Raw genomic sequence first — 54,752 nt, forward strand, 5'->3', positions numbered from 1 at the left:
AGGGACGGCCTTTGACCTCACTGCCTTGTTCTCGGCTATATTATCTGTGGTAACCACCACATCTGGCGGCGAATCACCAAGAAAGTTGATGAGAAACAACAGCAATTAGAGGCTATCGCTTGGGCTTCTATGCTAAACAATAATCACCAAAAATAAGCTTCAAAAAATAGAAAAGGGGGATATGTAGGGAATATGCTATGCACAGGCCTGTACTATAATTAACAGGGCTTCTTTGAAAAATAAGAATGACTTTCTCATCACCCCCAGGCAAAAGGCTGGGAGCAAGTAAACAGTACATCGTGGAAAAACATCTTTGCAAACAAGATGTTGAAGTACTGATGTGACTGATGGAAAACCATTAGTGGCTGTTTCCATAACCAAAGACTTGGGGGAGTTGCTGAGAAAGGTCGTCACTAGCTGACAGCCTGAAGGTTTGACATTGAGGACTGTGCATTGTATATCTTTATCCCTGATCCGAGATTGTGAAAAAACAGATATCTCTAGAGCACGTACAAGGAAGGCGATGTTAGCGATTAAAAGCATGCAAGGATTAGGACCTGGGCTTTTGCCTGTGAACGGCGTCAGCCCCACCTGATCCCCACCTTATTTCTGAGTCTTTATTTTTTTTTTAACAAGGATAATTTAGTCTTTGAGAATGATACACAAGAAGGACAGAAGCATGAATTCACTACGATTACTTTCATCATCTAATTCTTCCCCCATCAATACTACTGCTCAGTAAGCTCACATTTCCAAAACAGTCCTAATTCCAATTCCACTGTATCCTGTTCAGGACCACAAAACAAAATGGAAGAGTTCCCAGTTGCTTTTAGAAAATAGCGAAACTCTTGTTCTTGAACTGGATAAGGACAGACACACTGTGATCAACATCATTCACAAAGCTGAGACACTGAAGTTTATTTAGCCTTCCATTAAAACAATTCAAGTTTGACAATTTTCTAAAGGAAACAGAGAATCTGCCTACATAAAGAACAGGAACCCAAAGAAGGCACAGAATGGCTCCCCCAGCTGGGCCAGGCCCTCAGTTCTGAGAAGGCTGAACGCTCCCTCTTCAATCGCAGAAGGAAGGGTTGGCTGGCTGCCTCTCTGGCTCAGGCCTCCTTGTCCTCCTCCCTCGCAGCCTCTGCAGACTGAAGTGGGAAGGCCCTCAAAGCCCTTTGTCTGACCCCAAGCACAAACGCCATGACTTGCTATTTTCTGGTCTCCGCATAGGCCCGGGGACCCCACAGGAACTCGTAGCGAGCAGGGTCACTGTCAGGCACCTGCCGGTACTCCAGGTATCCCTCCCACACCCACACTTGGGTCAGCAGCTCCCTGGGCTCCCCAAAGATGGAGTGCTCCCTCCCAACACACATCCGCATCTGCTGAGCGCTCCCCAGACCACCTCCTCAGGGGTGGGGTCTCCATTCCTCATGATCTGGCTGAGGACCAGCACCAAGAGGCTGGGCCTTGGGCAGGCCCTGCCCACCGCTCTGCATTGCATCACAGGTGAGGCCCAGGGCAGGGGCCACAGTGTAGGTGTGCTCCCTAGGGTCTACCTCCCTCACCTCCACGCCAAAGACCAGCTGCAGGCACTGCGAGGCATGGCTGAAGCCCACCGGGAAGTGCTCCTGGTTATCCCTGAGGACCATCTTCAGCATTTCCGCCGGGGAGGTCAGCTCCTTGGCTCGACACTTAAGGAGCAGGAACTTCATCAGATTAGGTCTCACTGGAGAATTCCATGGACTGTACAGGCCATGGTGTTGCCAAGAGTCGGACACGACTTTCACTTCCCGTTGTTTACTCAGTGTCATCTTGCTTGTTTTAAGTACAGTTCCTCTTCAGTTCCAAGGTTGGTTTGTTCCCACTTCCTTGAGACCAGTTCTCAGAATCGTGGCAGCTTATGTTATGGCTATCGTCTGGTCATCATGGAGTTTAACTTTTTCCACTTGATGGGGGCGGGGAGTTCACTATCTGCAAAACAGCTCAAAGGATAAAGCTCAGAATATTATCTATAGCCTTGGAGGAGGGAGTGAAGGTCGTTGACTTTGTGTAATGACTAAACTATTACCATTCGGTATTTTAAAAGTTTTCTGTTTTGTTTTACGTGCTTTTGGCCATGCCATCCATCTTGTACCGTTTTAGTTCCTCAACCAGGGTTTGAACCCAGTCCACGGCAGTGAGAGCTCTGGTCCTGTCCACTGGACCACCAGGGAACTCCCTTATTATTTGGTCTTGTTTGACTGCTTTTCTTTGTTTCTGCATTTTCTTATTTCTCCGGTTAATTTATTCTTTGGCTAAAGTTTTTCTACAGACAAAAGGCAGGTGGAGGACACGGAGGGGAAAGACTTAAGGGTCCTGCTCTGTCTCACTCTTATCTGAAGGCCTTGGCCTCCAGGTTTCTGCTCAGCGATCACTCGTCTGTGCATGTGACATGCACCAGGGCTGCAGGGACCGAATCAGTCAGGACCGCAAGGGGACAGCCTCAGGGCCCAGACGCTTAACAGCACAGAGGCTGAGAAATAGGCATTTTGTTATGTTTCTGAAGAACTGAGCCCACGGTTAAATGAAACAGCATGCTTGCTACACACGAGAAGCCAAGCAGACACCTTGCCTCAATACTGTTTTGATTATGGACGTTGCATAACAAGTTGAATGAGGAAACAAAGGCATTTTGCATCCTGAGCTCCACTAACACAAGTCAGGCCAAGTTCCTAATGAAAACATTGCTCTTGGCTGTGATGAAACCAATGATTGCAGATAGGCGATGATCTTTGCAAAACTGAGAAACACGGCAAAAGGCTGCCCTCCACCCCCCAGCTCCCCGAGAGTGAACAAAACTGTGCCCCTGTGAACTCTTCTGCTTTGTTCTGTGCTCTGCATTTGGAGCCGGGTCTTCTGAAGTCAGCACTCCCTTGAAGAATTTTTTCCCCCCACCACAATTGGTTCTATTTAACTCAGTTGTCACTGAGTCCTCCTTTCACAAAGCCTTTCCATCAAGATTGGAGGAGTTTTCTAGTGTAAAAAAAAAAGAAAGAAAGAAACAAAACCTTCCTCCTTCTGCCACCCCTGGATCCCATACGTCTTGACTGTCGTCCGTTTCCTATTCCATGATCAAGGTTCCTCAAGGGTGGGATCTTATTTGGCTCTGCATCCTCAGTGCTAAGCCCAGGTCCCTTCACATCTGAGAAACACTTTGTAATGATTAATCTTTTGGCTGCCCCACAGGCTAAACATCTTTGGACAGCACTGGAGGTTAAATTATGCCTCCCCCCAAAGACATACCAAAGTCCTAACCCACTGTACCTGTGACCTTACTTGGAAGTCAGGTCTTTGCCAGAGAAGAGACACAGAGAAACACAAGAAGGCCAAGTGGCCGTGGAGGAAGAGATCAGAGTTAAACGGCCACAGGCCCAGGACACTCACAGTTGCTGGCAATCACCAGAAGCTGAGAGGCAAGAAATAGATCCTGCCACCAAGCCTTCAGGCCTGTGATAGCATATCTCTACAGTTTTAAACCACCCAGTTTGGGCTAATTGGTTATGACAACCCTAGGAAACCAAAACAGCATGAAAATCAATTACATGGTCAAAGACTATGAGGTTTAGCAATCATTTATCTCTTGATTCCATAGATATTGGGCTTTGCTCTTTTCTCTGATAAACTACATGACTTGAGTTAGTTTTCAATCTTTGATTCTGATAGAGACCCTTTAGAAAACAAAAAATCCCAACTGAGGGATGAATGTTCAAAAAGACTGGAGAATCTGTGAGGTGTTTTTGGAGTCTTGTAACAGGAGGGAAGGGGCAGAGCACAACTGCAAAGAATGGCATAGCCCAAGCACACAACCTAAACCGACTAAAATCCAATGGGGCCGAGATGGCAGACAAGACTAGGCCTTGACCCTGAGTCAGCAAGTGAGACGACTGTTGAAAGACCAAGGAGTGGGTGATGGCCCAAATCCAGGAAATCTCCGCCCCCTTCCCCAAAATAGTTGGAATGGCCCTCCAACTCATTAGCATATGAAATTACCCAGCCTATAAAAGCTAACCATGCCATGCTTCATGGCCACCTTTGCCTGCGATGGCTCACACTGTGTCTGTCGAGTCTGTGCCTCTCTGTATCTGAATAAACCCACTTCTTATCTATCACTTCATCTCTCATTGAATTCATCCTGTGATGAGACATCAAGAACCTGAACTTCATCAGGTTCTGAAACTACGTACTGTGGGTTTTGGCTAGGTTTGAGTCTCAGACACGTGGGTTCAAGTCCCAAGCAGGGTTTTGGCTGGGTTTGAGTCTCAGCCATGTGGGTTCAAGGCCCAATCTGAGGTAAACGGTTTCAGCATCACCAGATTCTACAGACTGTGAAGGTGATGTTCACCTACACTGGGAGTAGCTGCCCTTTTCTGCTCCTCCTTGGACACAGGGTTTCCCTCATGGCTCAGACAGTAAGAATCTGCCTGCAACGCAGGAGATCAGAGTTCAATCTCTGGGTGAAGATCCTCTGCACAAGGGAATGGCTACCCATTCCAGTATTCTTGCCTGGAGAATTCCAAGACAGAGGCACCTAGAGGGCCACAGTCCATGGGGTCGCAGTCAGATGCAACTGAGCAACTAACACTTTCACTTGGGGACAGGTGGGTGACAGCTGACCACCTGTCCTAATAAACACCACAGGGCAGCACTCAGATGCAGGGATGCATCGGCTGCAACTTTCTCACACGAGAAAGCAAGCCCAGAGTGAAATACAGAAGCAGGAGCTCTCGTATGGGGGCTAAGCCTGAACGTTCATGAGCCAAACATGGGCTCCTTGATGTTGATCAGGAACCAATATGGAGACAACCAAATTCCAGATACAGGAATAATTTTAATGATTCCATAAATACACCACAGCCAGAATTCTCCAAAAGTCAACTCGGGTCACGTTACTGTTGGCACCGACACCCTTGAACGTACTCCAGTTCAGTTCAGTTGCTCAGTTGTGTCCTACTCTTTGGGACCCCATGGACTGCAACACACCAGGCCTCCCTGTCCATCACCAACTCTAGGAGTTTACTCAAACTCATGGGTATGAGTCAGTGATGCCACCCAAACATCTCATCCTCTGTCGTCCCCTTCTCCTCCCGCCTTCAATCTTTCCCAGCATCAAGGTCTTTTCAAATGAGTCAGCTCTTCACATCAGGTGGCCAAAATATTGGAGCTTCAGCTTCAGCATCAGTCCTTCCAATAAATATTCAGGACTGATTTCTTTTAGGATGGACTGGTTGGATCTCCTTGCAGTCCAAGGGACTCTACAGAGTCTTCTCCGACACCACAGTTCAAAAGCATCAATTCTTTGCCGCTCAGCTTTCTTTATGGTCCGAGTCTCACATCCCCACATGGCTACTGGGAAAACCACAGCTTTGACTAGGAGGACCTTTGAGCAATGCCTCAGCTCGAACTCTCCACCGGAACCACACGCCAAGAAACTCAAAATAAGAGAAGCGATGGCTCCGCCATCTTCCCTTTCACTTCCTGTCCCCAGCGCCCCGCCCCGTGACGCAAACGGGCCGCGCCAGGCCGTGTGCGTCATCGCCGCGCGCCGTTTGAGCCCGGGGTACTAGGGCTGATCATGGCTGAGGTTGGTAGGGTTGCGGTGAGCGGCCCGGGTTCGCGGCTGCTCCCAGGCGGCTTCTGGGCGGCGGTGGCCGTGTGGGTGGAGAGGCCGCAGGTGGCCAACAAGCGGCTGTGTGGCGTCCGCCTGGAGGCCCGGCGGAGCGTCTCCTTGCCCCCGACCGGGCACACCCACCTCCGGCCCAGTGCAGGCCCCGAGCCCGAGAGGTTTGCGGAGGCGGGAGGATGTGGGCCCGACGCGGGGCCGGGACCCGTCCGGCGTTCCCTCGACGGGGGCCCGGGCCCTGGACCGAGCGCGGGCCCCGATCACGGCCGCCAGGAGGCCCAGGGCCGGCGCCAGCCAGAGGAGGAGCCCCGGGAAGCCGCCGCCGCCGCCGCCGCGGCTCAGCTCTCAGGGACCCCTGGGCAACCTGGCCAGGCTGCAGCCCGGGAGGGTGACCTCCCCGCCGCCGACCTGGGTGCTCTTTGGGACGCCTTCGCTCAGAGCCTCGCCGGCGACAATCGAGAGATGCTAGCCTTCCTCACCCGCACCGGGGCAGGATCGCCGCCAGAGGGTCGGCGCGAGCTCGACTTGCTGCTCAGAACCGTCATCCCCAAAACGAACCCGCATTGCCCGCTTCGTGGTCCGAGGAGAGAAATGGTCGTGCAAGGTATAAAGAGTGTGTTTCTCATAGTGGCAGTTTGTCAAGAGATTCCCCACAGAGGCAGGCACAAGTTACAGTGGCAGGGATGAGTTTTAATTGGTGATAGGATGTCAGGGTCTGGAGTGGGAAATGGCAACCTCCTCTCCAGGATCCTTGCCTAGGAATCCCCGTGAACAGAGGAGTCTGGTGGGCTGTACAGTCCATGGGATTGCAAAGAGTCAGACACCGACTGAGCGACTGAGAAGGCGCAGGCTTGTCACGGTAGGGAGGAGAGTCCAGCGTGAACCTAACTCCACTCAGCTAAGTGCAAGAAGTGATTGGGCGTTTTACAGGGAGAGTGAAAGAAGAGAATGGGGCAGTGTTGTGAGGCAGCTGAAATTAACAACAAGCAGGAAAAGGTGGGGGATAGGTCGTGCAGAGCCCATCGGGGGTTTGCCAACTGGCGCCTTCTGAAGTTAGGTCCTCCCGTCCCGCAGAAGCCAGGGTCATAGCGACCCCACCTTCAGGTATGGGCTGGAACAGTCTGTTCCTCGTCAGCCTTGATTTTCGCCAGTGGGCACTTCAGGGGGGCCCGGAGTCCTGCTCGGGGTGTGGCCTTGAGTTCTTGGGAACAGTGACAGTGTTTGGTCTGGTCTTCGGGCTGTGGCTGAACCCTAACAGAGAGGAGCAAGCCTAGAGTTTGGTCCAGCAGAGCATCTTCAGCAGGGGGTGTGGTTGGGTTAAAAAGCAGTCAGTAAGTGCTAAGGACTAAAGGCACCTAGTCCGCCTGTTTCCTCATGACGGCCTTGTTGTCCTTCAGTTACCAAGTCTTGTCTGACTCTTCGCCACCCCATGGACTGCGGCACGCCAGCCTCCTCTGACCTCCACCATCTCCCGGAGTTTGCTCAAATTCATGACGCCCTGGGGAGGCTGTAGATTGTTTGTGGAGGGAGCATGTGGAAATGTGGATCCTTAACACGGAGGATGGGGTTGTTGACTGGGGTGTTGTCTGGAAGGCTTGGGGGAGAAGGTGAAGGAGGGCGGGACGGTGAGCGGTCGGGAGGCCTCCAGTAGTGAAAGGGATGAGGAAAGTGGCCTCCCTGCCTGCCAGAGCCGGCGGCTGAGCCGGATCCTTCTCGGCTTCGAGCCTCGGTGGTCTCTCCTGCTGCTGCGTCTCTTCTGCCTCTAGCTGGACACACTTCTCAGCTTTCCGGTGCTCTTGTGGTTAGACCAGCACCCCCAGCCTCCGCACAAGCCAGGGTACCCTCTTTCTCTCCTAGGCCCATACCGTAACCCTGGCACGTGTGTAGGTCCCTTTTTGCTGTGTAACACTGTGTGGTCACAGGTTCTAGGTGTTAGGGTGTGAGCTGCTCTGGACGCAGCTCTGTCCAGAAGCAGTGATGCTGAGTCGCTGGTGGGTGCGTACCTCTACCCCTGGCCCCCAGTACTGCTGGCCTCTGTGCCTCTTCCCAGGTGTCCCCTCCTCCTGGAGACCCTCTCTAATTCTGATGGTAGAACTTAGCTTAGGAGCCCTCGGCTTTCAGCACCTTTTACAGTTCTGCTTTTGAACTGTGGTTTTGGAGAAGACTCTTGAGAGTCCCTTGGACTGCAAGGAGATCCAACCAGTCCATCCTAAAGGAAGTCAGTCCTGAATATTTATTGGAAGGACTGATGCTGAAGCTGAAAGTCCAATACTTCGGCCACCTGATGCGAAGGGCTGACTCATTTGAGAAGACCCTGATGCTGGGAAAGATTGAAAGTGGGAGGAGAAGGGGACAACAGAGGATGAGATGGTTGGATGGCATCAACGACTCATCGGACATGAGTTTGAGCAAGCTTCTGGAGTTGGTGATGGACAGGGAGGCCTGGTGTGCTGCAGTCCATGGGGTCACTAAGAGCTGGACCCTACTGGCAGACTAAGCTGACCTCTGCTGGCCTGCGGGGATGAGCGCATCCGTGCTCACAAGGCCTTCACACACGGAGGTCTGCATGCTCACGTGGGTCTCAGTGAGGAGTGGAGATACAGGAGTGGAGATACAGCCGTGACCAGGACGGTCACTGCGGTCAGTTAAGTGGGGAAAAGCCCTGGGGGTTGAAGGCACAATGATGGGGGTGGATTCAGTGCTGTGCTTTTAAGACCACTTCCAGCGAGCCCGTGAACTGAGCAGTTTTAATTGATCACCCCCTATCTTCTTTCTCCCCAGATGTCCTCAATGGAGCTGTAACTTTTTTACCTTTGGAAGAGGATGATGAAGGGAATTTAAAGGTTAAGATGAGCAATGTGTATCAAATTCAGCTCAGTCATAGCGAAGGAGAATGGTAAGTACTGGATAACTGATTCTTCTTTCTCAGTGATCTCTGGTTTCAAGCAGTGATTTCTTTGGGCAGCTGAAAGATTCTAGGTCCCCAAGGAGCTACAGGGACTCAGCCTCTGGCAGATCAGGTCTGTGGGCTCTGCTTGCTGGTCGATGTTTTACCCTGATGCATCCTTGTCCCTTTTGGCACCTGGGTGGTCCCAGCCTGGCTGGAGTCTTTGGGCCCTACTTTCCGTGTCGGCTTGATGGTTCATAGCACCTGGTTCTAGTACCGAATTCAAATAAACACAATCCTTCTGTTATTTTGTCATATCTTACACCCTGGTAACAGGAGTGGTTGGAAGCATCCTTTTGTATTTCCTGCTGAGGCTCACGTGGTCTTAGACGTAGTGAGTATTCAGTGATGTTTTATTCTAAACACAGCAGTCTAATCTGGTCCCTTAAATCCACATGCTGTTCGGCTCTGTCCGGAAAGTGTGAAATTCGGTTTACTTCCATTTGGTGCTTTTTAAATGGAAAAGTCAGAGGAGAGGGAGACCATGCGTTACTCTTCTGCTCTTTTCCTGGAGATCTGCACGGGTCTCTTTCTCCCCGACAGCCCTTGGAGCATGTCTGTTTAACCGCTGTGAGCTGTGTGCGTGGTTTCACGAAGAGGCCAGGGCACAGGGGGAGAGCTGGGCTTGGGAGTCTCATAGACTTGGGTCCTCGCAGCAGTGTGACCTTGGGAGTGTCGCCTCTGCCCCCCGCTCTTCTCACCTATGAAACACGTTTAATACTTTGTGAGCCCCTGAGGAGGGGGCTGGGCCGGGCTTCCCAGGGACCTGTTGGAGGTCAGACACTAGGTGGGGTGCCCAGGGTCTGCCCCTGAGGGGAGCCTCCTGACAGGTGTTAAATGTTCCCCAAGGGCCCCTTCCTCCCCGCTGGAGAGGGTGGGCAGACCCTCGGGGAGAGCCGTGTGTGCCCCTGGGCGTTACCTGGAGAGTGCTGAGGCAGGAGCTGGGGGGTGAGCCCTGGAGCTCGCTGTCCGCCAGCCCCAGTGAGGAAGCGCAGCCTGGGGCCTGGCCGGGGCAGTGCCCAGTGTGGCTGGCGTGGTGAAGCCCGTCCCTGTTCCCCACAAGCTCTGAGCGCTCGGCTGGCCGCCCCGCACCGTTACTGGCTGATGCTTCCTGTCGCCCTGCTGAGCACTGGTCACAGTGAGACTGCATGTGTGGCCTTCTCAGTGGAGCATGAATGGACTTTTGGTGGCTGCCTTCGTGGAGCGCGGCACTCCTGGTCAGTGCCTTGTTTCGGCAGGATTTGTGGTCTCCCCACCATGTGGTCGCACTGGGCCCCGGGGGTCACTAAGGCCCAGAGACAGGTGGATGCTCTAAGGCAGGTGCTGCCAAGCGTAGAGGTGGAGGAGTCCCCTCGTTGACCAGGGCAGGGCTCTGCCCACTGTACCAGTGTGGGCGGGGATGACCCCGAGGCCTGAGCAGGTGAGGGTTAGTGTGGGGGCCCCAGGGTCACCTGGGAAAGAGTATGATGCCCCGGAAAAGCAGGGGAAGGGCCCCAGTGAGTCCAGAAGGATCACTTCCGAAGGGCAGGGAAGGAGAAGGGAGCAGCCAGGCCTCTCCCCGCCCCTCCCCGCCCCGCCCCGCCTCTCCCCGCCTGCCACCCACCCAGTGACGGTGACGCCCACCTGGTTGCGACTCTCAGTGGAGACTTGGCTCCTGGTTCTTACGAGAGCGAGCTGTGTCCTCTGACGTGCCTGGTGCAGCGCAGCTCTCACCAGCCGGGGACTCCTTGCCAGGCCGCCCCTCCCGCCGGCCTCCCCTGTGCCCCACCCCACCCAGCTGCCGTGGGCCTGCTCCTTCTTGGGGGCCCCCATTGAACAGCACCTCCTTTACCGTAGCCCAACAGTCCTGGCACTTCTCCCCTGCACGGCGCTGCCTGGATCGCAGCCCTAGAGGGTATGTTGTCCTGACCTGGGTCCTCGGGAGCGAGCACCTGCCCTGGCCAGGTGCTGCTGGGGCCTGGTCACGCGGCGAGCTGGACAGACCGGGCCGTAGCCGCCCGGCACGCTGCTGGCGGAGGACGCGCAGGGGTCAGCATGGACTGGGAGCCCCAGTGGCTGCCTGTGTGTCCTCAGTTTGGTGACTGAGTGTCACCTTCCTGGCCAGGAAGTACTTGGTGAACCAGCACTGTGTATCTGGGTTGCCCACGTGAAATGTATAAAACGTAGAAAAATTAAAGAAACCGTGGCTGCTTTAGAATCTGGCGGGTTAGCATGTGAGTGGGATGTGAGAGGAACCTTGTTTAGTTCTCCTTCCAGCGGGCTTTGTTGAGGTATGTGAATGCATGTTTAACAACATTTGCAAGAGAGGAGGAATTCTCTTGCTTTTTGCTCTACAGGATGAAAATTGTGTAACTGGTTGCAGCTTGTTTTGTGTTCTGGGTACAATATTTGGAAATCATAGACAGCTGCTCTAACTTGTCTTCTTTCGGTAAATAAATGTAGAGTTTGAAAACAAGACCTGAAACCAGCCCTGCTTATTCATATTTCTCTTATTTTCAAAGGTTCATATCTGTTTTAATTTTCTGTCCAGAACGATGGCATTCAGATGGCACTGTGTATCCCAAACCCAGCTGGCTTGGAGAAGAGTTGCTGGCCAGGTTGGCCAGGTGGTGTGTGGAGAGCAGGCAGAGTGGCTTCAAAAGCACCCTGTCCCTCATCTCCATCGTGAAGTACAGCACGACTTACCAGGCGCTGAAAGAGAAGTACAAGGCCATGGTCAAGGTGATTCTGGGGAAAGACGTCTGGGACCCCCCGCCCCCATTTAAGAGAGGTGATGTACCAGACGACTCCAGCTAACATCGTGTTCCCTGTGTGCCTTTTAGTTTCTTAGAGGCAGATATTAAGTCAAAATATACCCACCTGTGGCCCCCCATTACAGCCTGTACTTTGACATACTAAACCGTAAAAACATTGGCAATTATGTTATGGAAAAGGATTTTTTTTTTGGCACGTTACTAATTTTTTTTTTTTCAAGAGAACAAAAGGGAAGTCTTTTTAGTTAAAAATAATTGAATATTAACTACTAAATTGCCATAATTCTTGAGTATAAACAGAAAGACATTCGGAGAAAATATAAGAAAAGTTAAAGTACAAAAGCATATACTTCCAAAAAGGAGATCAATTTTATAAAATGTTATAACTTTATATCTAAAATGTGTGTGGGGGGAGATAACGATAAGCACCTGTGTATTCACACCCAGCTTAAGAGAGAGAGCATCACAAGCACGTCTCGGCACACTGGCTGTGCAGATGCTGTTTTCCGCAGGCTGCAGGCCTGTGACGGCCCCGTGTGGAGTAGGTCTGTAGGCACTGGTTTCACTGCGTTTGCTCAGTTCGTATGTCTGGGTCTGCTTTTGGTAATTTGCCCACTATTTCTAGCTTGTTCACGATTAATATATCTGTCATGATGACCTGTGATCATGGTGACCTTTGAAGTCAGTACTACAGCTCATTGAAGACTTAGATGAGGGTTGGCATTTTTTAGGAGTAAAATTGTTATTTTGGCTGCACCGTGCCGCTTGTAGGGTCTTAGTTCCCTGACCAGGGATTGAACCTGTGCCCTCAGCAGTGAACGCATGGAGTCCCAACCACTGGACTGCCAACAAGCCCCAACGGTAAAATATTTTTTTAATTAAAGTACCTACTTTTTTTTTTTTTTTGCGTAATAATATTACACACTTAGTAAACTACAGTATAGTTTCAAGGTAACTTTCATATGCACTTGGAAACCAAAAAATCTGTTTGGCTCACCGTACTTCCCCTGGAGTAGGAAATGGCAGCCCACTCCAGTCTTCTTGCCTGGAAAATCCCGTGGACGGAGGAGGCTGGCGGGCTGCAGTCCGCGGGGTCGCAGAGAGCCGGACACGCCTGAGCGCGCACGCACATAGCGCCTCGCTGCAGCATTCGCTTTGTGGCGGCGCCTGGAACCGAGGCGCCTGTGCTGACAGCTGAACCTCCTTTGGCCTCTTCCTAATGTGTCTCCCTCCCGTCTAGAAGTGACCACAGTTTGTCACTGCAGAGTTTTGTATTTTTTAATCTGCTGTTGCTGCATTACAAAGCCTCTCCTAGTCTCAGCCTTGAACAGTACCCGCTCATTCCTGGGGGATCACACGCTGGTCCCAGGCTGGCTGGCCTCACGGCGCCCCCCGCTTCCCTCCCAGGTCCTGGCCTAGCGGTGCTTCATTATCCTGCTGTTTAGAACCTTCACGGAGGCACTCCTTTCTTCTTCCAGCTTTTTAAATCGTCCTTGGTGAGATGGTTCGTGTGAACTGTCTAATCTGCTAGACTGGAAACAGAAGTCTGAACTTTTAACACTGGCCGTTGGTTTTTCTCTCATCTGCAAGACGCCTGTTCTGCGCATTGCTGGTGTTAACAGTGAGCCCTCATACTTGCACAGCCAGCGTTTCCAGGTTCAAGGAACCTGACGGTCATCTGCATGGGCGTTAGGTCGTATCTTTATCCTTGCTTTACAAATAGGGAGATGGGGGCAAAACAGCTGAGTGATGCTCCTGGCGAATGACGGCAAGACGCCAACAGACCGCAGGGTGGAGCACTGACCTCTGCCCCCATGACCCCTGCCCCTTGGCTTCCTTGACACCCCCACCCCTCGATTCCTTGTTTATCAGACTCAGTCTTCGGGGATGGAGGGGTGCAGGCAACGTAGCTGAGCCTTTTCTCTTGATGTCCAGTGGCCTCAGCTAAGCGTCTTTCTTCTGCAGTCTTGGTTTGGACTCCATTGGTCTTCATGTATCCTGTTACACACAGGTATGGTGGAAATTTACAAATGCTCTTGATAATTTTGTAGGTGTGGCCTGAAGTCACTGACCCTGAGAAGTTTGTATATGAAGATGTAGCTATTGCTGCCTACCTGCTGGTAAGACTGTGTGACCTGAGTGGGTGGAAGGATGGAAGGGTGCCCGCGGCAGCTCAGGGTTTTTATAGTTCTGCCTGTCAACATTGGGCTTCCCTGATAGCTCGGTTGGTAAAGAATCTGCCTGCAATGCAGGAGACCCTGGTTCAATCCCTGGGTTGGGAAGATCCCCTGGAGAAGAGAAAGGCTACCCACTCCAGTATTCTGGCCTGGAGAGTTCCATGGACCGTATAGTCCATGGGGACACAAAGAGTTGGACCTGACTGAGTGACTTTGACTTGTCAAGGTTGGATACACATGTATTTTTTTAAGTTTTGCATGGTGCTTTTATGTGAATATAGAACAAGTTTGGATTGTGAACCAACAGGAGTTCGATTTTTTCCAAATTACTAGTCAGCACGGAGACACCGCCTGGCGTTGGGGAGCCCTTGGGGGCCCATCTGATGAGCTCCTGCCTCCCGCCCTCACATCAGGTGACTCAGGTTCGCGGCCTTCCTGGCCAGCTCGCTGACCACCTGGACTTGGACACACCCTTTTGCTTGATAGTCTGGGTTTCCTTATCTATGAAATGTCTAGAAGAGATAATCTCTGAATTCCTTTCAACTGTAATTCTCTCGGTTTTACAAGTAATAAGGCCTCTCAAAGTATACAAAGCCAGAAGAACTTAGAGAAAGCTGGAAGGAACTAACAGTGACCTGTAAAACTCTTGCCCAGAGCTGACCCGCGAGCGTGGGCTCTGGGTGGGAGACGAGGAGGTCCTGGCCCGTGCCGCCTCGGGTGAGCAGGGCGGCCGTCCCCACCTCCCTCTGCTCACCTGGGCGTCGCCTGTGTGGGGCCCCGGCGCCGGAGGCCTCTCCGCCTCTCCTGGGAGAGCACTGCAGTCCACGTGGCCTTGTGTGTGAATTATTCCAGGGCAGAGCGCACCACAGACTGACCTTGCTTTTCCTGTTGACTTTAGATCCTCTGGGAGGAAGAGAGAGCCGAACGGGGAGAGACCGCCCGGCAGTCCTTCGTGGACCTGGGCTGCGGCAATGGCCTCCTGGTCCACATCCTGAGCAGCGAAGGGGTAAAGCGCGCTGGGGGCCGTCTCTAGACCTCTCTAGGGCGTCTTCATGTCCAGCACAAGGCCTTTCTCTGCTGGTGTGACCTGGGTTTGGAGGCGGCCGGGCTGTCAGAGGTGCAGTGGCTATTGGTGACGCCATCGAGCAGGCAGCCTGTGCATGGGAGGGTGAGGCAGCCGCCTTGCTGGACGAGAAGAGGGTCCTCGGGGACAGGCGGCCTGCGAATGACACCCTTGCAACAGCAGGGGTGTTCTTGTTGCTGCTTTCTTTGGAAAACCCAGCATTTCAAGGCGCGGGGAGGGGCAAGGGGTGAGGGCAGCTCTGCTCTCGAGGAGCCTGGGGTCTAGCTTGGGGGACGGCCGGCGCCCGCGTACTGAGCACGCGTGAAACTGATGCTCAGTTCTGCAGCCATTTCCTTGGTTGTGAAGCAGAGGCTGTGAGAACCGGGAGCGGCCCTGGTCCCAGGAGCGGTTCTGGGCACACAGGTGGCAGTGCCCACTGCCCCCTGCCCCCTGCCCCCAGGGCTGTATCGTCCTGCCTTGTGGACGAACACGCATGTCCTCGCCTGCGGGACTTTGGGGTGAGGTTGTTAGGGCCGCCTTCTGAGGTGCTTGATAGAAAGAGTCTGCGGGCCCTGGAACAGCCTGTCTGTGGTGTTAGCACATCGCGCGGTGACTGGGAGCCGGGGGTGGGGCCCGGGGAGAGCTGCAGGTGGTCGGGGCACACTGGGTGCTCAGGACCCCGGATCAGGGCTCTTCTGGGCTGGATGAGGAGGCAGGCCTGGAGCTGAGCTTGGCTGAGCGCAGAGGCGGCGGCTCCCTTCAAGGGAGGCGTGTCCCCCGGGGCTGCGAGTGAGCCTGGCGGTGTCTCCAGGCCTCGCCTCACAAAGGCACCGTAGCCGGGGTTGTGTCTGGGCCCTGGGGCCTCAGCAGCTCAGGGTCCCTGCGCCTCTCAGGGCGTGGTCTCTGCAGCGCTTGACTCGTTCTCGTCGTTTCTGACGACATACCCACCTTAACCTTTGGTTCCCAAAATTCATCGTTTCAGCATCCAGGCCGAGGGATCGACGTCCGAAGAAGAAAAATCTGGGACATGTACGGACCCCAGACCCGCCTAGAGGTACTGGCTCTGTCCCTTCGCTTGACCTCAGCAGGCTGCCCCCAGTGCGGTTGTTTCCAGGAGAGAGTCTGTGTGTGGGGGGCCAGTCAGAGGTGCTGGTAACCGCAGCACCCCACACTCGGCTCGCTGCTCTGAGGCTTGAACGGAGGATGCTCCCTTAGGCCTTCCCTGCCTCCGGTTATATTGAAAGGTCACTGACTTTAGACCTTCCCTGCCTCCGATTATACTGAAGGGTGGACGCCCCCTTAGACTTCCTGCCTCCGATTATACTGAAGGGAGGGCGCCCCCTTAGACTTCCTGCCTCCGGTTAGACTGAAGGGAGGGTGCTGGCCTCCGGAGCGGGGGTGCTGTCTTGGCCCCGGGTCTTCTGCGGCTGCTTTGGGGGCATCCGCTCTGGAGCCTGCCGCAGGCTGCAGTTGAAACATTCCTTTGGCAGTGGGTGCCCTCCCTGCGGGGACCGGTTCGGGGCGGGGGGCAGTGTGGACAGTCCTGCTCTGAGTAGCGCCAGGAGAAGCCTCTAGCTAGGGATAGATTGTCAGGGAGTCAGAGGAAGGGAAGCACAGAGGCGCAGGCAGGGCTGGGCTGCGGATGTGCGGATATCTCGTGGAGACAGCATGATGGCTTCCAGCTCTCTGGCCGCCGGGTCTCAGCTGTGGCCGCAGGGCTGCAGTCAGCCCCACCGAGGTCTGGAGCAGGTCCAAGCTGTCAGACAGGGAGGTATCTCGGGGGCAGGCAGGTGGGCATCTCCCCCACAGCACCTACCCGGCAGGTCTGGGCTCCAGCGTTTCCCAGCCTCAGCCTCTCATCCAGACCTCCAGGTCAGCAGGGAAACACCCGGCCCTGGGGCTCCGTCCTTGGCTCTGGAGTGCCGTGGGGGCTGCTGCTGCCCAAACACCCACATTGCCTCCAGACCCTCGTCCCCCTGCTGATAAGATGCGTGGGTGTGGCTAGGACACACCTCTCTTCTGCACGAGGACAGGACGCTGACTGACAAGTGGGAGAAGCATTTACTTTTCAGTGTGGAGGACGTCAGGAGCCTGTGGAAGTGGAGAGAAGCTTGTAGTAAATCCCAGAAATTCAGGGGCCAACTGAGCAGTGGTTCTTTGTCTCATACCCTCTCCCACAACCCCAGCATTAGCCTCACTGTGTTTGAAACATATCTCCGATATATTATTTCACCTGTGAATAGAAAACAAAGTTTTCAAGACTATGTTTTCTCTTCACTTTTCTTTTAAAGTTGAGAGTAGTGTTGCCAAAAATTAAAAAGGCTGGAGGAAGTGGCGTTTATTGCAGCTGCCCGGCACCTCTTTACTGTTTAGGTTTTCATTATATATTTACACTCTGCTTTATGCTACAAGGGTTTGCACTTGCTTACATAGTCAAACAGGGCTTCCCTGATGGCTCAGTGGGTAAAGAATCTCTCTGCTCTGCAAGAGATGCAGGTTCAACCCCAAGGTCAGGAAGATCCCCTGGAGGAGGGCCTGGCAACCCACTCCGGGATTCTTCCCTGGAGAATCCCATGGACAGAGGAGCCTGGCAGGCTACAGTCCATGGGGTTGCAAAGAATCAGACATGACTTAGCAACAGGGATATGTTCACAGATGACAACACATGACAATATCTAAAAAGTCTCAGGTTTGAAGAACTCTGGTAAACCAGGGAACGGACTCCTGCTAGGGGTGGCTCTGCAGATCCATACGCGGACTGTGTGTTCTTACACAGGTAATGAAGTTGGGCTCTGAATTGCAATACGAGACTGATGATCAAAGCTAAGGGAGTAACATGGTTGTTTTCACAATCCCGTGTGTCCCAGGTGAAGAAGCAAGATAACTTCTTCACGTGGAAAGTTCAGATAGCAGTTGAGTAGGCTGTCTGTTCAAGTCCTGTCTCTATGGAAGCTGGCTGCATTCTATGCCCCGTGCAGGACAGGTAGAGGATTCTACTTCTTTTTTTTACTTTGGGGGCCTTTTTTTCAAGTTGAAGTATGAAAGTGTTAGTTGCTCAGTCATGTCCGACTCTTTGCAACCCGTGGGCTGTAGCCCACCAGGCTCCTCTGTCCATGGGATTCTCCAGGCAAGAATACTGGAGTGGGTAGCTACTCCCTTCTCCAGGGGATCTTCCCGACTCAGGAATCGAACCCGGGTCTCCTGCATCGCAGGCAGATTCTTTACTGTCTGAGTCTCCAGGGAAGTGGTAATGTTGGGTTAGTTTCTTTTCTACAGCAAAGGGATTCGGTTATTCATGTGCGTATTTTCCACATCCTTTCCCATTCCGGTTTATTGCAGGATATTGAATGTAGGTGCTGTGCAGCAGGGCCGTGTTGGTTATCTGTTGGCTGTACAGTGGTCTATACATGCTGATCCCAAACTCATAATCTACCCCTCTCCCACCCCTTTCCCCTTTGGCAACCCTAAGTTTGTTTGCTGTGTCCGAGAGTCTCTTTCAGTCTTGGAAATAAGTTCATGTTTGTTGTATTTTAGGCTCTACACGCAGGTGATCCCTCTTGATGTTTGCTTTTATCCAACTTGCTTCACTAACTGTGGTCATTTCTAGTTCCATCCATGTTGCTCAAATGGCATTACTTCAGTCTTCTTATCACTCCGCTGCGTGTGTGTGTGTATGTGTGTGTGCGTGTCTGTACACGTACACAAGTGCTCAGCGCTTGTCTGTTTCCTACTAAACAAGTGATCTCCATGAACAGGTGCAGTCTGGACATTCAGAGGCCAAGTCTGCGATACAGCTTTTTTTTCTGATGCCTCATTTGATTATAAGCTAGAGGTGGTGAAGGAAAAAACGCGTGCTTTTGATAACAGCACCATGAGGATCACAAAATGTCTTAACTTTGTTTGTAAAACTCTGTATCAAAAGAATTATTGCAGTTTGCTGCATTCAAATTTTCAGTTAAAGCTTTTTTCTGAAACAGGTGGGGCTTTGCTTGCTTGCCTAGGGGGCTGCATTCTTTAGTTTTAGAATTAGGAGGATGTTGAGTGTCTGTATAGACTCTCCTGTCTCTCCAGTTCTTACTGACAGATAAACTATTGAGACTGTTGACTTCAGTAATTAACGAAGTAATTAATGAAGGCCTGCTAATTAATTAACTAGCAGAAGGGATAGGTGTTCACTGAAAGTTCTTCAATCATAAAAACAAGCTGTTCCCAGCTTAACCACAGACATCGTCCCAGTGGCGAACACGCTTGTTCCGTGGGCAGAAGCTTGCTGCCCGAGTGCTCACACGAGGTCGTGTTGTAGCAGCAAAGGCTGGTGTGCATTGTGTCTGTGGATTCTGCCTGCACTGTCTCTCTCCGCTGCTGCGCTTCAGGCTGTGGGTTGACGGGCTGTCGAGGTGTAAATGCATCAGGCTGCGCGGCAGGCCAGCCTCAGACCTCCCTGCTTCCCGCTCGCTCTGCAGGCCCTTCCTTGCTCCCGTGAGTGCACTCCTGCTGAGGCGCTTCAGTCCTGCCTGACTCTTGCAACCCTGTGGACTGTAGCCCTCCAGGCTGCTCTGTGCTTGGGATCGTCCAGGCGAGAATGCTGGAGCGGGGTGCTGTTTCCTCCTCCAGGGGCTCTTCCCGACCCAGGGATCAAACCCACGTGTTGTCCATCTCTTGCGTTGGCAGGCAGGTTCTTTACAGTTAGCGCCACCTGGGAAGCCTTCCCTGCTCCCATCTTCTGCCAAAAGTAAAGCAGTTCACATGGCCCCCATGTCCTTCATGTAAAAAGGGTGTTTTTAATTATGAGCAGCTGATGAGCACTCAGAAGGGTGGTGTTCGCTCCTCGGGTAATGGTGCTCATACCCTCAGGCGGGTGGGCTGGGCACACGCGTTCCTCACTCCTGGCCCAGCCTTTTTCCTTCTGCAGGTGAAGACCCACAGCCCTGAGGGGCTGAGACCTGCCCCGGGCAGCTGTGGTTCTGAGGGGCTGCGGTCTCTGCCTCCTCGCATGCTCTGCTTTCATGGACTAGATGTTCAGTCTTGTTCTGCGTCTCTCTTTTAGGAAAGTGCAATCACACCAAATGATAAGACCCTTTTCCCTGACGTCGACTGGCTAATCGGTAACCATTCTGATGAGCTGACGCCATGGATCCCAGTCATTGCGGCCAGGTGAGCTGATGGGCCTTTTGGCACCATGGTGGCTGGGGATGTCCCGTTGCCTCAAGTCTCGCTGTCCAGACCCATAGCTTCTGGCTGCTCGTGGCTGTTGAGCGCTTAAACGCGGCTGGGTTACTCTGTCGAGATGATGGCATATTGCTGCTACTGCCAAGTCGCTTCAGTCGTGTCCGACTCTGTGACCCAAGAGACGGCAGCCCACCAGGCTCCTCTGTCCTTGGGATTCTCCAGGCAAGAACACTGGAGTGGGTTGCCATATTGGCTGTATTTAAATTTAAAAATATAAAGTAACGTAAGTGGTTCACGCGTTCACATCGTATTTTTGTTGCGATTCGTTCTATCGTGTTTGTGTCCAGTGTTGAGATGTGTTTTTCCTGGGACGCTTTCTCACAGCAGGAGGGACTGCCTGTCAGTATAAAGACGCTCTGCTGGTTCCGGTGATTCAGTGTTAGTTTCAGGTGTACAGTATAGTGACTGAATGTTTTCCCTGGTTGTACTGTCTGTAGTTACCATAAAATACATAAATATAAAATATTTTATATCATAAACTATCGTGAAGTGCTGTGCTGCACAGCGTGCCCTGTGTCTTGTTGAACTTGGACAGGGTCGTCTGTATCTCTTTCCTCCCCGACCCCTGCCTTGCCCTCCCACCGCCCGCCACCGCCCGCTCTCCCCACGGTGACCACCGCTTCATTCTGTGTGTCTGTGACTCTGCTTCTTTGTTACCTCCATTCAGTTTTTTTGATTCGGCGCACAAGTGACAGCACACGATACTTGTCTTTCTCTGTCCGACTTTACTTCACGAAGCATGACATGGACTGTTTTAGAATAGCATAGGCCAAGCAGCAGACCGTAATCGTGTGGTGCCTGCCTCTGAAATTTCGTACCCACAGCTGCAGTCTTCAGGCGCATCAGGGGGTTTCAGGTTCCGGCTGATGATCACAACTGCAATAGAAAGAATACTTTTTATAAAAGTAATTACATTCATGTTTTACTGAAAAGGTACTGTGCTGCGTTGTTTCTAGAATGTAAACTGAGGAGGGCTGTGATTCATTCTTTATATAAAAAGCACCGTTAGCCAGTAGCCCATCATTTGCATTTTGCCCCACACGCCGCTGCCGAGCGGCTTTCCGCAGCACTTTCCTTACCGAGCCTGTTCAGGACTTTGAGCTTCCCTGTCGCCGGTTGTCTCTGAAGGTCTTCCTACGCCTGCCGCTTCTTCGTCCTGCCCTGCTGCTTCTTTGACTTCGTCGGGAAGTTCCAGCGGACGCAGAGCAGCAAGACGCAGTACCGAGGGTACCTGGACTTCGTCACCGAGGTGGGCTCGGCCTGTGGCTTCCACGTGGAGGAGGACTGCCTTCGGATCCCTTCCACCAAGCGGGTGTGTGCCGGCCACCGGGGCTGTCCCCCGTGGGCACGTGTGGCGTTTCGATGGAAAGCGTGGGGCCGTCCTTGTCACAGACCCGTAGACGAGTCGGTGATGCCCAGAGAAGTGGGTTCTGACCCGGCGGCCCCAGCACGGCGCCGGCGGCTTCCGGGGCTCGCTGCGTGCCTGCGGTCCCTCCCGCACGGGCGCCCTGGACCCCCGTCTCCAGGCCAGCGGCCCCTGCAGCAGCCCTCACCTGGCCCCCATCTCCTCCCGTGCGGCGGCGACTGGCCCTCGGCACCTCCCAGAGTCGGGGTCAGCTTGGCTTTGGTTAGTGGGCTTGGTGCCGCCGCAGGCTGAACGCTTTAAGTTCTGACTTCAGTTTAGTCGCTCAGTCGTGTCCGACTCTTTGCGACACCGTGGACTTAGACTCCCAAATAATGGGCTGAAATTGCTTCCAAACTTCAGAATGATTTCAAATGTTCTCTTTAAAAGCCTCATTAATTCAGATTTACTTGAAATCAATCTGTCCAGGGAGAAGTTGACCCTTGCACTGCCTGTCGCCTTGCCAGATGGTTGGGGCCGACCTGCTCACCTGCTCGGGGGCTTGAACCTCTGGGAGTCAGGGCAAGTGTTGACATCGGTTTTATCTTAACCTCTGGTCGCTTTCTTCCATGAGACTCTAGGTTGCCAGTGCTTTTAAAAAGACACGCACACTCAAGCCCGTCATCCAGATCTCCGCTTCACAGCCTGACAGCGGTGAAAGGGGGGAGATGGGGCTTAACTCTGGGCCCCGCCACGTGCTGGCAGCGCACTCAGGGCCAGCGCAGGCGCTGCCAGGCGGGAGCAGCGGCAGCCCCCAGGCGGTGCTGGGCCCCTCAGTCGGCTCCAGGCGCGCCATTGCTGTCGCTGCTCAGAATCTTTTCGGAAACGTCCTTTAGCACTCAGCTTGGAGCCTTCATGTCATCCTGCCAGTTGCCCTCTGTCTTGGCAAGTCACAGCCTCTTCTGAGGTTGGGATGGAATTTGGCGTTTGGGCCGCCCAGGTGGCGCCAGAGGTAAAAGAACCCTCCCGGCAACGCAGGAGACGTGAGACCCAGGCTCGATCCCTGGGTCGGAAAGATCCCCTGGAGAAGGAAATGGCCACCCACTCCAGCCTTCTTGCCTGGAGAATTCCACGGATAGAGCCTGGCGGGGTGCAGCCTGTGGGGTCGCGGAAGAGTCGGACACAACTGAAGCGACTTCGCACGTACACAGAGTTTGGGTCGTGTGTGTCCAGGGATCCTACGGTTCCTGTGTTTGCATTTGCTATCACTGGGAGCTGGAGGCCACAGGCCCTCACTCCACCTCTCCGAGCCTGTGTTCATATAGATCGTCTGGTTCAGGGGTTGGATAGCATAGGTGTCCACACGCAGCAGCCGTTAAGGACTGAACACGGGTCCGGCGCTCTCGTTCCCGCACGCACAGAAGTCATCATCTGCCGGGGCGGCACAGTTAGCAGGGGGCGCAGCTGCAGAGCCGTGATAGGGGCTCCGATGTGACCGGAGGCACTTCCGTCAGGTTCCAGCCTGCGGAGGACGTCCAGAGACACCGTCCCCACAGCGGCATCTGCAGCCCCAGCCTCTCGCTCCAGGGCAGCCCGCGCTGGGGGGAACGTGCAGCGTGAATGGGCCATCCATGCAGCGCCTGGTGCTCTGCTGGGGGCGCTCATGCTTCCCTGCACCAGCGAGGCTGCCCCTCGAGAGCTCTGGGGGTTCCCGGCAGGGTGTGTGGGAGGCGGGGGGTGCGCGGCGGGGCTGACACGAGCAGTGTTCACGGTGGGCCGAGCCTGGTCGGCTCAGTGAAGGCGGCCTGGGTCTGTATGTGTGTCAGGCTCCGGGGTCGGCTCAGTGAAGGCGACCTGGGTCTGTGTGTCAGGCTCCGGGGTCGGCTCAGTGAAGGCGACCTGGGTCTGTATGTTTGTCAGGCTCCGGGGTCGGCTCAGTGAAGGCGACCTGGGTCTGTGTGAGAGGCTCCGGGGTCGGCTCAGTGAAGGCAACCTTGGTCTGTATGTGAGGCTCCGGGGTCGGCTCAGTGAAGGCGGCCTGGGTCTGTATGTGTGTCAGGCTCCGGGGTCGGCTCAGTGAAGGCGGCCTGGGTCTGTGTGTTTGTCAGGCTCCGTGGGGTCTGAGCGGTGAGGTTTTCTGTGGCCTTCTGCCGTTAGTTGCTTATTTTGAGGTCACTGATGCTCGTAGTTGTTTATAAAATAAGGATTCCTGTCGACATAGGTCCCTAAGGCTTGAGGAGTTTGTTCTCCAGGATGAGAGAATTGCGTGGGAAAATACTGCTGGGGCCTGTTAAAGCACGTCTCTGCTCTCCACTTGCAGGTCTGTCTCATCGGGAAGTCCAGGACATACCCGCCCGCCAGAGAGGCTGCCGTGGACGAGGAGAGGACCCGCTACATTAACAGCAGGCGGGGCCGCCCCGGGAGCCCCCGCAGCGGGGCTCCTGCCCCTCTGCCCCCCGGGGCCGCTCCTAGCAGCTCCCCTGGCCCCGAGGGGCATGGAGCCCTGGATGCCTGGCCCGCGCACACAGCGGAGGCCGGAGCCCCAGCGGGGGCACTCTGGCTGTCTGGGTTTCAGCCGCGGGAGAAAGCCGAGCGCCTGAGGAACTGTGCCGCCCTCCCTCGAGAGTTTGTGGACCGAGTGGTTTTGCACGTGGCGCGCTTGTTGCTGGGAAAGAGAAGCCCTGCAGGCAGGAGTGCGCAGGCCTGGAATCGCGGAGGTAACCCCCAGCCCAGGCTTCCCGCTGCGTGCCAGGCGGGAGCACGCTCACTTGTTCTCTTCAGCCCGAGTTTGAAACTACACGTACGTGTGTACACCTGCTCAGTCGTGTCTAACTCTGCGACCCCATGGACTGTGGCCCACCAGGCTCCTCTGTCCATGGGATTCTCCAGGCAGGGATACCGGAGGGAGCTGCCATTCCCTTCTCCAAGGGGTCTTCCTGACCCAGGGATCGAACCCATGTGTCCTGCATTGCAGGCAGATTCTTTGTCATCTGAGCCACCTTGAAACTGTATGGTCTTTTTAAATTAAATTTATTTTAAGGAAGCAGGGAGGCTTCTCCCAAGCTCATTAGAAAACCCTCTTCCTTGTAGTTCCGTTAACACACAGAACCTTGGTGCCTCAGAGGACGAAGCTGAGGTCACGGGGAAGTCTCAGGGTGCAGAGCTCCTTGTTTTCCATTTATTGAGATGATCCAGACAGACAGCCAGGTTACTGGCTGCCAGAGAGGAGCCCCGGCCCGGGAAGACCTGGGAGATGCTCTGCTCTGATGATCGACTCGTCTCTGAAATAAACGCGAAAGTCAGATGTGGTGAAAGGGAGACGTCTGTACCTGATTGCTCTCAGGGGGTGAGAGCGTGCTGGAATCTGTGGCTCTCGAAAGGGCCAGGGGCTCCCTCTAGCTCAGTTGGTAAAGAATCTGCCTGCAGCGCAGGAGACCCGGGTTCGGTCACAAAGAGTCAGACATGACTGAGCGAGTAACACTCATACTTCCTCACTTAGCCAGGGATCAGGTTATCAGGAGAGTTAAGACAGGCTGACGGAAGGCGCCTGTCGCCACTGGAGGGCTCCGCAAGGCTGCCCGGGAGGGGGACGCTCGCCCTTTGGGGAGGAGTCCGAGGCCCCGCTGTCAGTCGGGGGTGCTGCCTGCTGGCCCCGTGGTTGGGCCAGACCGGTGGTGGTGAACAGCAGGCCTCCCCTGGCCCCCGGCGTGGAGGGCATAGCCCCGAGTTTCTTCCTTCAGCCCCACACCCCTCCCATCCCGTGTGTCCATGCGATGTGGCAGCACCATTGAGCCTGTCCCCTCCAGGGATCCCCGACCCTGTGGCCATCTGGCCAGGAGAGCCTCTTGGGGGCTCAGTTCAGGTGGCTGACTGCCAGGTAACTACGGACAAGGACCAGGGGCTCTGAGGACTTCTGGGGGTCAGCAGCCCCTTCCTTGAGGCACCATGCAGAGGCGGGCCAGGCTGGACAAGGAGGAAGAGGTGGGTGGGCTCCACGTGGGGCCTCGAAGGGCCCAGAGCCTCCAGCCCTGCACGCCACGCTGGAAGTAAGGCCTCTGACCCTTAGTTCCCAGGATGGTCCGTTCCTCTGGGGTGCCCTTTTATATGATTGCGCCCAGGAGGTGCTGGCCTCTGCTTGGGGTGGGACGCCCTGCCAGTGAGTGAGGACGGGGTTTCTTCCTGGGCTCGTGTGGGGGTCTGGGTGCTCCAGGGATGGGGTCTCAGGCCACCTGCCTGCTGAAGACAGCAGGAAGCCAGGCAGCTCCCCCCTTCCCCACGTGCGTCTCCGAGGGTCAGCCCGCCCTGGGGCGCTCTGGCTGCCTGGCCAGCAGTGAGAAGTCTGCCTGGTGCCGGCGGGGGCACCCTTAGCCCCAGAGCTGCAGGCTCCCCACCTTAGTCATGGGAATTGGTGACCCCGGGCCCAGGACCCCCGTGTGTCTGAGCCCTGTGTGACCAGTGAGTAGTCTGTCCCCAGAGCTCGTTGACCCAGGGCCTGGTGTCTGCCCTCCGCAGCCTGACCAAGGGCACACGGGGTGGAAGGGGGTGGGCCAGCCCTGGAGGTCGGGTCGGGACACACACACGCGGAAGGGCGAGCCAGAGGCGGTGTGTGGGGCCGCGGGCACAAGCCTGCGTTGGGGAGCCCTTGAGGGGCAGCCCCAGGGGCAGCAAGGACCGTCTGGGCCACATTTAATTTTCCCCTGACCCTCTCAGCGGGGCTTGGGAGGCGCTGGTGGACGGCTCTCATGTTTGGGGGCAACCCCCTCTCCCACAGGGAGCCTGTCCTTGGCGGAGGTGGCTGGGGAGCTGGACCGGGAGACGCTGCGGAGGCTGAAGCAGGAATGCGGGGGCCTGCAGACACTGCTGAGGAACAGCCCGCAGGTGTTCCAAGGTGAGGCGCGGCCGTGCGCCCCGGCGCTGGCGCTGGGGGCCCCTGTCCCGTTCCTGAGGAGTGACTGCATCTTAGAGGGGTCCAGAGCCAGAGCACGGCTCCCTCGTGTGCGTCTCACACGGGGCCGGAGCGTGGCTCACGCCGCTCTCTCTCTGATGCTCCCCAGCCTCCGCCTTGGCCCCCGGGCTCAGCCCCACCCCGTCTGGGGTGTGCCCCTTCGCCCTCGGAGGGACGAGCCTGCTGGCGGGGCCTCCTGTCTTGAAGCATTTCTGGTGGCGCTCGGGTACCTGCTTTGCTCTGGCCTCTGGCTGCCTGTGGACTGGGAGCACCCTGAGCTCCCAGCCAGCCCTGCCCTGCCGCCCCCGCTTCCAGGCGAGCAGCAGGAGGGCCTGGGCCTGCGTGCTCCTCCACCCGGCTTCGGGCTCTGCAGGGTGGGGAGCAGTCCCCACCTTCCCTGTGCTCTGCTGGGGGTGCGTCACGGATGTGTACACGGCACCGGGGTTCAGAGGAGGCCTGTCCACTTTCAGCCGCACGAGGAGGGTTCTGCGGACCCTTCCGCCAGGGGGTCCGTGGTTAGCTGTGTGTACTTTCTTTCTTTCTGGAAGTATCTTACAGCACACTGCAGCTGGCATACTCTTCACTCCTAAATACTTCATGTGTGGCTTTAAAGTCAGTGGGCGTCTCCTTGCGTTGCCCTGTGTCGTGGGTGATATCCCTGCCCAGGGAAGCCTGTCAGGGACGCTTCCGCTCAGGCCGCGGCGTCTGTGCTGGTCGTGGCACCCGGGACAAGGAGAAGCATGCCGGGCAGAGGGAGCAGCGTGTGGGCAGGGGCGGCCCGTGGGTGTGGATGGGGCTGTGGCCCCCAGGCTTCTGACCAACGAGGGCGAGGTGACTCCCCTGTGACCGTGGGGAGGAGGGCCAAGCTTCCGAGACCTCTGCACACAGGGTCCTGAGCTGAGGGGCAGGGCCTTCGGGTCCCAGGCGCTGACATGGGCAGCCGTCCGAGCCCCAGGGGTGGGCAGGTGCCCCTCCCAGTCCGCCTTTGTGGTCCTCCCATGGGGTCGGGGTGGGTAGGGGGGTCGCAGGGCTGGAGCATGACCTCCAGCCCCTCCCGCAGCCCATAAGACCCCCAGGAGGTGGCCTGGCTGGCCTTTCGGAGCTGTTTACATCTCCACTTGGATTAAGCGCTCCTGCTGCGACGGGGGTGGGGGGCCCTGCAGAGGAGCTGCGGCTCCAGGGGGCGTGTGGTGGGCAGCCCACAGGTGAGTGGAGGTCAGGGGCGTCCCTGCTGGCCGGGCTCCGCTGTATGAAGCTTCAGTGGCTTAAAAATCCCCGTGCCGGGCGCTGCTCTGCCCTCTGCTGTTCCTGGTGCATTTCTGGTTTGATTTCCTGAAATCGTGTCTTTTTTCCCCCATCATAAATACACGTGTGTGGGATTGCTTTCTGTGTGGTTGGCATTGAGGGGCATATTCACTTATTTCTGGAAGCACTTTTGAATCAGAGGCCTGGGCATCGAGTGCCAGTAGACACGCTGCTCCCAGTCACGCAACAAATAGGCCTGAGCTCAGGCTTTTCTCTGTAGGATGCTTTTTAACTAACATGGCTGGTTTTCCAGCCACGGTTACACAAATGAGAAGCTGAAGGCAGTGTCAGACCTTTCAGTGCTGCCTGCGCTGAGCCTCTCGTGGGCCGGGCTAGAATCCTCGCCCAGCCTTGAGGATGCGGACCCAGCTGTGGAGGGCAGTCCCCAGCCCAGGGTGTCCGATGAGTGGGGGGGGCTGGGCTGGTCCCCCGGGCGAGACGGACCCCGGAACTGGTGCTGCCGCGCGCACCCCAGCGCCCAGTAAATCTACCTCCGCAGAGTTTGTGGGGCTTCCCTGGTGGCTCAGCTGGTAAAGAACCTGCCTGCCACGCAGGAGACCCTGGTTCGATTCCTGGGTCGGGAAGATCCGCTGGAGAAGGGATAGGCTACCCACTCCAGTGTTCTTGCCTGGAGAATGCCATGGACAGAGGAGCCTGGTGGGCTACAGTCCACAGGGTCGCCAAGAGTCGGACACGACTGAGCGACTAAACCACCACAGAGAGTTTCTGGGAGACCCTTCTGCCGTTTCCTTGGGACACTTCGGTTCAGGCGACGTCTGTGGTCAGAAATGGTGGAGGGGCAGAGCCGTGGGTTCGTGAGTCCGCAGGGCTCGCACTTTGGGAGGCGAGGGGCTCAGGGGTGGGCGGAGAGTGAGCTGGCACAGCACGTTTCCTGCTTATGACGCCCTGAAAATCAGGGCATGTTTCACCCGGTGAGAGGCTGCTTCTGGCCCGAGAGCTGGCTGGAGGAGCACACACGCAGGGCACAGGCCTGCCCAGGCAGGGGGTGTGTCCTGGGGGATGGAGAGGCCGTCAGCCATCCCGGCCCCGGGACGCCCTGGCCTCTGCTCTCTCGGGGGCCGCCCCTCGTCCTGAGCGCCCACTCTCCGGGCCTTACGAGTCCTGGCTGGACCCCTTCTCCCAACCCTGCAGGGACTGCTCCTGAAACGCAGTCAGTGGAGGGCCTGCTGCAAGCCTGCCGGCCCTGAGGGGCGGGGACCAGTCCCCCTCTGGACAGCGGGGGTCTGTCGCCACTTGTGGCCCCAGCAAACCCCTCACCGTCTTCCCCCAAATTTCTCTCAAGCCTGTCCAGGGAGTGGGGGCGGGGGGCTGCCTTTCGGATGCATACTGCTGGAGTTGGGGACATCTTGCACCCCGTCCAGGCATTGAGGGGCCCCCATCTTTCAGATGCACACTGCTGGAGTTTGGGGGCGCCCCGGGCACCCTGCTCCAGCCGGGCCATGTCATTCCCGGCTGCGCCAGGAGGTGCTGCTGTGGGCACACCATCCAGGCCGTGGTTTCCTGCCCAGCTCTCAGGCCGGGGAGCCAAGCTCTCTGTTCGCCCCGCCTGGCCCTTCGGAGGTGCTTGTCGGCCGCGCCAAGGCTGAATCCCTCGTTGTGTCCTCCACACACAGAGGCGCCTCTGCGCTTCCTTCCTCTGGCTTCGAGGGGCAGTTTTAGTAAATCATCAGTCTGCAGAGACAGGCGGTCCCATTATTACCGTAACAGGAGGCAATCTGCAGGGGAAATTGGAGCTTTCGCTCCCACTTTGAAGTTTTCCTTAGAGGTTGGGGAGCCAGATTTGTTGAGTGAGCGGCCTTCATTTCTCCCAGAGCCGCTGTGTCTCCACGTGGTTTTAGCGCTTCCAGGGGAAACCACCAGGGCTTGGCTGCTTCAGCCCATTTCCGTGGGGATGTTGACTTCCCAGGACAGGGTGAAGGCCAGTGGAAGCCCTCAGGGCAGCTTCCGTGAGTCGCCACACCAGCTCAGGAGGCCGCTAGGCGGCGGTCAGCTGACGGGCGCATCCTTCCCTGGGGTGGCCCAGCGCCCGCCCCTGCCACCGGGGCTGCCGTGAGCCCCCACTCCCTCTGGTTGTAAACCTCACCCCTGGTCTTCACCGGCCAGAAAGGACCCCACCCCGCCTCACTGCGCCTACTGTTTGTGATGTGGCTGCGAGTCCTCGGGGGCCAGGGCGGCCTCACAGATGCCCCAAACCCTTGCCTGTATCAGGACCACGCTCGTGGTTGCCTGGTCCTTAGCCCCATCCCTCGAGCTGGTGCCCATGCTGCCCAGCCCTGTGTGGTCACTCTGGTCTTGCCATCACCACGGCCTCAGGCACAGGCTCCTCGCTCCTCCCCAGGGTGTTGGGCAGCGCCTCCTAACCACCCCCAGCCCCGAGCTTCCACCCTGCCCTCCTCCCCCTCACCCCTGCCTCCGGCTCCGCTTTAGGGGCGACTGCAGGCCTCGGGCGGGTAGGGGGCTCTATCTGCCTCCCCTGCCACGCCTCCTGGGGGCTGTGCCCGTAGCCTGGGACGCCTGCACCCACAGAGCCTGCCCCCAACCCCCGCCCCAGGAGCCCACGGCCCGCAGCTAACTCTGCCGCGTCTCTGCTCTGTTCCAACCCCAGTTCTGCACGGGCACGTGCGCATCCGCGACTGGCGGGAGGAGAGGCCGCGGAAGCAGGAGGAACCGGAGGCGAAGCGGAGGCCGTTCTCCGACACCTTCAAAACCCGCATCTGCTGGTTCTTCGCTCATCACCCCGACGGCTGTGTCCTGCCGGCGGACTGCTGCCCGTTCGCCCACGGGCCCGGGGAGCTGCGGCCGGCGCCCCGCACCAAGAAGAAGCCAGCTCTTTGAGCGGCCGAGCCGGGGGCTTGCGTCCTGGCCGGTCGAGGTCGTGGGCCCTGCCTTCCTCCAGGCTCTCTCGGGCCGACCACGCCCTGCGGACGCTGAGATCCTCCCCTGCCCTCCGCCCCAACGCTGGCTGCTCCTGCTCTGCGTCTTTACAGCCGGCAGAGCCGAGGCCTCAGGTGCAGGAAGCCCTTGCGCCGGCCCTTCGCGACCCGCGCTGCCCCGCCGCGAGGCGCCTGAGGGGCGGCTTCCTCCTGCTCTAGGTCTTCTCCCCACAGATACTGTTGACTCTTGATTCCAGGAGAAAAAAAAGTCCTGAGGATGTGCTTCTGTTGTAAATTGTTTACAGTTTTACACAGAAGGTCGTGTCAGTGACACTGTTGCGCCCCCTGATTTTCATGGAATGTGTCCACCGGCCTTTCCCTTTGGAGGGTTCCTCCTGGGGGCGCTCTGGGTCCATTCACGGGGGATGAGAAAGACCCCATTCTTTTCTGCTCAGGGCAGCCTGAGGGAGCTGCTGAGAGGTGTGAGGTCCTGCCTTCAGAATGACCCTCGGGAGGCCAGGGCCCTGCCCCCCACTCCCCACGCCGTGGTGGTGGTAGTCCGGTCAAGGACAGGCCAGCCAGCAGGTGCCTGGCCAGGCTCCAGGAATGGGCAGAGTTGGCTTCTTGGGAGCAAGGGCCGCTGGGAGGAGCCCAGGTCCTCGGAGTCTCTGAGCCCCACTCAGCCTCTGAGCTGTTGTTCCCAGAGATGAGGGGTGTCCATCCTTGAAGCCACAGAGCTGCAGTTCCTGACGCTGCTGCCTGGCATATCCGGGCAGCTTTATCTGGGTGAGGGCTGCTGGGCATTTGCCCCAAGTGTGGGGCCTTTCTGCTGCTTTCCCTACACCTAGGCATCGTTGGCCGGATGTACCGTCCACCAGAGAGGCAGTGGGCACAGGCTCAGGGCGCAAAAAGGCAGCCAACTCAGTGCTGAGAAAGCAAAACTGGCCCAAGCAGACCTTTGTCTGAATGTGGGTCCCCTCTGAGCTCTGTGCCTTGGGCAGGCTAGGGAGTCTCAGTCTCCCTGTCTGTGAGATGGGAATGTGCACACCAGCCTTGTGAAGGTGGGAGGCTCCACCCAGCACAGGCCCGGCCTCCATCCACCTGAGACTCAGTACCGCCCTCCTGGTGGAGGCACGCCTGGTGTTGCTCAGTCATGTCTGCCTGTTGGCGACCCCACGGTCTGCAGCACACCAGGCCACCCTGCCCCTCATTGTCTCCCGGAGTTTGCCCAAGTTCATGTTCATTGCATTGGTGATGCCGTCCAGCCATCTCATCCTCTGACCCCCTCTTCTTCTGCCCTCGATCTTTCCCAGCATCAGGGACTTTTCCAATGAGTCGTCTGTTCATATCAGGTGACTAAAATATTGGGGCTTCAGCATCAGTCCTTCCAGGGAGTATTCAGGGTCGATCTACCTTAAGATTGGCTGGATTGATCTTGCTGTCCAGGGGACTTACAGGAGTCTTCTCCTGCACCACAGTTCAAAGGCATGAGTTCTTTGGCGCTCTGCCTTTACGGTCCAGCTCTCACCACCGTATGTGGCCACTGGGCAGACCGTGGTCTTGACTATACAAGACCTTTATTGGCAGAGTGATGTCTCTGCTATTCAGCCCACTGTCTAGGCTTGCCGTAGCGTTCCTGCCAAGAAGCAGCCTTCCGCTTTCACGGCTGCAGGCCCCATCCGCAGCGATCTTGGAGCCCAAGAAGAGGGGGTCTGTCACCGTGTCCACCTTTTCCCCTTCTGTTTGCCACGTGGTCAGGGGGCTACGTGCCATGATCTTAGTTTTTTTTTAAATATGTCGTCTTGAGCCGGCTCTTTCACTGTCCACCCTCACCCTCGTCAAGAGGCGCATGAGTTCCTCTTCACTTTCTGCCTTTCGAGTGGTGTCAGCCGCATATCTGAGGTGGTGGTTCCTCTGGCCTGTCTTGGTCTCCCGCGAGGCAGTCAGATTCCTGCCTGTCTGAGCCAGCAGGGAAGCGCCCCTGATACAGCTCTTACCCTAAGTCCCAACCTCATACCCGCCTGGCCCGCAGCCGATGGGACCCGGCCTGAGGATCTGAGCCCCTGATACAGCTCTTACCCTAAGTCCCAACCTCACACCCGCCTGGCCCGCAGCCGATGGGACCCGGCCTGAGGATCTGACCCCGGGGAGCCAGCCTGAAGCAACAGACTCACCGTGTGGGACTCTGAGCAAGAGATGTGGGGGGCGGGGGTCCCTGGGCAGAAAGGCTGGCCGCGTCCTGTGCTCACTGCCAAGGGGCAGGGCGCGCCTCTGCTGCCCAGGAAGTGCCCTGCATGGGGGTGGTGGCAGTGCTGCAGGCTCGGCTCCTCAGGCGTGGGGTGGGCGGAGACCACCCCCCAGGGCTCCTCTGTGGCCCTGGAGAGGCAGCGGTGCAGCAGCACGGTCACGGGGTGGGATGGAGCTGGCCTGGCCGGGTTCTCATCCTCAACCCCAGGGGTGTCCTCTCATCACTCTACATGTTGACAAGACATCAGAGACGGTGAGACATTTGCATAAGGCTGCACGGTAAACGGCCGCACTGAGGCTGGCTGGCTGGCTGGCTGGCTGGAGTGCACGCAGGCTGTGAAGAGAGGGCCCCCTGCCCTCAACGGGTGCTTCACAAGGAGAGGGGCTCCCAGAGGGGCACCCAGGAGCCGTGGTGGGGGCGGGTCACAGAGCCAGACAGCCCGTCCCTGACTCTTCAACAGCAGGGGGTTGGAAGGAATTTCTTCTATATCCTTAGTGCCCCAGAAAACGGCTTTTACCCAAATTCCCCCATTTCTTAAAACAGTCTGTTTAAACCACGGGGACTCGACGCCACTAAAAACAAAGCAGAGCCCAGCTCTCAGCCCGCCCAGCGGCTGCCTCGGAGCAGGGAGGACCCTGGCGGAGCCAGCCATCCTTGGCCAGCGCCCCAGGGCACTCAGCACTCCCTTAGCCTGGTTTAACCTCAGGTCCCTCCCCCTGCTGGGGTCCCTGTGAGCCGGGGGAGCGGGACCGTGCCCAGGGAAGCGGGCCAGGCCTTCCTCTCTGAGCCTGCCCGCCTCCCCGCGCTCCCCAGGCGCCAGCAGGGGCCCAGCTGGGGGTGTTGGGAGCCCTTCCCTGGCACAAGTGAAAACCCCAGCTCAAGGGCTCACTGAGGGCCTGGCTGCAGCCTGGGGCAGGAGGAGGGGTGGGCCTTGGTGCCGGTCAGAGCCCACCCCGCGCCTGGTCAAGAGGTCAGCCTGCAGCCCGGCAGGACTGGAGCTGTGACCACACCGGTTCTCCCATCCCGACCTGGGGACAGCACACCCCTCACACTGCCCACCTGCCTCCAGCACCAAATCCCTGCAGTGGAGCCGCACGGGGCTGGGAGAGGCAGGAAGGTGACGTCCTGGCAGCTCACGCTGCTGCTGACCCGCGTCCGGGGGCTGAGGGGACAGGGATCGCTGCCGGCTGTGCCTGTGGCCTTGGGTTGGCACTGGGCGGGTGAAGGCGGCCGGAGCCCCGGAGCCCCCTCCCCAGCCAGGGCCGAGGCCTCCGACGATGTATCTGAAGGTGTCTCCGGTCACCTGCGTGCAGGTGGATGCTCGGGCCCCAGGCACACCGGGTGGAAGGGAGGCCTGTCTCAACCCCGCCAGCCCTGAGCAAGGTCACACAGTTTTAGTAAGATGGACAGCCACTGTGATGTGACTCCCAACAATGTGCCCACAGCACAGGCTTCCCGGGGCCCTGAGACTCCAGTCCGCTGAGTTTGGGGCAAGTGTCCCTTCCCCACTTCAGTTTGCTCGCCTGTAAAGTCGGGGGAGGAGCCCCTCTCCAGGCCAGTCACTTCTAGGGGCCCTTGCCCCTTCCCAGCCCAGGCGCCGGCCTCCCACCCCATCCTGCAATGCCCTCAAGGGCTGGCAGCTGACCTGCTCAGAGGGAGCCCAGACAGCTACTTCTGTCCCCAGCATGTGACCCAGAGCCTTCGGAGTTTCCATGGAAACCAGAAGGCAGATAAGCCTGAGGTTTTGTGATCGCACCTCTCCTGACGTTAACCAAAGGAGCACAAAGCAATCATAGGTCTGAACTTGGCAGCGGGGTTTCTGCACCGTCCTGAGGACCAGCTCCTCCCACAAAGGGGCCCGAGGAGGTGAGGAGGGAGGGGTCACCTGCAGCTTGAGCCTGTACTTCTCCATCCCCCCATTCCCACGTGTCCCAGCGGGCAGGACAGCTGAGGGCCGCAGCCGCTGACCTCTGGGCCACCCAGCGCAAGGGGCACGTGGTTAACACCAGACAGGCGCTGGTAACCTCCACACTCAGCCTGGGCTTAGCAGGGGGTTGGGTCCCTGAGACACGGAGTGTGGGGTGGGATCCTGGTGATGTCAGGACTGGACAGGGCTGGGGATCAGGCAAGAGAGGGGTCTCGGGTGGGCTCACATGGGAGCCCTGATACCTCGGGATCCGTGGGAGCAGTGCCAGTCGGCCAGCCCAGCTGGCAGCAAGGGCCCCCTTTGTACCCCTGGTGCCCTGGGCTGGACAGGGGAACGAACTCCCCAGGGGAGGCCCTGAAAAAGGGCAATTCCCTCTGAAAGAGACAGAACAGAGCCTGCCCTGCCCTGCCGTGAGCAGGGGGCCGCGGCGCACTGAGCCCTGTGCAGGCCCTGCAGTCGCAAAGAGTCAGACACAGCTTAGCCACTGAACAACAACAACTCGGAACACCCGCTCCGGGCGGGGTCCCCTTCCAGGCTCGGAACCAGGAGCCCGTGAGCCAAAGGTGGAGATGTTCGCAGTGCATACGTGGGACAAAAAAGCTGAATCTAGAGTAGAGAACAACCGCGAATCACGGAGGGAGAAAGCAGATGAAGCAGACACGCAGGACAGCTCAGCAAGGAGGATATTCAGACGATCGGTGAGCGTGAGCAGGCGCTCAGCTTCTTCACCCTCGGGGAAGGACAGATCCAACCACACCGAGGGTCAGTGACCGCCCCCCGGAAAGAAGACCTGAGATGCACAGACAGGTCACCGCGGGGGAAGCTGGTTCCGGCGCTCTAAGCCAAAGCTCGGTCGCCGCGACTGGCAGCATCTGCTGGGCTGTGACTCAGCACGCCCACTCCCGGGTGGACACCCAGGGGAAGCGCGCACAGGAGCCGCCCACTGGAAGCCCCTTGAGTGGCTCCCAACGGCGAGCAGCCGACATGCCTGCAGCAGGACCAAGGAGGAGTACGACGGCCTGGCGCCCCACACGGCGCGGGTGGGTCCTGGGCACAGGGCCGCGTGGGCAGCCGGATGGAGACTCGTCGCGTGCTGCCTGCGCGAAGGTCCCGCCCAGGCAAGGCCATCTGCCGCAGGAAGGACTCGCTTACTTTCGGGGACCATGCTACCTGCGGGAGGCGGGCGGAGGCCTCAGAGCTGCGGTTTGCGATTTCTGATCTGGGAGGTGGCTTCAGGCATGTGGCCTCTTTGTGAGACCTCATCCAGCTGCTCAGTCAGGAAGGGTAATCAATCTATCTACTTAAGAAATAGGTCCACAAAGGTCCATCTAGTCAAGGCTATGGTTTTTCCAGTAGTCATGTATGGATGTGAGAGTTAGACTATAAAGAAAGCTGAGCGCCAAAGAATTGATGCTCTTGAACTGTGGTGTTGGGGAAGACTCTTGAGAGTCCCTTGGACCGCAAGATCCGTCCTGAGTGTTCGTTGGAAGGTCTGATGTTGAAGCTAAAACTCCAATACTTAGGGCACCTGATTCGAGGAGCTGACTCATTTGAAAAGACCCTGCTGCTGGGAAAGACTGAGGGCAGGAGGAGAAGCAGATGACAGAGGATGAGATGGTTGGATGGCATCACTGACTCAATGGACACGAGTTTGGGTGGGCTCTGGGTGTTGGTCCGGGGTGGGCTCCCTGGTGGACGGGGAGGCCTGGCGTGCTGCAGCTCATGGGGTCTCAAAGAGTCAGACACGACTGAGCGACTGAACTGAACTGACCTGAAGAAATGTACCAACCACACCCCCTAGCTCAGCCCACACCGTGAGACAGTTACAAGACCCTCCAGCACACAGGTGTGTCAGGAGGACCGCATGAGACACCCGTCCACGCGCACCGGGACTCCAGGTTCATTTCTCCAACAAATGCAGAACTCCTGAATATTCACAGGAAGGACTGATGCTGAAGCTGAAGCTCCAGTACTTTGGCCACCTGATGTGAAGAGCCAACTCACTGGAAAAGACCCTGATGCTGGGAAAGATTGAGGGCAGGAGGAGATGGTTGGATGGCATCATAAACTCTGGGAGACGGTGAAGGACAGGGAAGCCTGGCTTGCTGCAGTCCATGGGGTCACACAGAATCAGACACAACTCAGCAACTGAACAACAACAACTTAAAACACCTGCCTTGGCTGGGTCCTATTCTAGGCTCAGAGGAAGCCATCTTGAAGAATCTGAGCTGAACCCTGCTGAGCTGACCATTAGGAGCTCACCAACCAGTGAGGGGTGCCTGGTGGCTGGCAGTGCCAGGCTCGGAAACAGTATTGCAGATGAACCCCTGTCCCCAAGCTGCTCCCAGGCTGGTGGGGACTCAGAGACACAATAACATGAGAAGGCCGCTGCGGCAGCTGGGGGAGTGCCTGACCCAGGCTGAGGAGGGATGGATCAGGGAAGGCTTCCAGGAGGAGGTGACCCTGGAATGAACCTCAAGGAGGGTGGGGCTGGGCTGGGAGTTGGTGCTGCCGCATTCCTTTTCCCGAAGTACTCAAGCTGCTCACTCTCTGCTCCCCTCAGCCTTGGCTCAAATATCCCCTCCCTGGGCAGGATGGTCTGAGCTGGTTCACTTTTGGTTCTGGCAGCAGGGCGGTACCCCAGGGGTCCAGCCCAGGGCCTGGTATGTCCTGGTGGCTCAGGAAATATTTGTCCAGCTGACGCTTGAGAGACTGTCTGACGTCGCAGCCAGGCCCCCCTTGCTCCTTACCGTGCTTGTGAGGTGGGCCTTTGGCTGAACGCGCGCAAGATTTTGCCACCAGAATTTCAAGTCCCGGTCTCAGCACTAAGGCTCGTTAAGTGCTCTGTGATTTGGAGAAAAACGTGTCTCTTTCCTGAGCCTCGGGCTCCCCTGGGTCTCCGGGGCACTACAGCTCCCCACCTTTGCTCAGAGCCCGGCGCACCGCAGGGGCTCAGACGGTGCAGAAGACACTGCTGTTCCGATGTTGCTGCCCAGTCGCCAACTCGTGTCCGACTCTTTGCAACCCCGTGGACTGCAGCACGCCAGGCTTGCTTTGCACGAGACCGTTTATTGACAGGATCGGGCTGTCTTGACTCTCAGAGACGAGCAGGCAGGACCACGGCCGCCACCTGCAGGGGACCAGCGCACCCCTGGGGGCTGACATGCTGACCGGCACAGCCGCTTATGTGGCCTCGGGTCTCGTGACCAGGAATACGGCGCAGGCCGCCTGTGTCTCCCCACCCCTGCTCCACTCGGGGCCGCCATCTGCACCAACGTTATCTTCTGTTTGTAAACAGCCTGCTTTTCTTCTACTGAGGTCAAGTGAGTGGTGCAGAGGCTGGCTCCTCCTCTGCAGACAGATGGGGCAGACTCTTCCCCCCAGCCTCTGCTGCTGATGGCCTGGCCTCCACGCCTTTCTGACTTGACTGGGGGCGGGGGGCAGTCTCTTGCATGGTCTTCATGAAGGTTTGCTGGGACTTCTGAGGTTACAGGGAGCAGCTGTTAAGGAGGACTTTTGATATAATCTGGGTTTTATTCCCAGTAAGTCCTGGAGCTGGGAAGTTTGGGGGCGGGGAATGGGTGGGCCAACAGGAAGGAACCTGGCTCTGTTTGAGAATGGGAGACCCTGAGTCCCCGCACGGTGGCGGGGGGCAAAATAGACCCTCAGGAAAATAGATCCTCTTTCCCCTATCTGTTCACATCAATTCAGTTCAGTTCAGTCGCTCAGTCGTGTCCAACTCTTTGTGACCCATGAACCACAGCATGCCAGGCCTCCCTGTCCATCACCAACTCCCATGAGTCCACCCAAACCCATGTCCATTGAGTCGGTGATACCATCCAACCATCTCATCCTCTGTCGTCCCCTTCTCCTCCTGCCCTCAATCTTTCCCAGCAGCAGGGTCTTTTCCAATGAGTCAGCTCTTCACATCAGGTGGCCAAAATATTGGAGTTTCAGCTTCAACATCAGTCCTTCCAATGAACACCCAGGACTGATCTCCTTTAGGATGGATTGATTGGATCTCCTTGCAGTCCAAGGGACTCTCAAGAGTCTTCTCCAACCACAGTTCAAAAGCATCAATTCTTCAGCACTCAGCTTTCTTTATATTCCAACTTTCACATCCATACATGACCATTGGAAAAACCATAGCCTTGACTAGACGGACCTTTGTTTACAAAGTGATGTCTCTGCTTTTCAATATGCTGTTTAGGTTGGTCATAACTTTGCTTCCAAGGAGTAAGCATCTTTTAATTTCATGACTGCAATCACCATCTGCAGTGATTTTGGAGCCCAAAAAATAAAGTCTGCCACTGTTTCCACCTTTTCCCCATCTATTTGCCATAACGTGATGGGACCAGATGCCATGATCTTCGTTTTCTGAATGTTGAGCTTTAAGCCAACTTTTTCACTTTCCTCTTTCACTTTCATCAAGAGGCCCTTTAGTTCTTCACTTTCTGCCATAAGGGTGGTGTCATCTGCATATCTGAGGTTATTGACATTTCTCCCGGCAATCTTGATTCCAGCTTGTGCTTCTTCCAGTCCAGCGTTTCTCATGAAGTACTCTGCATATAAGTTAAATAAGCAGGGTGACAATATACAGCCTTGACGTACTCCTTTTCCTATTTGGAACCAGTCTGTTGCTCCATGTCCAGTTCTAACTCTTGCTTCCTGACCTGCATACAGATTTCTCAAGAGGCAGGTCAGGTGGTCTGGTATTCCCATCTCTTTCAGAATTTTCCACAGTTTATTGTGATCCACACAGTCAAAGGCTTTGGCATAGTCACTAAAGCAGAAATAGATGTTTTTCTGGAACTCTCTTGCTTTTTCAATGATCTAGTGGATGTTGGCAATTTGATCTCTGGTTTCTCTGTCTTTTCTAAAACAAGCTTGAGTCCCCATGTGGTGGCCGGGAGGAAAATAGACCCTCAGGAAGACCCTCAGGAAAATAGATGCTCTGTCCCTTATAGGTTCAGATCAGCCCTTCTCAAATGATCTGTAGGGAAGAACCATTTAGAAAAATTCCCAATCTGTCAGACCACTACTTTAAAATATAATAAACTGTTAGAAAATGAAATACAAAGAGAATCATTCAAAAGGCAGGCCCATTTAAAAATCATTATTTAAAAAAAATTAGCAACAAGGCTTCCCCGGTGGCTGTGGAGTGAGGAGTCCGCCTTCTTGTGTAGGGGGTCATAGGTTCCAGGAAGGTTCCGCGTGCCACGAAGCAACTAAGCTCATGCACGACAGCTACTGAGCCCGCGTGCCAGAGCCGGGAGCCGCAACCACCAAAGGCCACGTGCCCGGGGTGCCCTGCTCCACAACAAGAGAAGCCAGCTCGACGAGAGGCCCTCGAACCCCACCTCGAGAGCAGCCCTTGCTTGCTGCAACGAAAAGCCCTTGGACTGACGAAGACCCAGCACACTTAAAAGTAGATAAAATTATTTAAAGATAAAATTTAACAATAGACATAAAATCACTTTGTCAAACTGTCACAAACGTTTCTATCGACTCTCGATTTCTGCATCTTTTTTCCCGACCAGCAGCAATGGTTTGCAGATGGCTCTGGGCCAGGGCCAACTTGGAGTCATGCTGGCCCAGTGGGGTCAGCCTCAGGAAGATGGCTCTTCCTTGGTGGAAGACGGTGAGTGGCCTGGAGTTGAGAGGCCTGAGTGTCCTGGAGGCTGAGGCTCCTGCAGGGCTGCAGGCCTCATGCAGCTAAGGTCACTGAGCGCCCAGGAGAGGGCCAGGGCCATGTCCTGTGTGACCCTGAGAGATGGGGGGATGCGGGCAGAGGTTTGCAGGTGGAGAGGCTGCCTCTGAAGATAAAACGGTGGGAAGGAGGGCTTAACTTTGGGAGGCGGCTCCCCTTGGACCACGTGATATCAGGCTGATCTGGCAAGTTTCAATTCTTTCCCTTTGACCCTGTCGTGTGTCTTAGTTTCTGAACCTTCCTTTTAGTTTCTTAGCCTTCTGAGGGAGTTTCATGATTCTTCACAACTTGGGCAGGAGGGCCAACGCGAGAAATGAGGGGTGGGGAGAAAGGGGGAGCAGGGCTTGCAGCTTGCCCCCCCGATAGCCCAGGGCAGCCCAGCAGTCTGAAAAGCAGCAAACTGTAAGCGACTGGATGGTTGCTGGGGTGGGGGACGGGAAGAGGGGCCTTGAGCAGAACGTCTGTGAGCTGCCTGAGGGCACGGGGGGCTCATGACGGCCCTGCAAATGGGGACAGTTTCTTCTATGGGCTTCTCTGATGGCTCACCTGGTAAAGAATCTCCCTGCAGTGCAAGAGACCCTGGTTCGATACCTGGGTTGGGAAGATCCCCTGGAGAAGGGAAAGGCTACCCACTCCAGCGTTCTGGCCTGGAGAATTCCAAGGACTGTATGGCCCACGGGGTCACAGAGTTGGACACGACTGAGTGACTTCCACTTTCACTTCCACGGCATAGGTGAAGAAGCTGGAAAAATGAATGGGCCTCTGCGTGCTATGCAGCAGGTGAGCCTCAAAGCGCTGATCTAACCCGGTCGGACTCCAGAGCGCTGGCTCCTTCTAGCGGACCACGCTGCCTTTTGTTACAGCTGATGATGGATGCGCGGGTGGATGCGCGGGTGGGTGGCTAACAGGTAGATGAGTGGACGGGTGGGTAGGTAGATGGATGAATGGGTGGACGGATGGATGCTGGATGGCTGGAAAGATGGGTAACTGTGGATAGATCCTGTGTCCCCACAACACGTGCATTTGTCCATGACACAAATGCTGATATATTGAGTCAAGGTTGGACGTCACTGGCTTATGTAAATGGGAAAACTGCCTTCTACATTTCTTCTGTGGGAATGGAGCCTGACTTCTTATTCCCCTTTTGGCTCCAGCCTGTGAATTCCAGAAACATAGACACAGAGTCTGTCTTTCCTGATTACCCCGGCATCCGCAGTGTTTGGGATGGATTTGGTACTTAATAGGTGCTCAGTAAAGGCTCGTGTTAATGGAATGAATGGCTGAATGGACAAATGCACGTGTTGTGGGGACACAGGATCTATCCACACAGTTATCCACCTTCCCAGCCACCCAACATCCATCTGTCCACCCAGTCATCTACCCACCCACCCTCTCATCCACCCACCCACTCATCCACCCACCCATCCACCCTCTCACCCTTCCACCCTCTCATCTGTCCAGCCTCTCATCAGTCCACCCACCCACCCACCCACCCACTCATCCATCCATCCTTTTTTCCACCCATCAGCCATCCGTCCATCCACTCACTCTCCCTCCCTCCCCTCTTTCCTTCCTTCCCTCCTCTTTACCACCATCCCTGCTTTCTCCCTTCAGTTCAACAAGAGGGAGAGAGTGGGACAAACAGAGAAAGTGGCGTCGCCCTATACCTGACGCATACACATCAGCATATATATCAGGCGTGAGCGGGACAGCTGGCGAGGGGCTGCTTGTAGTGCAGGGCGTCCAGACTGATGCTCTGTGATGACCCAGAGGGGTGGGGTGGGGGAGAGGAGGGAGGCGAGGAAGGGAGGGGGCATAGGTATAATTATGGGTGGCTTGCATTGTTGTATGGCAGAAACCCACACGATGCTGTAAAATTGTTTTTGTAATATTTTAACAAAAAAAAATTTTTTTAAAGATATTGAACCAGGAACATCTCACGAACTATGCACTGCGTTATCCTGTGGGAGATCCCTAGTGACATTTACGATAATGTAGCCTCGCAACTTCTCAAGAAAGTGCTCAGTAGTGCTGGTCGCTGAGGTTGAGATGGTTGGGTGGCGTCACCGATTCAGTGGACGTGAACTTGGGCCAACCCCTGCAGATGGTGAGGGACAGGGAAGCCTGGCGAGCTGCAGTCCGTGGGGTCGCCAAGAGCCCAGCATCACTTGGTGACTGACCAACAACAAACCCGCAACAGTAGCCAGCACACTGAGCGACTCCTTGAGAAGCTCCGCCTCGCTCTCCTAGCAGATTTTAGGCATTTCACAAGCGGGTTGCCACGAGGATGGAGCCTCCTCGTGACGTCAAGGCCCTGTCACCCGGTTCGTTACTGTCTGGGAAGAGAACGGACTTGAAGAGCGACTGTGGAAGGTGCTGAGTCCTGGGGGCTTGGCCATCGTTACCAGGAGCCTTCTGGGCGGCTCTATGGGTCGGGTGGCCCCAGCGTTGTAGCCGCACAGCATTTGGTCCAAACGGACCATTAGCAGAGAGTTCTTTCCAGGATTCTATAAAGGAGTCAGCAGGACAGAGCCTTCAGCAGACGTGGGCAGTTTTCGAGGTTTCCTGGCCCAATGATTCATCCAGAAATGCATTTTGAAATTCATTTTTCTCCAGGGGTGATCAGGGCCAGGCCCTGGAGAAGTTCTCTCCCTTCCCCCAGCGTCAGCAAGGGAGCAGAGGGAGGGGCCGGCCAAGTGCAGGGTCTCCTGGGTTCGGGAGTCAATGGCAGGCGAGCCCCAGCCCTGCCACCGACCTGCTGTGAGAGGCAGGGTCCCCCAGCTTCTCTGGGCCTCCAAGTCCTCCCCTGAGGACCATGCAAGCCAGGGGCTCTCTGGTTCTCCAGCTCAGGTATCCTCCGATGTGGACACTCTCCTGGGTTCCTGCTCCTTCAGAGTCTGTTTTCAGCCCCCAAGAGGCCATGGCTGGAGAGGAAGCAAGCCCTGGGATCAGACACCTGGCCTTGCCACACACTCTGAGCAACCTGGGTCAGACCCTCTGCCCACACTTACACAGGTGGGTGCCAGGGCAGTGTGTCCCGTCTGCAGGGAGGAGGTGAGGGTAGGCAGGCCTGCCAGGGGCAGGCTCTGGAGTGGAAGTCCCTGCAAGGTCCGTGCACCCCTGGGGCCAGACAACAGAGGGGAGCCCCAGCTGCCACCGAGGGGCTCTGCCCTGCTCCATCTTCAGCTCCCCCGGCCCAGAAAACCCCCAAAGACATGCCTGCTGGAGGCTGGGCCCAGGCAATTCAGCTGCTCCCCTGCATGGGCTCTCTCGCCCTCCTGGCGGTGGCCAGGCTCGGGGGCCACGTCAACAGCAGGCCCGTGTTGGGAGGCGGCTCCACGGCTCAGGGTTTACACGAGGCACAGACGTTTGGCAGGACGTGAAGAGGGCGGGTGCCTGGGGAGAGGGAAGGAAAAAGTGACTTCCAAGAACTGAGCCGCATTCAGGAATCTCTTCGCCTCGACAGCGCCCTTTTCCTGCGCTGGCCTCTCTGGCCTGACTCTGTCCGTCCAGGCTGCAGCTGGGTGTTAGGGCAGAAGGGGGCCAGGAAACCTGTCGCGATCCTCCTGACTCGGGGGGTGGCAGGGGGCACGCGGGCAGAGAGTGAGGGTTCTGGGCGGGACAGCGGAGCTCGGGGTCTGAAGCGCCTTCGAGAACTTTAACAAGTTCTCATCTGCAGAGTGAGGAAGGGCCTTCCCTGGGCAGGGAGGCCTGGAGACGACCAGAGGTGCAGAGTAGTCCTCGGTGTGGAGGCCTCTATGCTCACAGAGAGGCCTGTGGCCACCTCAGCCTGGACGAGGCGTTTCTGGGACCCTCAGTCTCCCTGCCTGTGAGCAGGGGCTGGGGGTGGTGGCAGAAGGCGGAGGGGCCACTGGAGGACCATCCAGGACCTCCTCCAGGTCTTTCCCGCCTAGCGATCCGAGGGTACGACGGGATGGTGCCCATGCTATGGGTCATTGGTCCCGGTGTGCCCTCAGCCCAGGAGATGAGCAAGGTCAAGGGTCAGCAGCTCCCCGCTCTGGGAGGTGGGGACAAGGGAGGTGCGTTGGGGACTAAAGCGCTGTTCTCAGCAGACGGAAGGACCCTTTGCTGAATCCCCGTGCTCGGCACCATGTCTGGCTTGTGCCAGGGGAGTGGTTGAGAGAACTCCCGTGGGCAGCAGGACCCAGGTGCGCCTGGCACCCTCCTGTGAGATGACTCATCCATTTGCTTACTGGGTGGCCCTGGACCCTGCAACCAGTCTCTTGGAATGTCATCTTGAGAGAGCCAGGTGGACGGAGCCAGCTAGAGATCTGGGCGGGAATAGCAGCTGGGGAGGTCACCCTGCTGGGGCACCAACTTTGGGAGACCCTGGGTGAGCCCCTTTTCTTGGGGCCTGTAGAGTGACGGGGAGTGAGGATAATCCTCTGAGCTTCTGGTGGGAAGGAGATGGGGTGCAGAAGTCTGGGGCAGAGTTGAGCTGAGGAATGAGTGGGCTTGGTTGGGACCCCAGGAGAGAGGCTGAAGGGAGAAGCAGGTCAAATTGGAGCTGTGGTGTGGCCGTGAAGCGGAGCGGAGGCCCCCAAGTAGAACTTTAGGAATGTTCTCTAAAGGGGGGCAGACAGCAGGTGCTCACCCCTTAACCTCTGCTCTTCCCTTCTTCTTGGCTGGAATGCAGATGTGCTGGTTGGAGCTGCAGCAGCCAGACTGTGACTCTGAGGACAGATACCACACACTGAGTATGTCGAAGCAGAAAGAGAGCAGGTTCTGGGGTCTCTGCTGACCTCACGCCTCCTGACCTGCTTCTCCTGAAACTGAACTGTAGATTCATAATCCTAGGTGAGTTCTCAGTGGACGTTTTGGTGGAAACCGAGAAACCAATTGTAAAATTCATATGAAAGTGCAAAGGGCCAAAAGTATTCAAAGCAAGTTGAAAATAACAAAGCAGTAGTAGTCACTATTTGAAGGAGGACACATACAACACGGGGCTTCCCAGGTGGCACAGTGGTAAAGAACCTGCCTGCCAGTGCAGGAGACGCAAGAGACACAGGTTCGACCCCTGGGTCGGGACGATCCCTTGGAGGAGGAAATGGCAGCCCACTCCAGTATTCCTGCCAGGGTAATCCCCTAGACCAAGGAGCCTGGTAGGCCCCAATCCTTGGAGTCTCAACAGTCAGACAGGACTGAGCAACTAAGCCACACACACACACACATATGCACATACAACATGGTATCTTGTGGCAGCCTTTCAACAAGCCCCAGAAGAAGCAGATGTAGGCAAGTCATTGCCTCACCCAGACCCCATGGCTCACAAGGCTGGGCTGGAGGCTCGGGCGGGCAGGATCACGCTCTGCTCGTTTCTGCATCCTCAGCATCCGGCCTGGGCCTGGCAGCGGCTCGGCAAACAGCAGTGATGAGAGTCTAACAGCCAGGGGCCACCATGCACCTTCGCCGCGCCTGGCGCTGTCCAAGCACTTTGTGTCAACATCAACCCTATTTGGATGGAGTGCAGGTGGCCAAATGCAATTTCCAAACATGGCAACCCACTCCAGTATTGTTACCTGGAGAATCCCATGGACAGAGGAGCCTGGCAGGCTACAGTCTACGGGGGCGCAGGAGTCAGACAGGACTGAGCAACTACGCACACACAGTGTCCTTAAAGAGGGTTTTTCCTAAACCCTCCTGGAGCGGGGAGCTCTTCCCCTGCTCGGGGAGCAGGCTGGGTATGAGCGCCTCCACCCTCAGTCCCCTCCGAGCTCGCAGTGTGGTCAGACGTGTCTGCTCGAAGTTTGGAGCATGATCGGCGCCTCCCTGTGGCCAGGTTTGGGGGCAGCCCTGCCGGGAGGCCTGCAGAGGTCATTGCTGCCCATGGCCCGGTGATGGCCTAGCGGTGGTGGCAGCATTAGGAAGCCCCTCTTGCTGCCCATCCCAGCTGTGTTCTTCTGAATCCAGCTTTGTTTGTTTGTTTTAAGTGATCGTTCAGTTCAGTCGCTTAGTCGTATCCGACTCTTTGCAACCCCATGAACCATAGCACACCAGGCCTCCCTGTCCATCATTAACTCCCATAGTTTACTCAAACTCATGTCCATTGAGTCGGTGATGCCATCCAACCATCCCATCCTTTGTTATCCCCTTCTCCTTCCGCCTTCAATCTTTCCCAGCATCAGGGTCTTTTCCAATGAGACGGCTCTTTGAATCAGGTGGCCAAAGTATTGGAGTTTCAGCTTCAGCATCAGTCCTTTCAACGAATATTCAGGACTGATTTCTTTAAGGATGGATTGGTTGGATCTCCTTGCAGTCCAAGGGACTCTCCAAAGTCTTTTCCAACACCACAGTTCAAAAGCATCAATTCTTCGGTGCTCAGCCTTCTTTATAGCCCAACTCTCACATCCATACGTGACTACTGAAAAACCATAGCTTTGGCTAGATGGACCTTTGTTGGCAAAGTATTGTCTCTGCTTTTTACTGTGAAGTGATAAAGCTGATGCTTTATTCCCAGCCCCATCTGCCAGATTTGTTTGTCCCCCGTTGGCTCCGGTCTTGGGCAGAGCAGACGAGCACGACTGTGAAGACCTCCTTTCCCCTGGAGGCAATCCACACGCCATCCCTGTGGGGCAGGCACGATCATTGTCCTCGTTTTTCAGAAGAATTGGAAGCGCAGAGAGATGGGGGAGTGAACGGACGGACGGATGAATAAACAGAGGGAGGAATGGATGGAAGGACACTCTGCTGCCACACCTGGGCTCTGCTGGAACTGTCCTCTGACATGAAGAGCTGGGTTTGGTTGAAGGCAGGTGGGTAGCTCAGTGTGGACATGCTGAGTGGAGAGGATGGACCCTCTGGGACTGGACAGCAGCTGCCCTGTGCTGTGTTGCTGTGCGTGTCTGGGTCTGGCCCCCTCCTCTCTCAGCGACGGGGTCTTGGCCCAGGACTTGGGTGGGCTCTGCCGCATGGAGGGCGGGGGCCAGTCTCCGTCCTCTCTCGCCCCACCCCTATTCCAGGCTGGACACAGAGAAGACAGGGAGGTCTTGTTGAAAGGACCAGTGGGTTTGAAACTTTTCAGCTTTCCCGTTTTGCCCTATAGTGCAGAAGAGGAAGTCAGCGTCCTGGGTCCCCATGCTGACCCCGTGTCCCCGGTAGGCCGACGGGCATGGTGGGGACGGGGGGCGGGGAACAAGGGGGCAGCGGGCAGCCCGCCCTCTGCGCCGGGCTTAGGGCAGCCGCCATAGGTGGAGAGCGGTCTCAGCAGGAATGTAGAGGCAGTGCCTGTGGGCCATCTGGAGAAGTGTCTCCAGGGCCCTCCAGGGCCGTGCCTCCAGCGGGGAGGGCGCCAGGGCGAGTTTCCACTGTGAAGAGACTCTCTGGAAGGAGTCAGGTGGCCACGTGGACTGGAGCCCCATTCCCAGCCAAGCCCAGGCCGCTCTTCCTTTTAACCATCTCCTCCCCACCAGGATGGCCGAGGCCTCGTCCCATCATTTGTCCTGGGATGCCAGGCTGTGTTCTGTTCAGCAAACGCAAACCACACCCTTTATGGGGCAGATATAGTTCCTACCCCCAGGAAGCGCTCCGTCTACCGGGGGAGACAGATAAGGAAAGAGGTGGGTATAGCATCCACAGTCAGCACTGCAACCCTAAAGATTATTTATGCGGCTTTTCTAATATTCCTGGAAGCTTACAGAGATGACCTTATTCAAGACTTGCAACAGACTTGAAGGCACATATTGTTACCCTTGTTTTCAGGGCTTTCCTGGTGGCTCAGACGGTGAAGAATCTGCCTGCAATGCAGGATGCTATGCCGGAGACCCGAGTTCGATCCCTGGGTCGGGAAGATCCCCTGCAAAAGGCAACCCTCTCCAGTATTCTTGCCTGGAGACTCCCACAGACAGAGGAACCTGGTGGGCTAGAGTCCATGGGATCGCAAAGAGCTGGACACGATTGAGTGACTTTCACTCACTCACTCACTACAGACAAAGAAGCTGAGGTGAGAGAGGTTAAGGAACGTGCCCAGGGTCACACAGCCGGATGAGGAGCAGGAATCCAACCTCTTATAACCGGTCCCAGGTGGTCAGACTGCATTTCCCAGTGTTTTCTGCCATGACAGACAGAAGCAGAGAGGTTGCAGGAGCCTGGAAGGAGGCGCCAAAGCTAAGGCGGCATCAGAACAGTCTGCCTGGGAGCAGTGGGCACACGGCTGGGTATTGAGGGATGAGTAAGAGTTGGTCGGGGGAAGGGGGTGAGGGAGGGCACTCTAGACCCCAAATCAGACAGTGGGCATTGGCTTCCCTCTGTCATTCAGGTGTGGAAAGGGCAGGCACTTTGACAGTTGGGGCCCAAATGATCATTCATCTCTGTGAACAGTAAAGACTGTAAAGCCCTATTTTACAGCAGGCACAGAAGCAAATCCTGGATGCATTCAAGGTCGGCATGGGAAAAGTCAAACTCCAACACACTGAGAAGAACATCCAGGAGATCTCGGATTAGAGGAGGAGTTCTTCACCAGGACGGGGAAGCCCAGACCGCAAGGGAGCACAGTGATGCTCAGCGCAGCGTGGCAGGGTGCAGACACACGGGGAGGGGCGGCCACACGGCACGTGACCCGGAAGCGCAGCTCCCAGCGCTCCGGCGCCCTTCCCGAAGCCGAGCCTCCCTCCTCCCCAGCACTGGCTCCTCTCCTGCTTCTTGGGTCACGTGCACGCGTGCGGTTTTGGTTTTTTTTTTTTTTTGCGTATCTATTTTTAAAATGTTTTTTATTGAAGGAAATTGCTTTACAGAATTTTGCTGTTTTCTGTCAAACCTCAACATGAATCAGCCATAGATATACATATAGCCCCTCCCTTCTGAACCTCCCTGCCCTCTCCCTCACCATCAATGCGGGTCGTCATCAATGCGGGTCGTGGCGCCCACGCTCCCTGGGGTGTCTCATGCTGGGATCAGGACACAGCAGAGCTGAGAGGCCCCAAGGGGCGACTCTGCACAATTCACACCAGGGGCTGTGAATGCTTGTCCCGTGTCGTTGGCAAGTATTGGGAGACTTTGTCGCAGCTTGCCCAGCATCACGGGCTCATCGAATCGCACCTGATGCAGACCCGTCAGTGCCCCTGGCAGAGCCCAGAGGTGTGGCTCCACGCACATGCACAGTAGGACGTAGGGTCCAGCTTGGGATGGGGTGGTTCTTCCCCACAGACGGCTTGCATGGGTGCCGCCCCCAGGGGCTGGAGTGCTGGTCAGGAGGGCTTCTTGGGTGAGGTGTTTCCCGAAGGGACACAAGGTTCAGGCTCCATCTCCATGGAGACTCGTGGGACCCACGGAGGTTGAAAATTCACAGCCTCTCAAATCAGGCCCTTCCAGGGAACCCTGCTCAAAAGGACACAGGCCTTCCTGTGAACCAGAGAAGTTTCTGGGCCACGGGAGAGGCAAAGGGCGGCAGAGAAAGCAGGACAGACGGAAAATGCATTTCAAAAGAGGCTCAAGAATTTGCTGCTCAGGAAATAATTTCTGGAAAAGTTCAATGGGGCATTGTGTGGAATCTCAAATATTCCCAGTTTAAGAGGAAGGACGGATTGTGTTCCCAGGGCGTGAGGGCTGGGGAGGCCTCCGGAGCTGGCTGAGGAGGGGCTCGAGGAGGGCAGGGTGGGTGTCTGGGGAGGGAGGGGTATCAGGCTGGAGTTGAACCCAGAGTGCGGACCCTCACTCACCCTGCTTGTGTGGAACTGCAGGGTCCATGGCCCTGAAGACTTTGGTCTTCAGTGAACCCCCACCCCCATGCTGGCTTACTGGGGGACACCCAGCAGGCTCGCTGCCAATGTCAGCTTCAGGAGTAAACGACCAGCACATCCCACTGAGACTTAGACGCGACTGCTGCGGGGCGCTTCCCCTTTTACCCACTGCTAAGAGAGAAAGACGGAGAAGGCAATGGCAACCCACTCCAGTGTTCTTGCCTGGAAAATCCCATGGACGGAGGAGCCTGGTAGGCTGCAGTCTATGGGGTCGCTAAGAGTCAGATATGACTGAGCGACTTCACTTTCACTTCTCACTTTCATGCATTGGAGAAGGCAGTGGCAACCCACTCCAGCGTTCTTGCCTGGAGAATCCCAGGGACGAGGGAGCCTGGTGGGCTGCCGTCTATGGGGTCACACAGAGTCGGACACGACTGGAGCAACTTAGCAGCAGGGGCAGAAGAGAGCAAGAACACTGCCCAGGAAACCAGACCCAGCACTTTCACTCAGCGCCAGACATCTCCTTCTTGAAGACGCGTTTAGTGACCACGAGCCGCGGGGCCCGGGTGGCCGCCTGGCTGAGCTCGCGGGGAGGGGTGCGGGTGGACACGGCCGAGTGGGGACAGGCGGTGAGTGTGATGGTCTCGTTCCCCAGGCAGCGGAGTCTTGGCACCGCCTGCTTCCGTATCTTCCTGCGGCTCCTTGGGGAGCTGGTGCTGGCCTCTGCATGTGCCCCCAGCTCCTTCCTTGACCCGTGCGGTGCCCACACGTCAGAGGTGGACTGTCAGGACTGTCCCCCTTGGGAGCTGGGACTGCCTCAACTCGGCCCTGCGCTTCAGTGAGCTACTCCAGAGCTGCCTGTGGTCTCCCCAGTCCTGACCTCTGGCAACCAGTGACTTGCTCGCCATCACCACCTCACATCTTTTCGGGAAAGTCTTATAAAATGGAATAAGACCCTGGGATTATCGGACAAAGGCCTCCAAGCAGCATCTATGGAGAAAGGGGACAGGGAGACCTGGAGGGTTTCCTTCCTCAGCGCCGCGCCGTGGGGACCCGACAAGGAGGTGCTGTGTCGGCGAGGGGCCCCTTCGCGTGCCGGGTGGTGGTCCCTCTTGCAGCTGCAGCCTCACCCTTCATCTCTTTACCCCCGGAGGACATTTGGGTTGCCTCAAGCTTGCGTCTTTTGCCAAATTTGGGGAGTTTTCAGCAATTATTTCTTGAGCTTTTTTTCTGCACTCCCCCCATCCTCCTCTCCTCCTAGGACTCTGACGACACAAGCATTTCACCTTACTTTATTTCCTTGAGGGTCTGTGAAACTTTGTGCATTTTTCCCCCTTTTTTTAAATTGAATTTTTTTAACTGAGATACAGTTCACATGACACAAAAGCCACCATGTTAGCCATTTTCAAGCGCAGACTTAGGTGGTTTTGAGTATATTCACAATGTTACGCAGTCACCACTGTGGTCTCATCCCAGAGCATTTCTATCATCCCCAAAGGAAACGCCGCACCTGCCAGTGGTCATGCCCCCTTCCTCAGCCCTAGCATCCCCAGTCTGCTGTCTGTCTCTGTGGACTTCCTCTCATGGAGGTTTATAAGTGAAATCATACAATGTGAGGCTTTTGTGTCTGATTCTTCCACTTTGCGGTTACTGCTGTTCAGTCCCTAAGTTGTGTCCAGCTCCTCTCAACCCCATGGGCTGGAGGGATCTGTTGGCTATTTATGTATCTCTTTCGATAAGTATCTACTCGGAGCCTTGGCTCATTTTAAAGCTGGGTATCTGGGTTTTATTGTTATATACTAGACACCAGACAGTCAACAGATATATCATCCCATTCTGTGTGCTGTCTTCTCACTTTCTTGAGAACGTCCTTGGCATCAAAATTCTTAATTTTCATGGAGTCCAGTATATATTTTTTCCTTTGATTGACTATGCTTTCGGTTTCGTATCTAAAAAACAACTGCTAAATCTGAGGTCACAAAGTCTTATATCTTTATTTCCTTCTAAGAGTTTTGTAATTTTACTAATAGCTCGTACACTGAGGTCTTTGCGTTAATTTTGAGGCAGTTTTTATATAGAGTGTGAGGTAGGGCTCTAAATTACCTTTTGCATGTCAATTCAGTCACTCAGTCGTGTCTGACCCTGTGACCTCATGAACCGTAGCACTCCAGGCATCCCTGTCCATCACCAACTCCCATGAGTCCACCCAAACCCATGTCCATTAGGTCAGTGAGGCCATCCAGACATCTCATCCTCTGTCGTCCCCTTCTCCTCCTGCCCTTAATCTTTCCCAGCATCAGGGTCCTTTCCAATGAGTCAGCTCTTCGCATGAGGTGGCCAAAGTATTGGAGTTTCAGCTTCAACATCAGTCCTTCCAATGAAAACCCAGGACTAATCTCCTTTAGAATGGACTGGTTGGATCTCCTTGCAGTCCAAGGGACTCTCAAGAGTCTTCTCCAATACCACAGTTCAAAACCATCAGTTCTTCAGCACTCAGCTTTCTTTATATTCCAACTCTCACATCCATACATGACCACTGGAAAAACCATAGCCTTCACTGGACGGACCTTTGTTGGAAAAGTAATGTCTCTGCTTTTTAATATGTTGTCTAGGTTGGTCATAACTTTCCTTCCAAGGAGTAAGCGTCTTTCAATTTTATGGCTGCAGTCACCATCTGCAATGATTTTGGAGCCCCCCAAAATAAAGTCTGACACCGTTTCCAATGTTTCCCCATCTATTTCCCATGAAGTGATGGATGGGACCGGATGCGATCTTAGTTTTCTGAATGTTGAGCTTTAAGCCAACTTTTTCACTCTCCTCTTTCACTTTCATCAAGAGGCTTTTTAGTTCCTCTTCACTTTCTGCCATAAGGGTGGTGTCATCTGCATATCTGAGGTTATTGACATTTCTCCCGGCAATCTTGATTCCAGCTTGTGCTTCCAGCCCAGCGTTTCTCATGATGTACTCTGCATAGAAGTTAAATAAGCAGGGTGACAATATACAGCCTTGATGTACTCCTTTTCCTATTTGGAACCAGTCTGTTGTTCCATGCCCAGTTCTAACTGTTGCTTCCTGACCTGCATCCAGGTTTCTCAAGAGGCAGGTCAGGTGGTCTGGTATTCCCATCTCTTTCAGAATTTTCCACAGTTTATTGTGATTCACACAGTCGGAGGCTTTGGCATAGACAATAAAGCAGAAATAGATGTTTTTTTGGAACTCTCTTGCTTTTTCCATGATCCAGCGGATGTTGGCAATTTGTTCTCTGGTTCTTCTGCCTTTTCTAAAACCAGCTTGAACATAGGGAAGTTCATGGTTTCACGTATTCCTGAAGCCTGGCTTGGAGAATTTTGAGCATTACTTTACTAGCGTGTGAGATGCGTGTGAGATGCGTGTGAGATGCGGTAGTTTGAGCATTCTTTGGCATTGCCTTTCTTTGGGATTGGAATGAAAACGGACCTTTTCCAGTCCTGTGGCCACTGCTGAGTTTTCCAAATTTGTTGGCATATTGAGTGCAGCTCTTTCACAGCATCATCTTTCAGGATTGGAAACAGCTCAACTGGAATTCCATCACCTCCGCTAGCTTCGTTCATAGTGATGCTTTCTAAGGCTGACTTGACTTCACATTCCAGGATGTCTGGCTCTAGGTGAGTGACCACACCATCATGGTTATCTTGGTCATGAAGATCTTTTTTGTACAGTTCTTCTGTGTATTCTTGCCACCTCTTGTTAATATCTTCTGCTTCTGTTAGGTCCCTACCATTTCTGTCTTTTATTGAGCCCATCTTTGCATAAAGTGTTCCCTTGGTGTCTCTAATTTTCTTGAAGAGATCTCTAGTCTTTCCCATTCTGTTGTTTTCCTCTATTTCTTTGCATTGATTGCTGTGGAAGGCTTCCTTATCTCTCCTTGCTATTATTTGGATCTCTGCATTCAAATGTGGCTAGACAATTATTCCTCCACTATCTGTTAAAAAAGACTGGTCTTTCCTCCCACTGAATGGTCTCAATGTCCTTGTAGAAAATCAATTGGCTATAAACTGTACAGATTATTTCTGGTCTATCAATTTTATTCCAGTGACCTGTGTCCTCACCTTCATGCCAGCACCACACTGTCTCAGCGGCACTAGCTTGGTTGTAAGTTTTGAAGCTGGGGAGTGTCCACCCCTCAATTTTTAAATTTTTTTTAAAGGTTGTTTTGCCTATTTGGCCTTCCTTTCAATGAGTTTCAGGATTAGTGTATCCATTTCTGCAAAACAGACATTTGGAATTTTGGTGGCGATTGCACTGACTCTGTAGATCATTTGGGGGAGTATTGCCTAATATATTAAGCCTTCCAATCTATCAACACAAGATGTCTTCACGTTTATACAGGTCTTTAATATGTTCCAACACTGTTTTGTGGTTTGGTTAAATTTATGCATAAGTATTTTTATTATTTTTGATGCTATTGTAGGAATTATTTTTTTGGCTTGTCCACGGCTAGTGTATAAGAATGCAACTGATTTTTGTATGTTAATGGCGTATCCTACAACCTCGCTCAGCTTCCTTTTTTTTAAAATGTAAGTTTATTTATTTTAATTGGAGGTTAATTACTTCACAGCATTGTATTGGTTTTGCCATACATCAACATGAATCTGCCACCGAGGAAACCAGAATTGAAAGAGACACGTGTAGCCCAGTGTCCATCTCACTCAGCTTTCTATTTACTCCGATAGACGTTTTTGTGGATTCTTGGGATTCTCTGTGTATAAGACCGTGTCACACATGAATGGAGATAGTTTAACTCTTCTGGTACAGTCCGGATGCCTTTTGTCTTTCTCTGGCCCGACTGCCCTGGCTAGAACCTCTAGGATGATGT

General features: G+C 55.5%; 1 protein-coding gene and 1 pseudogene across 2 annotated transcripts; one reads left to right on the forward strand and one right to left on the reverse strand.

The window, feature by feature from the left end:
- Nucleotides 1-1,090: 1,090 nt before the first annotated feature.
- Nucleotides 1,091-1,814, reverse strand: LOC138443006 (melanoma-associated antigen 10-like; annotated as a pseudogene).
- Nucleotides 1,815-4,856: 3,042 nt separating this feature from the next.
- On the forward strand, nucleotides 4,857-30,599 carry TRMT44 (tRNA methyltransferase 44 homolog). Of its 2 annotated transcripts, none has more exons than XM_069593274.1 (11): nucleotides 4,857-6,266; nucleotides 8,444-8,558; nucleotides 11,111-11,330; nucleotides 13,414-13,482; nucleotides 14,438-14,545; nucleotides 15,585-15,656; nucleotides 19,650-19,756; nucleotides 20,960-21,143; nucleotides 23,494-23,890; nucleotides 25,945-26,061; nucleotides 30,050-30,599. In XM_069593274.1, exons 1-11 carry the CDS (start codon nucleotides 5,615-5,617, stop codon nucleotides 30,277-30,279), a joined length of 2,271 nt encoding a protein of 756 aa, XP_069449375.1. In that variant the 5' UTR covers nucleotides 4,857-5,614; the 3' UTR covers nucleotides 30,280-30,599. The 2 variants fall into 2 exon arrangements, with proteins under 2 accessions (XP_069449375.1, XP_069449376.1); XM_069593275.1 differs by having other exon boundaries at nucleotides 5,569-6,266; nucleotides 11,140-11,330.
- Nucleotides 30,600-54,752: the final 24,153 nt, after the last annotated feature.

This window comes from Ovis canadensis, chromosome 6 (assembly GCF_042477335.2).
Source record: "Ovis canadensis isolate MfBH-ARS-UI-01 breed Bighorn chromosome 6, ARS-UI_OviCan_v2, whole genome shotgun sequence".
NCBI classification, from domain to species: domain Eukaryota; kingdom Metazoa; phylum Chordata; class Mammalia; order Artiodactyla; family Bovidae; genus Ovis; species Ovis canadensis.

Bases quoted from the DNA above. Each gene is read 5' to 3' on its own strand.
- TRMT44 (XM_069593274.1), top strand. From the start codon at position 5,615: ATGGCTGAGGTTGGTAGGGTTGCGGTGAGCGGCCCGGGTTCGCGGCTG. The intron at 21,144-23,493 runs GTGTGTGCCGGC...CTCCACTTGCAG, and splicing joins GGATCCCTTCCACCAAGCGG to GTCTGTCTCATCGGGAAGTC. The intron at 26,062-30,049 runs GTGAGGCGCGGC...TTCCAACCCCAG, and splicing joins CAGCCCGCAGGTGTTCCAAG to TTCTGCACGGGCACGTGCGC.